The sequence below is a fragment of the Amblyomma americanum genome, chromosome 7 (genome assembly GCF_052857255.1).
Source record: "Amblyomma americanum isolate KBUSLIRL-KWMA chromosome 7, ASM5285725v1, whole genome shotgun sequence".
NCBI classification, from domain to species: domain Eukaryota; kingdom Metazoa; phylum Arthropoda; class Arachnida; order Ixodida; family Ixodidae; genus Amblyomma; species Amblyomma americanum.
In genome coordinates this window covers 79,264,641-79,336,729 of record NC_135503.1, presented here as the reverse complement: position 1 = coordinate 79,336,729, position 72,089 = coordinate 79,264,641, and the positions used below count along the sequence as shown (strand labels likewise).

The window sequence follows — 72,089 nt, the reverse complement described above, 5'->3', positions numbered from 1 at the left end:
CGGCTAGTGGCCATGGGTGTGGGCGAAACTTCGCTGTTAACTTTAGTTGAATCTCTCCGACTTCAAGAGAGCTTTCTGCTGGCTGAATGGGATGAGTATATCATACAAGTACCAAATCGTACAAACAGATACATGTAAAAGGCATTTTAATTTAGATAAAAACATGTTACGCTTTCAGCGTTCAACTTGAGCGCTAAATTTAAAGCCCAACGTAGCACCGGGACCTTTTTTTTTGCTGCAGCCGTAATCTCCTGCACCGCATATCCTTGCGGATGGGCTCACGTCCGTACGCCTCCAGGCTACGATAAGTTTATTACATTTCCCGGAACTGATGGCTACATTGCCAAGTAGGAGCATCCTGAATAAGACGCCGAATGCAGCGCGACGGATATGGAGCATCCTGAGGAGCTAGAGGTATATGGACGCTTCAAGCAGTTTCACTGAAGTCTGCTCTCCCGGCAGCGTCTCAGTCGCAACAATGTCTCCGCTTGGACGGCTTCTTGTTCTAGCTCTCGGTGCTGTTCTCCTTCGATCAGTGCCGGCTAACGCCTCTCCTGCACCAAGCGATGCCCAAGTAGACACTCCGGACGCCTTGGAGGTAAGGAAGAGAATGCACCACCATCTCGGTTTGGTTTTTTTAGTCTTCAGACGCCGTGAGCTGAGAAACGCTCACAGAACGTAAGACGAGGGTATTGTTGAGTTTAGAATTGTCACTCGGTTTATATTTCAGAGCTTTAAGACACTGTGCAGTAAACGGCAAGACAAAAAAATGATTAAATGCTGATAAACAATGCGTTTGTAACGGAATTCCCCTCGTTTTTCCGACCATTTGCAGCAAATTTATCGTCTGGAACCACTGGTTCCAAGCCTTCGGCACTCGCAGTCTGAAAATAAAAAAAGTAAGCCTTATTCCATGCCCTGGCGCATGTAGTCTGAAAAAAAAAGTAATTCTTATTCCATGCCTTCAGCGCTCGCAGTCTGAAAATAAAAAAAGTAAGTCTTAAAATATTAAGTGTGATGAGAGTCCTAGCACGGCTTTCAGGATATTTACTCCGGAAGACGTTCTAATCAGAATTTTTTATTTATTATATATAGTGGAGGCGCTGCTCTTCTTCGCAGAGGTAGAACTAGGACACAGGGAAGGTTTACTCCAACTCCAGCTTTTCCTTTTCACCGTTAATCTAAGAAGACGGCGGCGGCGAAAGCATCAGTGCGAGATTATTTTGGCTTTATGGTTTCTGGGGGTTTAACGTCCCAAAGAGCTTCAGGCTATGAGGGACGCTGTAGAGAAGGGCTTACCCGCGATACATTAGTGGTGCGGGGAGTCTACTTCTATTAGACTCATCTATATTCTGTAGAGAAGGGCTCCGGAAATTTCAACCATCTGGGGTTCTATAACATGCACTGACATCGTACAGTCCACGGGCCTGTAGAATTTCGCGTCAAACAAAATTCGACCGCCGCGGCCGGTATCGAACCCGCCTCTTTCTGGCCACCAGCCGAGCGCCATAACAAGTGAGATGCCGCGGCGCTGCGAAGTTATTAACACAGTTTTGAAGCTATAAAGTTGCCTAAGTTTTCTTGCAGCATATATCTAATTCCGATAATTTTGAGCCATGCTGACGGCTACTTTACAAAAAATAACAAGAAAAAGAAAACGAAAACCCATAAAAGGTGTCAGAAAAGACTGCACTATTTTTTTGTTTTCGTGTGGGATCTCTATTTCTCTTCCACTTTCGCAGGTAATGGCGGCTGTAGAATATGCTGTGGCCATCAAAGACACCAACACAGACCCTGTATTTAAATGCCTGACTGCATGGCGCCTCACTTACGACGCCAAAACCCCGTCGGCTACCTACGCATGGTCGTTGAACGCTGCAGAAGGCCAGAAAACGTAAATCCTTTCATATCCTCCTGTTGTTTTTCCAGACTAGCAAAATGCACTATTGGGGAAACAACCACGGCAAGCGCTATACAGTTTCACCCCAAGTCAGCCAGGAGGACTAACATTTGATGTTGCTGCTGCAGAAATTCAAGATTTAAACTCGGTAAGATGCCAACCTGACAGAAATAATTGGAGCATAGTGTGACGTTTAGCATGAATTGCAAATAAGAAGGGCCCTGGATAGCTACAAGCTACAGCAGAGAAAAAAAATAATTAAGGTTAAAAATTGGCAGTGGCTTAGCTCGGCTATGCCAGGACATACGTAGCGAAAGCAAGTCGCATACGCATATACGTAGCATATACGTACTTGCACGTAGCATAATGTAGCATAGCTTAGTTAGTCTTGGTTAATCTTGATTGCAAAGTGGGGTTAATAACCGGTAATCGATTGAAAATGTATATAGTAGGCAGTGCCTTCAACCCAAGCTCCAAGCTATAACTGGGAGCGAACACTAGTGCGCCATTGCTGCCGTGTCACAAAAATGCAATATAAAGAAGCTTCCCACCCTACCGACCCATCGACTGTACGCACAAAAGGCCTACAGACAATCGTAGGTGGTGAAAACGAGATATATTAAACTGCTCTTTTAAAATCAACCATCGCCATAATTTACCTGGAAGAGCTGCGCATTGCTTGTGACATTCGTCCCGAAAATTCTTCTTTTGACCTAGTCCAAAAAGACTGAAGCTTTCCCTGAATTCTAAAACTGGACTTACAAGTTGCACTTCAGTCCAAATGTAACAACCGGTCGATGAGCCCTGTTTCGGACCTAAAGTGGACATTGGTGCACAAAAGAATTGCATCAGTGGGTTGTACCAAACCGAAGGGGAACAACATCACTCAGATGTTGAGGGAATCACGCTCGAAGAGATTGTTGTTCCGTGATTGAAAACACAAGCTGCATTGAACACTGCGATATATTACACACCCGGATACGCGCCTTGGCATAGCGCTTTTGGTTGAATTGGTTTTCCCTGTGCGGGCACATCGTTCTTTTCAGTGCTGAAGTAAAGGACGCTTTAGTACAAGTTCGGCAGCTCCCTTCTATAACAAAACACGAAAAGAAAAACCTTTTACACATACAGAAATGTTTATAAATACGTTTCTGTTTAATCTTCAATAGTTGACGCACTGCGAGAATTGTACAAAATCTGTTGATACGTATGCATGACCCTGTCTATCCTAGCCAGCGTGGGACCTATAGATACCACCAAAACCTCGATGCCCCTTCACGCGCTATTCTTTCCACTGTGCGGTATAAAGCACTTTTCGGCTGTGATTTCTAGCTCCAGCTGTTACTTTCTTTTTTAGCAGCACAGGGTATAGAGGCGCACAGCTGATAATAAATTGCGTTTGCCTGCAGGAGAAATGCTACGTTCCAGTATGTGCCAGGTGACACCCCCAATACTGCTCGAGTCGTTGTGAACTCAGGTAAGCAAAGTGACCTCTTTATTGACCAGCCTCAGGTTCTTGTGCACGTCGCGCTTTCTGGAAAAGAAAGACATTGCATGCACAAAAGAAAGGTATACTTGTGGTTTCTTTTTCAATGAAGAATGTGTCTGTGGAAGTTCGCAAAATGGCTAATACTGAGGAAGTAGCAGACATTCGAAACATTTCTTTAGGAGAGCTTGGAAAAAGGCAGCAGAATTTCCAAAGAAACCCTAGTTGGCCAATTAGCTGAATACGCAACTTCACCCATTTACTAAGGGAAGCTTTAGAATTTCCTTTATGGAATGAAATTTGTGCCACATAATAGACAAGGATTAAAGAGAAGCCATAAAGTGCGTGGTCTATTGAACTATGATTGATTCGACGCCCAAAACTGAAAGTAGGTAAATAAAGAACGCAATGACCATTCCCTAAGCATGCGTTTTCTCACACAAGCCAGCTCCAATCTCAGCTGTGGAAACTGCATTCCCGAGGTTACTGCGGCAAACACGGGAAATTGCAAAGGTGGTGTAGCGCTACTACAAATAAATCTAACCGCGAGGCACCTCCTCTATATGTAACCCTTTAGCACTCTTTTTGTGATCGATGACGGCTTATTTATGCGACTGCAATCGCACATGCGCGCTGCAATTAATCTCATCACTGCACTATTATCCTCACTAAAGCCGCATCACTATCTCTCACACCTTATATTTTAATATTTGAGGCTCAGATGAAACTGCCCCTTTAAATGACACTGCCCGTACGCAAAAATTACCTAAGTGCTTTGGCATATAGGCGACTTTATGGGCTTAAATCTCTCTATGTAGATATGTTAAGCTATCAGCGTTTGTCTTTCAGCTAATAATATTTAAGGAGTGCCGAAGCGTTAATAACCGCTGAATTGCAGCACGTGCACTTCAAACAGACCTGGTGCAATCATTCCTCGCTCAAAGCTATGGCACGGGTTCATTTAGAAGCCAAATGTACACTCTTGACAGTAGTATAAACGAAGATTCACGTATATAGAGCTCCATTTCGTGATAATCAAAATTTAATGGTAATTTTTGGCCGCGACAGTGATCTGCTAAGTGCAAGAGTTCTTGCAATTTTTTTGCAGTAATTCCTCGAACACTTCGGCTTGAAAAATTCAGTTTTGAAGAATTAAACTGCAAAAGACTTGGCTTGAGTTGCATACCACGGAGATGAAAACCTGGGTGTGCAATGAAGTTTATTATTTTTTTAGAAAGCTGTTTCCGTGCACAGTCTACACAGGGTCGGTATCTCGCAACCATCCGACATTGCGACCACTTGTCTGCGCTGACAGCGACTGTGGTTGCGGCATCTAAGGCACACCAAAGCATCGGATATGAACTGTGCGCTGACATGCACAACATTTTAAGAGCCTCATCGTTTACCACCGAATATATCTCTTTTATTTTCAAAAGACATTCAGACTTTCCGACTGACACTTCTAAGCGCAGCACACGGTGCATGTTTTCTGGTGTTCAAAATGTACTCCTTGTTTTGCAGACACAATTCACCCTGATGTGATCAGCTACCCCTACACTGACTTCAAGACGTGCGCCGTCATGAAAATCAACTTCCGTGGACATCGTAAGCTTCATTTTTATTGTACTCTTTTTCATAAAGGCGAATCAGCAATCATTATTCTTAAAATGGTCTTATGGATAGGCCCGCCATTTACTCGTTAACGCCCCTATTGATGGCGAAAAGACCGAACCATAAGACTTTTAATGAAAAATAATTTGTCCTTCGATGGTAATAAGCTCGCAAACCTATCCCTCTTGCCCCGTTCTCGTGATAGTGCCTTCTCTGCTGCTTCCGTGATAGCCGTAAGGTTGAGCCTTGCGAGAAAGCACTACAAGACAGTTCCTGTAAGGCCAAGTTGTGCAAGGCGCGTGCAAGCTAGCAGATATGAGCTAGCTACTCCACCTCGAATTAAATGCAGTCTTCTCAAGTTCTTAATTTTATTTGGTTTCGTTAATCATCGCTTTTCAAACATTTTTTTTTATTTTATACAATCGAGCTTAGTTTATTGTCACATCACATTCCTTAGACTCTCATATGTGCGCGACAACAAACCGTTTTGCAATATACAGAATGGAACTATTTTAAAACAACAAATACAGCAAACCGAATCCCAAACTCTTTTCACAGCCAGGGACGGCGCTTCGTGTGACGCACCGACTACGTCAGAAGCATGACTAGAAAAACACTCTTGCGCACGTTGAATGGCTTAGGTTGGGAATGAAAACGACGAGTCCTTTCATAAAATGCCTGAGACGCCCTAAAAATGGCGTAAAAAATTTGATAGTTAAGCGAAGATCGAGTAATAACTTGTGCGTATTCTATGCGACGTCGAAAAGTCTGTTTTTCGTAGAAGTCATCTGAACTTAGACCACTGAAACAGCAATGTTTGAAATCTTATTGCGCCTGATTGAAATGTCACGTGGCAGCCAAACATGGTGGCAGTAATCAGCAACAAAATCCTACATTGTATGTTTCATTAAAATACGGTTGCCTAGAAAAAACTGAGCTCCTCTTTAAGTGAGATAAAGAAAGAAGAGTGGATTGGGCAACAAACGTCAAGTTATGATGTCCTAGCCGAAATTAAATAATGGAAATTGAGATGGACAGGGTGTAAAATATTTAGAGCAAAAGACTGATATTTAGTGGAAGTAAGGTAGTGGATTCCAAGCGAAGGTAAACGTAGCAGGGAACAGCTGAGCGTCAAATCGGCGGATGTTAGGCAGTTTGGTGAGATAAGGTAGCCACAGCTGACGCAGGACACCGTAAATTGGTGACCAGTGGGCGAGGGACTTGTCCAAAAGTAGACCTAGTGGGACTCCTGACGGTTTTTACCACTATACTCTCGCAGACGTGCAATAACCAGCGTGCATTAAGCGGACTAAAATTGATCATATATTACGTTTCGTGCCCACGTAGCGCTTATGAGTTTTGTCTTTTCTTTTCAGATTGCATGCTTTGGACGCTGGATGAAGCAAAGGACTCGATTAAGGAAGAGTGCTTGAGAAAGCACACTGAGATATGTGGTCAAGGCGTTACCCTATACGACAAAGACACGTGCACTAACTCCGTACCTTAAGTGAAGCAAGCTTCAAGACAGGAAATTAAAGAAAGAGTGACGAAGGCAAAGAAAATAAACAACCGCGTTAGCAATGCGCGAAATGTTATCGCAGTAGTGAACTATACAAAAATTCATTATAGATCGCTGAGCAGCAGAAATTTATCTCTATTTATGTGCGACATTTACAGCAAAGGACCGGACCGGCTTTGTGAACGTAGAATATATATATATATATATATATATATATATATGAAGGGAGCCAACAGTCACCGAAACCAAGGTGCATAGGGGAACGTTAATTTTTTTATGTGTTATGCTTATCAGTGGGATAATAATACTTAGATTAATAAATCGCTTAAAGAAAATTACTTATAAAGCAGCAGAAAAAACAACCATGCCGCCGATGGGATCCGAACCCACGACCTCCGAACCCACGACCTCCGAATATCGCGTCCGGTGCTCTTACCAACTGAGCTACGGTGACGGCTGTCCAATCTGCTGCTCTCATGGGTATTTATGTTTTTTACTGGGTGTAAGCGAGCCTTAAGAGTGTTCACCAGCGCCACCCTCGACCATAGCGGCGGACGTAGCACGTCCTGTAATACCGCGAGCGTGACGTAGAACGTCATCTAACGGCGAGGGCAGAAACTGTGCGAGAGCCCTCTTATGCTACCTATGACATCAAGACTGCCAGAACCGAGACCCTCGTTAAGCTATTAGCAGACAAGTTAAATGAAATGAGGGGCCCGTTTGACAAATTTATGAAGGGAGCCAACAGTCACCGAAACCAAGGTGCATAGGGGAACGTTAATTTTTTTTTTATCTGTTCTGCTTATCAGTGGGATAATAATACTTAGATTAATAAATCGCCTAAAGAAAATTACTTATAAAGCAGCAGAAAAAACAACCATGCCGCCGATGGGATCCGAACCCACGACCTCTGAATATCGCGTCCGGTGCTCTTACCAACTGAGCTACGGCGACGGCTGTCCAATCTGCTGCTCTCGTCGGTATTTATGTTTTTACTCCCAATACATTTGAGGAGGCAACTATATTTTTCCGCGGTCCAGTTTCACGTGCTGTACTGTTTGTTAGTATGGAGAGTAGGCACAAAAACAAGCCTGGAAAATATTTATATTTTTCAAAAAAAAAGGCTTGCGTTTCATTTACAATCTATGAAGATATGACTCTGTTTCAACGTATTTTTAAAAAAGTAAGATATTAATTATAAGAGCACTCTATAATCAACGACTGTCAGAATTTATATACATGCAATACAAAACTGATTGCAGTGCGTTTTTAAATACGTTTACCAATACTGATCCACACTATGGTTTAAGAAAAGACAACTTTCTAAAACCTCGTATAATAACCGGGTATGGTGAGCAGTTAATTCACTGGCAAATCCCGAACCTTCTGAACAGTTACCCTTGCATATTTGATCTTCTTGAACAATCATCATCCTTGTCATCTTTCAGGAAAAAAACTAGACTATACTTTGTGGAACATATGCGATTATTTGTGCCCCATTCCTGCTTTGTCCTCACATTTCTGATCATGTATCTGCTCGTTTGATGTACGGAAAGTATTGAATTTTATTAATTTAGTTTTTATGGGCAATGTATCCGCGACAAATGACTGACAGTTTTGTTTTGCTCCATGCCGCCATCTTGTGTTGCACTTGTAATCTGTGGTGCAGAAGGCCCTGTCAGGTGACTTTTACGTCACCATTAGCCTCGGTCCCATGGCAAACTTGTATTTCCTAAAACATTTCAATAAATTTCAAATTTCTATTTCAAACATGTCGTGTGATCCCCAGTAACCATCCTGTAAAGGCTATAGTCATCTCGCAGCTGCATAAAGTACAGCGCCGGCCAAATCCTTAGCTAGCGTGCGCGACGGCCGCTTTTTCTGCGCTCCAGCGCTTTGCGACGAAGCCATCTTACAGAAAGCTCAATATTAAGTGCGGACTTAGTGGGCCTGTGTTTAGATTCGATATTTTCGCAAGTTTGCTCCGTGATAAGCTGTCGGAGCACGCGAAGCCCGGATGTCACGCACGCCAGCTAAATATTTGGCCGGCTGTACGTATCAAGGCTGCGAGATGTGCGAAACTTTATGACTGCTGAACTAATAAGGGTCGTCGCATGGTGCACATGCCGTGCAAAGTTAGTGGAATGAAAAACATCCATTAAAACTAAAGAGGAATTGGTCAAGACCATTCGCTGGGAACGAAAGACTTGCTGTTGTTTCAGTAAGCGTCACCGACGAAGCTCCCGAGAAAATTCTTCCAGACTTTCCGCTCTTCCTCGAGGCGGGAGCGTGATAGCGAGAGCTATGCTGTGCTGTATACCTTCTTCCACGAACTCCACATGAGAGCGCCTGGTTTAAAGCTCATATCGATCAGGCCCACCTCGACGTTTCACCGAAAAGCATCCTCTACTGTGTCGTCCAGGCTAACATCGCGTGGTATGGCGACGCCAGCATTCTGCGGTCTGTTTTACCTAACATTTTACATAATTTTTAAAAACAAGAGTTTGGAGTTATAAGAGCGCTTTTTTGACACCGCATTGTCAGCGATAAAGTACATCACAATACAGTTAAGACGTGCTAACTATCAGGCTTGTTAAGCAATATTTAATATTTTAACTATTACAGTTAGGCCCCTTAATTATAGAGAGGCGTGCAGCCCACCATATGAAATATCTATATAAGTTTTTAGAATTTCAAAAACGCGGTTACTCTCGGCTCTGTGGCCCAAGAAGTTTTGGCTGCATCGCGCCAAAATACATGCGCTTTCGAGAGGCTTCGAGGCAAAGCAACCTCTCCAGAGCACGTCACTGCTATTTTTAAAAATTGTGTGAAGTCTTTGGTGAAACACCTTGTATATTGCCGCCACAGCACACTACTGTTACCTACATAACACCGCAACATACTACGGCAAATAGAGGTACTACCACAATGACACTATGGCGACGCCAAAAACAGCGTACTACAAAAGACTACGGCGACATGCATGCCGCAACGACATACTAAGGAAACTTATATACAACCACAATTACACTATGGCGACACCAGCCTCATCAGCACTTACCCCAGAAGAAGGCCCATGTGCAGACTAAATGTAGAAACACTAGAATCACTTCATTTGGTCAGTTTGAAATTCAAGTACTAAGAAGGGAGCTGGCCTGGCGCATGAGAGGCACCTGGTCTTGCTAGCTGCAAGACCTCGTATTAGCTATACGAGGGGAGCCAGGCATTCAGTGAAAGAGAGGTTGGGCTGGGGAGGTCACGTTACGAAACTGAATGGGCGTGGGGCGTTCTGGTTCAAAGCTCATGGTTCAAGACAGTTATGCATATCTCTCAAATGGCTGCGATCAACCGGCTGCTAAAAGTACGAATTAATTCATGGGCAAAGGTTAACCAGCTAACACGGTGACTTAGGCGGTCACCGTCAGAAACGGCTCACAACAGACGACCAGGCATACTGCAAGGTCTGCTGAGCCGGAATTGGCCCACAAAACGATAACTGTCTAGGAACCCTACCACTGGCGAAAAATCACAAGCGGCATTTTTCCCGGGAAAACCCAGGCAGCAGTTTCGAGAGTGCATTGAGGAGAAGACCAAGAGTAGCAAGGATAAATTAACAAGGTGAAGTTCGCATCTATGCACAGAAATTACAACCTTCGAAGTTCAAGAAGACCGCAGCGAAACATGCCTCCTGCATACTTTTTTCTTCCTTAGTTTCGAAAATTCAAAAGAGCAAATAATAACGGCGACTTCATAAGGTGTGATAAACGTGACAATTTTCTGAATTATAAGCATCGCGTTGGTCATATGTTTAGAGGAATAGCGGAATCGCCTAAGGTGGAGTAGAGCTGTAATAACGGAGTAAGCGGTGGTCTCAGGTTGGAACCCCAGACCACTACAGAAGCTGTGGTGTTTCTATGCAAGCTGTATAACTTTTCTTTGTAGCCATGTGTCAGCGCTTTGAAGCCGCAAGCTACAATGACCGTATCGCTTACGTGGAAGAACAAAGCGCTCCAGCATATGCTCTCTGACCTGAAAAGTCCATCGTTCGCATCGAGGCATGACGTCGATGCGAGCACTATCTCTCTCCCAGAGACCCTATGGTTTAGAGGTAACAATGACCACGTAAATAAATCTGCGGTAGAAGTCAGAAAAAACGATCGAAAGACTGGTGGCTCAGAAGCAGGAAGGTGACATAAAGGTAGGAAGCGTAGGACTGAAAACGTATTTAAAGAAAATAGCCAGTTTTGGAACCTATTTTTAGCACAATGCACTTTAAAGAGCCTTAGGTGATCAAAATATCCGGAGCCCTCCGCTACGGCGTCCCTCATGGCCTGAGTCTCTCTGGCACGTTAAACTCCATAAAACGAAACTAAAGACAAATCGTTTTACACGCAGGACTTGCGTATTGTTACGCTGCAGTGCAAGCGCCGCAACATTTGCTAACGTGGTAGATTTTCATCTAGCATGCTACTCTTAATACTGCTCTTACGCTGAGACGCCAGACCAGAAACCTCACGGGAAACGTGTGACTGCATGTGTGCAGCCATAAAGACTGCAAGATTGTCTATAGGTGAGGTATCGCGCAGCGAACGTCTTCATGATACTTTGTCACATATTGAGGCACTCACCAAATTGTTGCTGTATGCTTGACGACAGTATACGGTGAGTCTGCTCATGTCTAGCTTGCATGCACTATTCACAAGCAAACCTCTCGCAACTTTTCTATTGTGGCATACAGCAGCCAAGTGATTTTACTGCATGCAATTAGCCCCGAAGAAAAGGGCCACTGCTTAATTTTCAATATAAACTAGTTTAAAAGGAGCCGCGAAGCTATTTAAATTTTTAAATTATAAATTGCGGAGGTTAACATCGCGAATCAACACACAGGCTATGAGGGGCGCCGTAGTGAAGTGTTCCGGGCTAATTCAGAACGCCTGGGATTCTTTAACAAGCGCTGGCATCGCACAGTACAGAGGTTTTTTTTTGTATTTAATACAGACGTAGCTGCCAATATCTAACCCGTAACCTTGGGATCAGTAGCAGAATGTCAAAGCCACAGAGGTGCTGCACTTTGGCACAAGCAGCAGCTTTCTTTGGAGCTGGCAATGAAGCCCTTTTAATGATTTACATCAGTAAAGTGACTCTCCACAGGTCTAGCTCTCATTGATGATGTGTTGCCCCTCTCTTGCTACATATCATTTGGTGAGATCTTAAGAATGCTCTTTCAAGCATAGGAAATCTCGACAAGCCTCTCTAGTTTGCATGGCTGCCACTATATACCGCGTGGTGCTGAACACTCATACTCAGGAATTTCGAGTGTTTGGTAAATTCCATTGATCCTTTGTGGCCATCAGAAATAGTTGATATAGAGCAGCAAGAACTTTGTAGGTCAGATCTGGTAGCGGCAAAGAAGTTTCGGCCGTGGTAACCTCCATGTTACCGCAGAATATCTCGGGATTCTCCAGTTTTCAAAAAATTACAAGTTTAAAATATTTCCATTCAGTTCCGATGTGTTCGCTACTAAAAGCCAACAAAGTACGCTATATGCGTGATGTTCTGGAATGCTGGCCATATAACTTGAAAGCTCGGTTGTTGTGCACTACATTCTGTGATGCCAGCGCAGCGAACTCCAAATTTTTTACTGCTTTGTAAATTGCCTTTGCATATACTTGACCTTGTTCCTGTATAATTTTGTTAACCCGTTGAATAAATACAATGTCACAATGTGACAGAACAATAAAGTTGTGGGTACAAAACAGATGTGAGTACCATGAAACTAAGTTGCTTTATTTGCACCGCAGTGTTGGTTCAAATCGTGCTCGAGGTGCAAAAGTAGGTCGTTTTAAAAATTTCTGAAAGTTCTATATTTAGTTTCGCCGCCGGCTTTGTCGCGGTTTCGGCATGATGTTCTCTTCAGAGTGCCAAAAAGCTAGGTTAAAACATTTCATCCTCAAAAGTACATTGGGATCACCTGAAGCACCGGCGACTACGAGATGCTCACGGAAGTAAAGTGATTCTCAGATTGCGGCAATGATCTCAGGCAAAACATTTGGGTACACCAGTGTTCCATAATTAAGGTACCTTGTAAAAGCAAGCAGAAGAAAAACAATAACAGCGCTGGAGCTAGCTTTCTGAAATTTTATTAACGATTAGTGCTAAAGCCACTGCAAGATCACTTGTTCAGCCGGTCAGAGAATCAAATGGAGAAACTGGTCGAAGAGGCCTGGGTGCAATCGTTTTCCTGCTATCGCGCAGAAATGTATTCTTCTGGAGTGTGGATGCGTCCCGCAGTAACAGCCATCGTTGCAGCCAGTATGCGGAATATACGGAATGCACTGAAAAATAAGGACCAAGTGTTTCGGCACGGCGGGGAGCATACGGTTCGCGAAGTTATCGAAGTCATCGGTGTCAAGCTATCACGACGAAGTAGGAGCATTATTGCGCGTTGTGCATCAAGCTACACACGAAGCGAGCGTCAGCAACCGGTAGTTTGCGAGCCTGTCAAAATATGCTGGTGCCGGCGCACCCAAGAGCCACAGCCGGACAATTTGGTGTCTTTGAACGCGTTTAGACATAATACGAGCGTGACAAGACGAGTGCCAAAGACGTACGTGGTAACCTTTGCCTCCTCCTTCTATGAGTGAAAATCTTTTACAGACTCTCGCCAGCCTTATACCTGCACCAACCTCTAGTACACAGAAGGTAATAAAATCTGGACAAACGATACTAATTTGCCCGACAGCTACAACATGTGGCGTAGCGGTGAGCACCTAAAATCACAGAGAGAATTTCGAATGCTCGGTGCATCGCAATTATATTCTGTGGCCGTCTGAAACAGGGTGAGCGCGGATTTTGTAGGTCAGATTTTGCGGCCAGTAGGTAGAATTGCCCATGGTAATCACCATGTTTATGCAGAATCTCTCAGGACTGCCTAGTTTTCACCAAATTTCAAGTTTAAAATATATCCATTTAGGTACGCGGTGATCGCAACTGGCGGCCTACAGATCGCGCTAATTGCTAATTGCTGGCGTCCAGGAAAATTAGGAATGAGAACTCACGTTTGCACTCAGTGTCGTTACTGGGGTCACAAAACCCGGTGTGGTGGCTAGCGCGTCACCCACCGACCCCCCCCCCCCCCCCCCAACCCCTCCTTTTTCTCTTCCAGTGCATGGCGCTATCGCCATTCTCCGCTTCAGCGTTGAGCTTGCTCCATAGTATAAAAAAAATGATTCAGCAAACAAAACAACTGCATAAAAACCAAACTTGGTGAATATATTTGCATGTTCATATGACCAGGACCATAAGAACAAAACCTCTCAAATTTCTTGTTCTGAACAAGGGCGCACCAGTTCAGAGATGAACACAACAGTGTTTTGAAGGCATGGATGAATGTGGCGATTGACAGTGCGAGAAGAGATGAAAAGTTTGTGTTAACATTTAAAAGATTTACAACGATCTGAGTAGGAAAAGCTAAGAACAGTTAAAACGGCAACCGGCCCAGGTCTATTTTAAGGTATGTGGAACCACGGAATTGATACCGCAGGCATATCAAGAAAGAAACCAATAATCAATAGAAGCAAAAGCCTTCCAGCATGTGAAAACACGTGTACTCATTACGCAGGAATGATCAATGTCAACTGAAGTGGCGAATGGCGCAAGATACAGGAAGATAGCTAAATTGAAATAGAGAAAACAACTGCATTGATTGCCCTAGAGATAAGCAAGATAAAAAAAGCAACAAGTCAAGAGAGTTTAGACAGATACCGGAAGACAGCTAAATTAAATTGCAAGAATGACAAGTCAGCATCTTTTGTTTCCATAAAACAAACACCTTCAGAACGTCTAGTAAGTCGTTCACTTCATTATGCTGAAACACGTCCCGACCTTTAAGCGCTAGCAGTTCAGTCCGATTAAAGCACTGGAAGTGACGGAATAGTAAGTTTAGTTAAGCGTGGGCGAGACAGAAATCACAGGATTTCGAATGTTGCGCAATGTAAGCATTACGGTTCCCAATTCTTTCTAGAGAAATTTAGTGTAAAATTTTAGGTGGAGAGATTACGGTAACAATCTTTTAGAATACGGAATTCGTTTCATTAGTAAAATGCATGCCATAGAACACAGTAGCTGGTGGAAAGTATACTTCAACAACGAAGGCACTATGGGAGAAATCGAAGCTAAATGCCACGTTAAGTAGACGGCAGAAGCATTGCAGAAAGTTTGCACACAACAATGCGCCACTATACGTGTCTTGCAAATAAAAGCTGTCTGGGAACGCGGCTTCATGGAGCTTAAACATTGACCCTACTTTTCAGACCTAGGCGCTGGTGATTACTTTCTCTTTCCTAACCTATAGAAATGTCTACGTAGGCAAAGATTTCGAGACGATAATGCAATCAATGAAGCGGTAAGAAGATTCCAGCAGCACCAAGAAGCCTTCTCTGTAGTGATGGGAGCCATATATGATGAAATGGAATTAGTGAGTTGTTACCAAGTGGTATTACACTGATATGTAGTTATTCAATTTTCTTCGAAATTTTTGTTTTCATTTGCGGGAAGGCAACTTAAAGGCACTTGGTGAATGAGGTCACTCACTCAGTTCGACAAATGTTTAGGGGAATCTCCTAAGGTGGAGTAGATTGGTAATAATGCAGTTATTACAGTTATATTGATCAATGCGCTCTAGCCCTATCATGTGTGCCATTTAGCTCAGTTGGTAGAACGACTGCTGTGGTGAAGCGGTGGACCTAGATTCGAACACCGGACCAACACGATGTTTTCTGTGCACAGTTTCTGTGGAAGCTGTATAGCTTTCCTTTGTAGCCGTACAGCTGCACTTGGGTGGATGTCAATGACTGATTACGCCCGAATTACTCACAGTTTGTATGAAGCAAAAAAAAGGCAATAAATTTTATTTTCTCATCCTGAGGGCTGCAAAGCTGCTGATCGTTTCTTCAACCTCGATATTTTTTGCCAAATTGCTTTCAACAGATAATACTGCAAGGCCTGAGAACCTAAACTTTTCCACTGTAGATGACATGTAGTTCATGAAAAGTTGCAAATTAGAACCCCTGACCCTCTCATGATGCCTCATACAGGGATATCTGCGTAATATTTCAACCTGTAGTGGAAAGGTTGTGCAAGATGAAAAAATCCAACTGTGGCATTACTGTGAATAACTGCAACGCTGGCCAATGCTTGGCCTCATCGAGCTCAATGCACGCCGCTTCGTGTCTCCATAGCCAAGGTATTTCGGCTTGAAGTGCGCTCTCTGACAACTCGTCAGAGATGGCTGAGAGCTTTCTAATTGAAACAGTGAGCTCATTCACAGTTAAGCAAGGCACTACGTGCCCGCTCCTTCCTTCCATGCTGCAGCGACACCCCCATTGCGCTCTGCACCTGCTGCAGATACCCCCCCCCCCCCTCACCACCCTCGTGACACCACTGCTCTCAACCATCGACTTGTCCGGCCTGGCGTTTAAAGTCTGCTTTCGCCTTGATTCCTTTTCGGTAGGGATGCCAGCTTTAACCAATCACCGCCATGGTACAAGTTATTGGCCACTGCGAAAGATGGGGTCATAGATCCATTGTCCAAGCATTTCACCCCAGAGAAGCCGAGCACCAGGACAAGGGAAAGCTTGCACCCATTGGAAAACATTGGCACGTGGTGACACTGGGGAGCGAACCCCGCACCTCCCGCACACGAGCCGGATGCCCAAAGCACGAGACCAACTCGCAACGAAGTAGAAAAAAAAAGAATCTATGCTTGACATACCCGTGTTAGGCCGCACTTCACCAGTTGCTCCTGAATTTCTGGAGGGTAGTATTCGAGGGGCTTCCTGAAAGTAGTGAAATAAGCTGCTGTCGCTTGATCGGCAGCACGTTTTTGAAAGGAATTTTCAAGCGAGAGCAACTTTTCAAGAAAGAGATTAATGGCAAGATTTCGGGAACAAATATTGTGTTGTTTAAATTAAGAAATCAGGCTGATTTGCAGAAAGAAAGCATTTTTAAATAAAAGTCTTGCCACTACACTTATAGGCTGCAAACTTCTATTCCTCACCGCGGAACAAAATGGGAAACTGAATGCAGCCCAGAGAAGATATCAAGATCACGAACTGTGGAGGCATGGAATCTATCCTATACGTTAAACTGCGGGCGTACTTTGTGCCACGGGCTTCAGCCACACCGAGAGCAAAACAGATGAGAATGATACAGCAACGTGGTTTCATACTGAAAAACAGCTAGCAGCGTCCACAAAGCTTGGTCTACGGAAGCTGTGCTGCTGTTCATAGTGCGGGTCCATTTATATACACCGTCCTAATGGGAAATTCTAACAGTCTGGAAGCAGAATTCATAGCGACCTAAAATTAAATAAATGCGTTTTTTTCTCTGTACCGAGTTTTAAATGACGTGATGAATAAGCTCCTGTGAGCACTCAAAAGACTTTTTAAAACATTTTTTATACATAAAATGGTAAAAATGCAGAATTGTGTATTAGGAGAATATTATGTAAGCTGAAAAACGAGCACTCCCTTGCTAGCATGTAATTAAAATCCAGCAATGCAAAGAACATGCATGACACCGTTAAAACTTCGTCGCTTGCTTGCGGATAGCCTTCTCCATTTACTATCGGGTGCAAAAGTGGTATATGATGTTTGCGGTTGCATGACGCAATGCTCTTGTAGCCCGTTTTGGTGTTTACAGATAGCTGAAGCTCCACGCATTGAAACGAGGATGCCGACAAATTCACTCACTTCATTGATTCGTTAAACAGTAAGCAAATTGGTAACTTTCAACGAAAAAAAAGTGTGAAATGCTTTTAGCTAACATTGTCGCCCAACTGACGCGAAAATTGTTACAAAACCGCGGCGAAGCCAACGCTAAAACCGGGGTCGTACATAAAGCTAACTCTGAAATGAAGCCTGAACGCGGAACTTTCCGAAATATTCTATGTCAATAGTATGCAGGGGGGGAAATTTTTTTCTATCCCAGAGGCCCGAGTGCGACTCACCTCATCGTAGGCGGAAAGAGATTTGTTTCTGGACGCCTTAGACGTTCGGACACTTTCGCGCTTTTTTGTATATATTTTTTGCACAAAAAAAAATTGTCTCCTCTGGTATACCTGTCGTGCTGGGTGCCGTACCGTAAACCGTTCACCACTGTTTTGTTAATTCAAAGAGTGCATTTTTGTGAGGGCCGAGGGGAAAAGTGAAATGGCTTTGAGGAAGGGAAATACGTAGTAACGTTTTCACTGCTTGATGGACACCTCAACCACGCCGAGGGGGAAGGAAGGGAGGAAGGTGGAAGTTAAAGAATGAAAAGAAAGTGAGCCGTAGTGAAGCGCTCTGAAAAAATTGACTGTGGTTTAGCTCTGGTTAAACCTGGTTGAATTGTGAAAGCTTGCTTAGCTTTCGCCTTAGAATTTAACTGTTCCGAAGCAGTAGAGCAACTAGATTCAGATATAGACTCTTCTTCGGTAACTTCCATGGCGAGACTGATCCACCAACGCGAAGCGCACTGCTATGTATCCCAGTGAAGCCGCCACGGAGCGAGAGAGAGGAGAGGAGGTCGTCATTTCAACGGAAAGACCACCTGTTAGGCGCGGCGCCGGTTCGGGGGCACGGCACACGCGACGAGCGGTTCCCTTCTAGCTGCGGTGGGAAGCAAGCTGACGTCACTCGTCGTCATAGCAAAGGAGAGAGTTAACGTCACACCACCTGCCAAGCGCAGCGCCGGCTCCGGGGGGAGCACGGCATACGCGACGGGCGGTTAGACCTGGCGTAGTATTGCGTTCGCAAAAAAATCTCGACCACCTGAGGACCTTTAACATGCACTCATATCGGACAGCACATGGGTGCCTTTTGCGTTTGTCTGGCATCGAACCCGGCCGCGACCCATGTCGTTGTGCTGTCGGCCTTCGTTCTCGTGATCAAGCTGTTGGTGCGCCAATATGGAAAAGTATTTTGGAAGTACTATCTCAGTAAGCTGCCGCATGTGTTACTGTCCGGATCCTATGAGTTTTGCTGTCCAGTCGGAGCCGCTCTTCCTCTGTCGCCCCCTCCCCGCCATACCTTCCTCCTTCACTTTCCTCCTCACCCTCTTACGGTTGCAACGTCGCCATCACCACCGCAAAACCGAGCAAAAGCTGGAACCAACAACATTCCGCAGAAAGAGAAAAAAGGTCACTTCCCATACGCACGCATGAACGGGGGTTCATTGCGGGAGGGCGTGTATCATATCGAGGAAATTGTTCTTTTCGAAATAGCTCAGCCAACGAGTCCTTGATGCTGACTAGCTTTTCTGCGTGTGACAAACGTGTTTTTTTTTCTTGGATGACTGATTTGTCATGACGATGAATAATGGCAGTTTCCTTGGAAAGCTGTGCGCTCCCGCACGCCTCCTAATGCACTGTGATTGCTCCATTACCTCATTTTTGCTGCGTTCCCATGTTCTCCAATGCATGCGTTTGTTCTGCGGCGGATTTAGTTAATACGAATCACATAAATGACATTTGAACTGCTGCGCTGCAGCCGCTCTGCTCTGCATGAACTTTGGTTGATTCCTCAATGAGCGCTTTTCAATTTTCCCGGTGGTGATCCTTCACTTTGCCTTCAAATATGCAGCATATCGCGCTGTTTCTTTTTTTCGACACTGAGAAAGCAACACTGACGCTTTAATTGTTAGCCACGTTTTTTTTTTTTTTTGAGCGGAGAACGAAGCGGGGAACGTCGCCTTCAGCTGCACCACCATACTTATTTTTGTGTTGTACAACTGACATGCCCAGGAATTTCGGACAAGCACATTTTTCTACGCGAAGTGGTTTGTTAACGCAGTTTTTTTATATATTACAACGTTCTACTATAACAATCTAATGATCCGAAGATCTCCCTTCGGCAGGCTAGCATGTTCTTGCTATTAAGGCTTTAGCTATCGTGAAAATGTTCTCCATTAAATTTCTCAACTACTCGATACAAGCGATTGAGAAACATAAAAAAAGACTTTGCTACGCAAGATTTTTCCTTGAATATTTCGATAACAGTACGTTACAACATTCTACAGTTGGCTCACAATTAAAAGTTATGTCCAAAAAAAGCCTGGACATGTGTTAGTAATTGGAAAATGACGATCTGAAATCTACCTGTCTTTCATCTAGAGAGTCGATATAATCAGACGAAGAATCAGTTCCACACCAGGCTCGCAAACGACGCTGACACTTAGATACACCGGTAAACACTACAGTTGCATTGAAGCCAATGGAAGCTGACATAAATATACTGGAAGCACCCTGGCTGCAAACCTTGTGTTTAGGACGTCCATGGGCCGGATTTGCGAAATAATTGAAATATAAACGCTGCTGAAAATCAACAAAAATTTGCCGTTCTATTCCTTACGAAGACTCGGGTCGGTTAACTGGTATCTGCTGTTGCCGCACACATTCCACTTAATTTATCGTGTTGTTCATCTTGCGATTAGGTGTGTAATCGTTTCCATTCAAAGAAAACTGTTTGTAATATTTTCTCATGTTTCACTCACCGCACCATATTGATGCTAATGACTGTATAATTTTTGCAATTGCTGATTGCATATTTTTGCAATTGCCTTTACGGGATATCCCATCCACAGTCTCTGACTTGAGGACCTCCTTCTGTATTCCAGTGTTTTTGTTACCTGCACCCTTCGAGGCGAAATAAACGAAAATTCAGCTAAAGCGCATTTTAGAATATATTCAGCATCGCTCGTGGAAATTAAGAGGCTGAACAAAAGTATCACTGACATCTTAAAGACACTGCCAACGCTTGAGGAATAAAAACATCAAGCGAGGTGAAACAGCTGAAACTTGACCTTTATAACGTGCAACAGTACAAACTCCGAAAAAACCTGGGAATACATGGCTTGAAGCCGACCGCCATTTAAAACTTTCTAAATTAGATAAACGAGATAGGGCAGCTTGAGCTTCAAGGGCCAGGTGAAGCCGATGTAGAAGATACATAGATTAACGGAAGATGTTTACGTTGCTGCGCTGATTGTTCCCTTTTGCGCGTGCCTAGAAGTTGATCAATGGCTATTGTTAGTGGTTATTTTATCGCTTAAAGATAAATAATTGATTAAAAATCAGAACAAGAACAACCACATGCTGCCGGTCGGATCGGACCCCAAGGCCTCTATATTTCGCGTCCGGTGCACTACCCACTGAGCTACGGCGGCAGCTGTCTAATGTTCTGTTTTCGGGGTATCTGCGTTCTACGTGTACCCTAACCTTGAGAGTGTTCACCAGCGCCACCCTCGTCCATAGCGGGGGACGTAGTACGTCCTGTATAACCGTTGGTGTGACGTGGAACATCATGATCATGGAAGAAAGTTGGGCTAGTTGGTGTGTATTCGTTAGTGACTGCGACATTGCAACTAGCGTGGAAAGCACAAGGACGTCTCGTCTGTTCCTTTTGCCTCTGTCCTTGTGCTTTCCACGCTAGTTGCAATGTCGCAGTCACTAACGAGTGGAACATCATCGAACAGCGAGGGCGAAAACTGTGCTAGAACCCTCTTACGCTGTAAAAAAACAAAAGTTCCCCTATGCTGATCGGTTTTTTTGTGACTGTTGGCTTCCTTCATATGTATAACGATCCACTCATTTTCCTTCCCTTGTCTGGTCTCGGTTCTGGCAGCCTTGATGCCATAGGAAGATTTCAGATTGTCATTTTCTAGTTACACATCATGTCCGGGATTCTTGGAGATCAGTTTTAATTGTGAGTCAAGTGTGAAATATTGTAACGTATTGTTATGCAAATATTGAATGTAATGGTTCATTCTTCCTACGCGTATCGAAATATTTCTTCTAAACTCTTGTCCATCGCGTGCACCGAGCAGTTAAAACTGCCATAGAAAGCCAATGTCGAACGTTTTTGGCGATACCAAAAGCATTAATAGCAAAAAATGCAAGCCTGCCGATAGAAGACCTCTAGGTATATTGATTGTTATAGTGGAATCTTACGACGTATGAAAAATTGCATTCATAAACAACATCTCGTGTTGAAAGATGCGCTTGTCCACAATTACTGGGTATGTTTGGTTTTCAGCATAGCGTTGTCAGCGGCTTAGCGCATCAGAATACAGCTCAGACGTGCTAACAGTAAGGTTGCTTAACTAATGCTGAATGTTAACTTTTTAAATTTTCCTCTCAGTGGTCCTTACTTAGTAAAGGGCGCTTCAATAACAGTTTTAAAAATTTTGAAAACACAGTTACCTTCAGCCCTGTACCCAACGAATTCTGGCTATTTCGACAAGTAACAATGCACTCGACGTCTCGCTTTTCTAGAAACCTTTTAAAAAGCATATGTATTTAGGCGAGTTATAGGAAACAGTTGTTGCACACAGCACCGACGGGTAACTGCGTCTTCGCAGTCTTAAAACTCTTGCGGGTATCATTTACGGTGGGCTACATGCTTCTCTGTGAGTAAGTCGGCTAGCAGTAGTATTTAGAAGTTAACTATTTAAAAGTAGACAGCCAGCTAACTAGTTAGGACATCTTAGCTGTATTCTTACGCGCTATACTGATGACAATGTTATGCCGAGAAAAGCGCTCTTCTAACTCTGAAAGCCTATGTACAAAAAAAATTGCTCAACATCTCAGGTAAAACACCTGGTATATCCGAAACCTTGTGGCGCTGACGCGGTACTCAAGGTAATTAGGCATCCATTAGGCCATTAGATTCATTTATAACAAGTACCGCCGTCGAAATTCTCCTACAGCACTCTTACGCAAAGCTGGTCTTCGAACAATACAAAATAGGGCCGAATTCCTGCGGCTAAAGTTTCTATTTATACTTTTAAATGATGCATTCAAGATAGATAAAAATAAGTACTTGTCAATTTAACACTCAGTAAACTCGAGAACAAAGCATACTAAGCACATTAGCGAGTACAGATTTCATAGTGACCCATTCAAATCTTCGTTGTTTCCGCAAGCCATCAGAGATTGAAATACGTTGCCTAATAATGTCATGACCTATAATTTTTTTATGCTTTTTTGGAAGGATTGTCAAACATAAAATGGGAATAAGTGCACTGTTTTGGAACTCTTTGTTTTTATCTTGTTTTTGTGTGTGTAATTTATCGCATTGGATTGCATTGCCTTTTTCTTTTGGTAACCTATTTTGCAGGCAAGATTTTATTATTATTATTATTATTATTATTATTATTATTATTATTATTATTATTATTATTATTATTATTATTATTATTATTATTATTATTATTATTATTATTATTATTATTATTATTATTATTATTATTATTATTCATATTATTATTATAAATAATATTTTAATACTCCAGGTATTAACTGGAATACCTTTACATATTCACACAACATTCATTATGTAGTTAGTAAGTGCAACCGGCTTTTAGATCTCATAGCTTTTAACACCTTGCAGCAACAAAATTTAATTGAAAACTGTTGCGGTAATGTTCTTGACATTTGTTTATCTAATTTTGAAAATGTTCGAGTCTCGACATCTGACATCTCACTTACTCGCTGTGACAAATTTCATCCTCCAATTCTAATAACGGCTTCGGTTTCTGTCCCACCTTCTGCTAATTCAAATCGTGCGGGGAATTCCCCCCGTTTCGCTTACGCACTTGGCGACTATGTTGGTCTCTCCGGTTTTTTCTCTTCTGTCGACTGGTCTGTTTTAAGCGAAATTAGCGATGTTGACGAACAAGTCAGTCGCTTCACTGAAATAGTTCTCAATGGTATGCGCCAGTACATACCTGTGCACACTCCTACTCGCAGCAAGTGTCCGTTCTGGTTTTCCAAGGAACTTAGAACAGCGCTGAAACTTAAGGAGCGGGCCCACCACAAAGCGAAACGCCCTGGGCTGGATACATGGGCAGATGAATTTCGCCGCTTGCGTTCCCTTTGCAAACGCCTGTACAAGCGGGATCATGAGTCCTATCTTGATTATTTAGAGAATAGTGCCTCTGATCGTCCTACTGAATTCTGGCGATACGTTCGCAAGCGTTCGAATAAATCTGATAGTCATATTCACTTAGTTGACTCTCATGGGAATGAAATTCGGAATGTCGCTGACGGCTTTGCTCAACACTTTTCCTCCGTGTACAAATCTCCACGTTGCGATTCCGTATGCCTTCCAGCTGGCGCACATAATTCCGTTCTTCTCGACGAGAAGTTAGTAAGTGAGAGTCTTAAGTGTTTGAAACCATCTTTGTCCCCTGGACCTGATGGCATTCCAGCCGCCATAATAAAAGCCTTCAATAGTACCTTCGTCCCTGTTTTAACCACGATATTTAATAACTGTTTGAAAAATTCTGCCTTTCCCCGCGTGTGGAAAACGGCGCGTGTTTTCCCTGTCTTCAAATCAGGAAACAAATCTGATGTTTCGAACTACCGCCCCATTTCTCTTCTTTGTGCAACCTCTAAGCTTTTTGAATTAGCTTTGCACAAAGTACTTTCCTTCCACCTCAAAAACGTAATCATTCATAATCAGCATGGTTTCATAAAAGGTCGTTCTACTACAACTAACCTTGTGACTTTTATGACGTATACATCAGCTGAAGTCCTTCAGCGGAGTCAGGTAGACGCTGTGTACTGTGATTTGAGCAAAGCTTTCGACGTTGTTACTCACTCATTACTTCTTCAAAAGCTTCTGCTGTTTGAGATCGACGTTTCAATTGTAGCCCTCCTACGCAACTATCTTCTTGATCGGTCCTGCTTTGTCAGTGTAAATGGACAGACCTCATTTGTTTACACTCCAACCAGCGGAGTTCCTCAGGGCTCGGTATTAGGCCCGCTTCTGTTCTCTGTTTTTATCAATGACGTTTCCTCCGTGGTCAAAAACTCCTCGTTTCTTCTTTATGCGGACGATATAAAAATGTTCAAGGCAATACATACTCTTCACGATTGCTTGTCATTGCAAACGGACATATCCGCCTTCTCTGATTGGTGCTTGAAGAATGGGCTCACTCTCAATTCATCTAAAACCAAGGTTGTCTCATTTACGCGTAAAACGCACAGTCTTGGTAGGCCGCTGCCCAGGGTTGATGAAATTAATGACCTCGGCGTACTTTTCGACCATAACCTCAGCTTCTCCTCTCATACAAAACGCATCGCTCTGCGGGCTATGCGTACACTCGGCTTCATCTGCAGGCTTTCGAGAGAGTTTCGAGCCCCACTTCCTTTCTTAAAGCTCTACCTCTCCATATGCTTGCCGCTTTTGGAATATGCGTCTGTTGTTTGGAACGGCACCTGCCAGTCGAACTGTGGAAAAATCGACAGAGTTCAGCTAAAGTTCTTACGCATATTTCAACATCGGTTTTCTTGCAAAACTTCCACCTCTCGTCCCGGACGGAGTAACTCACTGCAGCTTCCTTCTCTTAGCTGCCGTTGCGTGAGGGCAGATATAATTTTCTTCTATAAACTTCTTCATGGTCACATTCTATGCCCTCAGCTCCCAGCGCGTATCCTTTTGCGTGTACCGCGAAAGAGCATAAGGGAATTCAGACCATTCCAAGTTTCTGCGCTCCTGCACTCCCTCTCCCCTCTGGACAGAATGCAAAAGTTGTTTAATTCTATTTGTCCTCACCTAGATATATTCGAAAATTCTCTCCCTTCCTTTATATTGGATGTCCGTGACGTTCCACTTTGAGCACTCTTTTTCTCATACATAATTTCCCCTTTCATGCATTTTGTCTTTATTACACTTGTGCGTTTGCACCGGTATTACATTGTTTTTTTTCTCTCCTTAATTGTTCATCGCGTGTACTTGTTTTCATTAATATTATTTCTTTAATACTGTATACTCACGCCTGATTGTCTGTAACGCGTTCACTAATTACGTTTCTTATTGTGTATGATTGTATTTCTAGCTTGTATTTCAGAGGTTTCTTATTCGTTCTTATTAGTATTGGCTTGATTCTTGTTTGTATTTTGCTATATGCTGTACTTGGCTGTTATCGGTCGTCGTTCATTCTCTTTGTTTATTGTTTCATTAGTTATTTATATGTCTGTTGGCTGTTCTACCTGTTTTCATTTACCGCTGTTCTCGCTGTTTTCTTGTTTTCGCTTTTTTGCTTCATGCTTGCTGTCACGCCTAGTTTATGTGACTTTTTTTTCTATCGCCTTGACTGCTGCATTACCTCCCCTGAGTTTCTTCCTTTGTAGTGAAATAAATTTACATTTTGTGCGTGTGAATGGTGTACCAGCACCAAGACCTATGGGTTGTTCCTGGGCACCGAAAAATAAAGATTGATTATTATTATTATTATTATTATTATTATTATTATTATTATTATTATTATTATTATTATTATTATTATTATTATTATTATTATTATTATTATTATTATTATTATTATTAATCTTACAATCAGGTTGTTGACCCTTCGATGTGGCCTACGGGCTGCATCTTCAAGGATTTTTGTGGAAAGCTCCTAGATGGTATGTTGCATCCTTCAGAGCCGACGGTTAATCGCAGTCAACCCTAACTTGGATATTTATTACCAAAATGTCCGAGGTCTTCGGACTAATGGACCTGTATTTTTTTCCCAGTGTATTAGCCTCTTCTTATTCGGCTGTTGTAATTACTGAAACCTGGCTGTCCGGCGAAGTTAACTCAGGTGACTTCTTTCCTAATAATTGTTCTGTTTTTCGAAGTGACCGCCCTGAATCAGCTTCTAAACAAAAGGGAGGGGGAGTGCTCATTGCTATTGACAGTTCCGTGCAGTGCGTTCGGCGTTCCGACCTGGAAACCATCGAAGAATCTGTCTGGTTAGAGCTCACTTTAACTCGACATCAAAAACTCTTATTGGCAGCTTTCTATATTTCCCCTAATCTGCCTCCTCCTGCCTACGATGATGTACTACATTCTATTGAATATGTTATCACTTCTCATAGCAAGCACAAACTGCTCATTTTAGGGGATTTTAATACTCCAGGTATTAACTGGAATACCTTTACATATTCACATAACAATCATTATGTAGTTAGTAAGTGCAACCGACTTTTAGATTTCATAGCTTTTAACACCTTGCAGCAACACAATTTAATTGAAAACTGTTGTGGTAATGTTCTTGACATTTGTTTATCTAATTTTGAAAATGTTCGAGTCTCGACGTCAGACATCTCACTTACTCGCTGTGACAAATTTCATCCTCCAATTCTAATAACGGCTTCGGTTTCTGTCCCACCATCTGCTAATTCAAATCGTGCGGGGAATTCCCCCCGTTTCGCTTACGCACTTGGCGACTATGTTGGTCTCTTCGGTTTCTTCTCTTCTGTCGACTGGTCTGTTTTAGGCGAAATCAGCGATGTTGACGAACAAGTCAGCCGTTTCACTGAAATAGTTCTCAGTGGTATACGCCACTACATACCTGTGCACACTGCTACTCGCAGCAAGTTTCCGTTCTGGTTTTCCAAGGAACTTAGAAGAGCGCTGAAACTTAAGGAATGGTCCCAACATAAAGCGAAACGTCCTGGGCTGGATACATGGGCAGATGAATTTCGCCGCTTGCGTTCCCCTTGCAAACGCCTGTACAAACGGGATCATGAGTCATATCTTGAATATTTAGAGAATAGTGCCTCTAATCGTCCTAGCGAATTCTGGCGATACGTTCGCAAGCGCTCGAATAAATCTGATAGTTATATTCACTTAGTTGACTCTCATGGGAATGAAATTCGGGATGTCGCTGACGGCTTTGATCAACACTTTTCCTCCGTGTACAAATCTCCACGTTGCGATTCCGTATGCTTTCTAGCTGGCGCTCCTAATTCCGTTCTGTTTGACGAGAAGTTGGTAAGCGAGAGTCTTAAGTGTTTGAAACCATCTTTGTCCCCTGGACCTGATTGCATTCCAGCCGCCATAATAAAAGCCTTCAATAGTAACTTCGTCCCTGTTTTAACCACTATATTTAATAACTGTTTGAAAAATTCTGCCTTTCCCCGCGTGTGAAACACGGCGCGTGTTTTCCCTGTCTTCAAATCAGGAAACAAATCTGATGTTTCGAACTACTGCCCCATTTCTCTTTTTTGTGAAACCTCTAAGCTTTTTGAATTAGCTTTGCACAAAGTACTTTCCTTCCACCTCAAACATGTAATCATACATAATCAGCATTGTTTCATAAAAGGTCGTTCTGCTACAAGTAACCTTGTGACTTTTATGACGTATACATCAGCTGAAGTCCTTCAGAGGAGTCAGGTAGACGCTGTGTACTGTGATTTGAGCAAAGCTTTCTACGTTGTTACTCCCTCATTACTTCTTCAAAAGCTTCTGCTGTCTGAGATCGACGTTTCAATTGTAGCCCTCCTACGCAACTATCTTCTTGGTCGGTCCTGCTTTGTCAGTGTAAATGGACAGACCTCATTCGTTCACACTGCAACCAGCGAAGTTCCTCATGGCTCTGCATTAGGCCCGCTTCTGTTCTCTGTTTTTATTAATGAAGTTTCCTACGTGGTGAAAAGCTCCTCGTTTCTCCTTAGTGCGGACGATATAAAAATGTTCAAGGCAATACATACTCTTCACGATTGCTTTTCATTGCAATCGGACATATCCGCCTTCTCTGATTGGTGCTTGAAGAAGGGGCTCACTCTCAATTCATCTAAAACCAAAGTTGTCTCATTTACGCGTAAAACGTACAGTCTTCTCTACTCTTATTCTGTGAATGGTAGGCCGCTGCCCGGGGTTGATGAAATTAATGACCTCGGCGTACTTTTCGACCGTAGCCGCAGCTTCTCCTCTCATACAAAACGCATTGCTCTACGGGCTATGCGTACACTCGGCTTCATCTGCAGGCTTTCGAGAGAGTTTCGAGCCCCACTTCCTTTCTTAAAGCTCTACCTCTCCATATGCTTGCCGCTTTTGGAATACGCGTCTGTTGTTTGGAACAGCACTTGCCAGTCGAACTGTGAAAAAATCGACAGAGTTCAGCAAAAGTTTTTACGCATATTTCAACATCGGTTTTCTTGCAAAACTTCCAGCTCTCGTCCCAGACGGAGTAACTCACTGCAGCTTCCTTCTCTTAGCTGCCGTCGCGTGAGGGCAGATATAATTTTCTTCTATAAACTTCTTCATGGTCACATTTTATGCCATCAGCTCCTAGCGCATATCCTTTTGCGTGTACTGCGAAAGAGCATGAGGAAATGCAGACCATTCCAAGTTTCTGTGCTCCTGCACTCCCTCTCCCCTCTGGACAGAATGCAAAAGTTGTTCAATTCTCTTTGTCCTCACCTTGATATATTCGAAAATTCTCTCCCTTCTTTTATATTGGATGTCCGTGACGTTCCACTTTGAGCACTCTTTTTCTCTTACATAACTTCCCCTTTCATGCATTTTGTCTTTACTACACTTGTGCATTTGCACCGGTATTATGTTGTTGTTTTTTCTCCTTAATTGTTCATCACGTGTACTTGTTTTCATGAATATTATTTCTTTAATATTGTGCACTCACGCCTGATTGTCTGTAACGCGTTCACTAATTACATTTCTTATTGTGTATGATTGTATTTCTAGCTTGTATTTCAGAGGTTTCTTGTTCGTTCATATTAGTATTGGCTTTATTCTTGTTTGTATTTTGCTGTATACTGTACTTAGCTGTAATCGGTCGTTCTTGTGTTCATTCCCTTTGTTTCTTGTTTCTGTTAGTTATTTATATGTCTGTTGCCTGTTCTCGCTGTTTTCTTGTTTTCGCTTTTTTTCTTTGTTTGCTGTCACGCCTAGTTTGTCTTTTTTTCTATCGTCTTGACTGCTGCATTACCTCTCTTGAGTGTCTTCCTTTGCGGCGTAATAAATTTACATTTTTGTGCGTGTGCATTGTGTACCAGCACCAAGACCTTTGGGTTGTTCCTGGGCCCCGAAAAAACAAAGACTGATTATTATTATTATTATTATTATTATTATTATTATTATTATTATTATTATTATTATTATTATTATTATTATTATTATTATTATTATTATTATTATTATTATTATTATTATTATTATTATTATTATTATTATTATTATTGTTTTTATTCCTCCCGTAACCTGACTACAGGTTTTTCATGTGTGTCTACAAATTATCCCTGTCCGGCAAAAGCTTCCACTATGAGGGTAACAGTGTGTTGTAAATAAATATTAATATACAATACTCATTTGGCTATAGCAGCATAAATGCTAGGGCTATTAAAGCTGCTTCAGCAGCCTTTTGAGGTCATATCCACATATATGAAGTCACATCCTAGTAACTGCTGTTCTTTCATATATGAAAATGGCGTGAATTATCCTGCTATATAAACTGGGCCAGCAAATGACTTTTGTAAATATATGCCCACTTTCGCTTCTCCGGCTTTCCTCTACGGCTGCTGGGCACATTAACTTTACATGTCTGTGAAGTGTTTTTCGTAACCTAACCTTATTAGTGACAAGTACTCTGATTTTCAAGACTATAAATCAGCCGAAGGCCCCTTTCGTGGGCGAGAGACAAAGTCGTAAAAAAATCAGAGCAACAGAAACTAGCCATACGCATCTCTTTATATTTTAAGAGTTTTGATTTCGTTAAGCATAAAATTCGACTGAAGCAAAGGAAATTTACAGAATCAAATGCAGATCATTACAGTTAATAAACACATAACTCCTGGACCGTCCTTAAATTTATGAAATTAATGGTTTGTGTCCAGTCTTCGCATATAGGGCTGCCGGTGTTAATACTGAGCCCGCTCTATTTTTATTATACAGTAATAATTTTGATCGCATTCCATTGAAACAAGAGGTCACATTACATGCGGATAGCATGAATATTTTCACCTAAAGAAAACTACGCAAGCCTGGAAATAAAACGCAATAATAGGATTGTAGACCTGTGGCAGTTGAGGAACGCTGACCAGCTGCTATTAAATTTGATGACAATTATACAGGTGTTATTTTATGCTCGTAACAACCTAATTAAAAGTTTTTTTTTCGTAACTTCGAGTGCTACCGCTTGGAAAAAAACAAACTCCTTGCGTCTATTTTCCACACACATCGACGTTGTAGTGCACATGTGAACTTAAGAATAAAAGCGCTCAAGATGCCTTTGCATTACCAAACAAATATGCATGACATTTACACGTCTGGCTTAAGATATTACTGTATTCTTCCCATATTGAATCTCGACTCCAGCATTGTTTTTCAGATTCTGATTGTTTTGTAGGACACCAGACTTTCCTTATTGTTTATTGTACAAGAAAACGGCGACTGAACTTTTTTTTTTGTTTCCTAATTCGCAAGCACACATTGCCTTATTTCCTGAACTCTTAACTAATTTGATTACAACACGTGATTTTAAATCAGCTTTCACTCTTTGCTTACAACGAAATAAACACAACCCTCAATTTTTTTTTAAATACTAAATAATAGAATAATACTCTTATGCACACGATATGTCACTCATTGCCACAAACTACATTATGCCGACGATGTCCTATACTATAATAAACTCCCATTCACCTGCACTGTATGCCTGAATTTCGTCTTCTTGTCCATTTAAAAATGTTATTCTGCTTTACCTATCAGTTGCTGCCACTTGATATGTTTTCTTAATGACGCACCTTTGTTCTACATGCTTTAGAGCGAAGTTGTATACCTCTACCGTGGTGGTGGTGGTAGCGGTTTTTTTTATTAAAATAATAGTAAAAAGGAAGGAAAAGTGTTTTGCCAGCCCCGGCATCTGCCATCGATACTGAAGCTTCTGAGCTGGGGCAGCGGAAATAAAGGATAGCAGGCAGAATGGAGAAATGAAATGAAAGAGGTGAGGGGACAGGAAGAGAGGATAGTGGAGGAGTAAAATATGCAAACTATTTACACAATAAGAAATGTGTCCAGGTTGTGCGCGTGATTACTTCATGTTGGAGGAATTAAAACACACGCGCCCAGCACTGTGTTGGCTACAACTGGAGTGGGGCGTCCAGTTATTAATCGTTCAAGGTAGAACTCGCGGAGCGTTCGGTCACTGCGTGTAACTACCTGACGGAGAACAGACGGGACGTCAAGCCCGTGTGTTCGAGGAATGCACAGAGGCTCACCAAGGTTCGCTCACGAGTGCGCGCACTGCCCTGCAGCCACAATAGCGTCTTGAGGGAGTCTGGTAGTATGTCCAGCGCCCAATAGGCCGCAAGCATATCGCGTCCAAGGAAATTTTCGTGCCGTCGTCAGCAAAAACCTAAGGATTGGAAAAGTACCAAACATCAAGAAACCGCATATCGCAGTGATCGTAAAGGAGTCGTAATATAAAAATAAAAATAAAAAACAATAAAAATCCAAAGACCAAATACAGCATAGAAGTCGTACATCATATTGCTCATAAAGCAGTCGTAAAAAAAAAGATGAAAGAATACATCAAAATTAACGCAAAAACTTAAAAACAAAAAGAAAGTTCAGCTTCGCCTTTAAGAGCGGGACGCGACAGCGTGTTGCAGCGTTTCCAAGTGGTCCGAAGAACGCCATCGTCCCTTCGGCGCGACGCCTTGCCAGTTGGACAATTTAAGGAAAGGAAATGACGCCTGTGGCACACATCTCGGTGGACACCTGAACCTTGCCGTAATGGAACGAATATTTCCAACGGGTGGTGCCGACAATTACAACTACGCGTTCGGGTAAACATTAGGCATGCAGCTGCTTCGAAAGGGGTTGAAGTCATTCGAAGCCCTCGTGTGAAGTGCAAACCGTATAATGTTTGATAGCGGCGCCTGCAAAAAATGCGAAGCACGTTCCTTCTCCCCGCGTGTTTTTCTCTGCAAAGATTACGGTTGCGTTTTCGTGTCGTCGTCGTAAGCAAAAAACGCCAGTCTAAAAATTGAATGCAAACAGCATAGATTCGCGGTCCAAACACATCGTAGCGTGGATTGAAGGCACAATGTTTTCGTCTGGTGCTTTGCCGTTTATTGCAGTAATGAAGTGAGTAATTTTCTTTGCAATAGACGCATTAATTCTTGCTTTATATTCTGCATGCATTCATTTTGCAGACATTGTGCCAGTGTTCTGCTCTAGCAGTGTTGATAATGTTTTGACCAGGGGTCCAGGGCCAGGCAAACGTATCTCCCGATTTTAATCCAATGGGACATTTTCTTAGTCGTTTTAACACATTATGACACGACCTCGCCACCAAGTGTTGCGAATACCCAGTCTCATTTAGTCTAGCTATCTGCATGTGAAGGAATGGCATACCGCGTCGGGGCAAGACGTCGTCAAGGCTCGCCTAAAGCAAGACACTCGATTTACAATCTGAGAATCAACGTGCTCAAGCACAAATAGCAGTTTAGGTGAACAGGGACAGTAGATTCATTTAGCATAAGTCGCTGCTGAGCTTTCTTTCAGCCTGGAGCCGCACTATATCTAACTGTGTGATCCCGGAATAATTTAGTGCTTCCGTGACAGCTGCATGATAACGGTCGCCATTTATAATATAAGCGGGGCTCACTGTGAAAATTCTGAAAGAGCAAGGCATCTGAAAGCAATGTATAGTGCATTTAATTTTTTGCAGCAAAATCAATGCTGCGAATGTCACCACACTGATTAGCACTTCGCCTTGCTTCTAATACATCTGCTTGATTTACATGATCGGATGCAAGGTTCTTCGCCCAGAGTCTTCGCGGCCGTTGTTGAAGGGCGAAAACAGAATTCGATTTTTAAAAAAGTGGGAGGGGGGTGCAACGTTGAGTCCTGTATTGGAATTAATATTAGTTAAAAATTCGATGCTAGAACCGCTTCGCCGCAACACACTTCACAGTATCCTGCACTCTAGAAGAGCAGCTATCGCTAGTGTGAAAAACATTCCTTGAACATTGCGAAAAAGGAACCCCTGCAGCTTGTTGAACCATCCTTTCCTGCTGACGGAAAGCTGGAGCTTAATACAACGAAACAGGCTGTTTTAGACCGAAACGAGCTAAATCTGAACACATCGGTTTTACAAGTGCCCGTGTGATACGCGTCAAAACGTTTTCTCTCATAACTTCGCGAAAAGCATGTATCAAGCGCCGCCGCCGCCGCCAGGCTTTAAGTGGAGCATCATCAAGCCCCTGCAGCGGGAACATTGCACTTCCGAATAGGCTCTTTTTCCTTAGACGTTTTGCGGTATGACCTAATATCACGCCATAAAATGGTGCGTACCGGCATCACTGCTTTCCGGTACCTGAAAGAACTTAGCGCAGACACGAAAGCCGCGACATGTGACATGACTAATACAGCAGTTAGTGTACTGCGCAGAAGTGTTCCTGTGGCAATAAACAAAAAAAATATTGGTAGGCGTGGTACACAGCGTTGAATGCCAGGCTGCAGACTGGTCAAGCTGCCGACGGGCAGGTTTTTATCTATTGCACTGCATTTATAGCGTACAGGGTGGAAATAAAGATTTGGTTTGATTTTATTTGAAGTGGCACATGCGCTGCGAGCAACGCAGTAGTGGGGGCTCCATTGTGTCTGCCGCCTGAGGCTTCTTAACGTGCCCTGGCTTCGAATACTGCAGGAGTTTCTTTGCATTTTCCCTCCTTCAAAATGCGGTTTTCACGTACGTCCATGATTCGATTCCGTGTTCCCAGGCTCAGTAGCCGAACACCAAATTCGCTGCCCCGCCGCGTCTGGCACGAAAAAAATAGGAAGTACTACTATTGTTTCTGACGCAAAATAAAAAGTAAAATTAAAAAAATTATCAGACGGTTTAACATAACTAAGCGCGGAATATCGTGCAGTAGCACTAGTTACAGTGGAGTCCTTAAGTCCTTACGTTCTAAATACCTTTACCACAAAGTCCTATGACCTGTACCATTTACCTTGAAGGAATTAACCTTGAAGGTCTTCTCCCAGGTCTACTTGTCACCCAGGCGAAGGCCGGCCAGCTGCACATGCATCGTAGGTTGCTAACAACCCGGTGGGCCATCTGACACAAAGCAGACTTCAGTGGCGTACGTACGAATGCCCGAAATCTGGACATGTGCCTGTTAGTGAAAACCGCATTAAAAGCCGCGACCCACCTAACTGTTCCACCCAACTATGGTCATACGAACTACGACGCGAAGCTTGAAAAAAAATGATTTTAGAGGGACTAGCGTGTCCCGCAATCCAACCGGGCAGTAGAATGAAGGCGCAGTAACTGTTTCAGCGACCATGGCGGTCGCGCGAAGGCCTCTCCTGGCTAAGCTGGAACCTGAAGCTCACCGCTCGACTTTGTCGTCTCGATATTATTAAACGTGCTATTAAACGTGCGTATATGTAGAGCATAAAGATGCTTGCAAGGCGAGGAAAGCAGTAGCTGCAGGCTTGCCAGGAAAAGATGGAGTTTGTTGCAGTCTAAGAAAAGCTATCTTTTCGCGATTAACAGCAAGAACTCACTTAATGCATGGCATACGGTCATCAAATGTCACTCTGTTTCTTGCATACGTGGTATGACGATATTCTGAAGTACGAGTGACCAGGTGAGAGAAATATTTCTCAATAATAATAATAACAACCTCGTAAAAACTGATAAAAGCATGCCATATTTCTTCGGAGAGGTGATCTCAGTCGTTGAAAAAAACCTTTCAAAAGTTCAGAAAACCGAATGGCTGATCATCACCTGGGAAAATGAGTGAGCTTATTAGACTAATTTAATTTTGCGGTAGAAAATTTGGCTGCGGTGCTGAAACTTACTATATGCAGGAAATAGTCTTAATATTAAAAACGAACGAGCTGAAAGCGACCACAATTGGTCTGCATACACTTGGAGTTAAGAATATTGGGAGGAAAACATTTTTTTTTGCTTGTTCCTTCCTTGTTGTTTGCTGAAATAAAGTTAGTGCATCGTTTAAACAGGTATTTCGTGGTACGTAATTCTTACAGTCCTGACACTCATCGCGGTACTCGAGATATTATGAAGGGACTTCTTTTAAATAATAACCCTACTAAGAATGCACATTACAACAGCGCGATTTATTTGTTTGCTTGTTTGTTCTTGTTTGTTTGTATGTATGTTTGTTTGTGTTACAATGTCTCTCTTAGCCGCTGTGGAGTTTAAATCAGCCGTTTAATGTTAGACTTTATTAAACAAGTCATGTATCAAAATTCTAGAGCTTATAACTTTTTAACGGGATTATACCTTCTTGTTTAGGCGACGAGGAATTCGTAGAGGAATTCTGTGCGCCGGTCTCGAATGTGGGCGGAGCTTCACTGCAGAATTAAGTTGTATCCGACTATAGTTTTGGTCTTAAAGCTTTGGATGGGGCCGTCGTCACAAGGAAATGCTGTTTACAATGATTTAATGAAGGAGGACCCCTTGAATACCAAGAATTTTTCGCCTGTCACTGCTCGACTAGGAATCCAGCCACACAAAGAACACTGGACTGCGTTTCATCGACGAAAAAAAATTGGTGCATGATTGCAATAAACTGAAAAGTAAAGTAGCATTGTTTTCTCATGATGTCAACAGCACTGGCTTGGCATAACGTTCTTGAACCATGCTAAAGTACTACACTTAATCAGCTGAAAGGTACACACAGTCGTGTAACAACAGATGATACAAATTCCTTCAGGTAGTGCTTCGCATACTGTATTAGCATTCGTTACTAATCAAGCGCAGGTTCGCTATAGGGTCAAGGCGCGAATATACTTATCTGTTCCCCATGAGTTCTTTTTGTGTTCTGTAAGGTGAGTTAGCCTATAGCATTGATCTCTTCATTTAGGCAGAAGTGACCGACTGCTTTCCTTAACATCTTTCAGATATGTTGTCGCACAGGCAGCACGGTTTCTCGTAAGTATGGCGGAGTTTTTTCCTCCCCTTTTAGGTGCCACATAAAAATAGATAAAGATGAGGAGGGAAAGACAGGGATGTTAAAACATAAGTGCCACATAGGTGCCACATATGTTACTCAACATAGAGCACCTGAGAGTTCCTCAGCCTCTAGTCCCCGGTACATTCATTCCGTCAGTCCTGTGTGGTACTGTGCTCTGCGGCTGCTGCCGGGACTGCCGGGAGCACGGCGCAAAGTCCTCGATGGGAACAAGGCTGAGATTAGCGCGGTGGGCAAGAGAGGGCGTGACGAGATTCTCCTGGTCCCGTTCAGTAGAATTACGGGCCTCGTCCTCGTAGACACTGCTCATGCGGGCCAAAGCCCCCATCTTCAGGAAATAAGCGCACATCTCCAGTTGGTTCCAAGGCGAAGACCTGCGCAGAACGACTCATATCAAATAAAGCTTTTACTTTTCAAAACGTCGAAGTCACATTAGATACTACGGCTTTTAATCTACAGCATCGTTATTAACTTACAGCACATTTTTTATTTAGCTGCCGCCTATAGGCCATTGTGCTTCGGCATTTCTTCGTATTGAGCAGCATAGCACTTTTGTGGTGTGAATAAATGCAGAGCTGCCATATTTGTCATATGTAAGTTACAGGTGGCGGTACCACAGAAGACATCAGCACAATTCGCGCAGGCAATTTTCGAAGACGACGGCATTCTCCTACAGGAAAAGGCTAATACGTTGGCAACTTCTTCTCAATAGTCATTATCTTATACAGGCCTCGTAAGATACTCAATCGCTCCAATCGTCTCTTCGCACATAAAAGCGCTTAAACAATTCTTCTGCCCTCTTTGCGTTCCAGACATCAGGGGAGTAATCCACACTGATCTTCACTATCTTGATTGCCTGACACGCGAGAGGATCAGGCTGAAGTGCTGCTGAAATCTTACTACTGGCGTGTAGAGTGTCGTAAGTAGGTGTGCCCACAAATGCTTTCGGAACATGGAAACCATGAAAACGTTGTATTTGAATGCTGCCTAGAGGCGAGGCCTCCTATCGACGGTTGGACTTCGCAGGTTGCGCAGACAAGTGCATAGCACAGATGCCATTCTGTGCCCTCGCGCCTCAGAGTTCCCGAAATATTTGTCGGCACTTGTGCGTTTGAAGGAAGCTGTGCGTTACTTTATGGACAGTGGTCGCAAGCTTCGCCCAGTCGCAGCAAAAAGGCTACGTGTTAAAATTATTGCTGCAATATTTTTGGACGTTGTCCGATTCTGATGATGCTTTCCTCCATTAAACATTACGACATATCGCGCTCTAGGCTAAAATAGGGCAGGGTGCCGATAACAACGCCGTAGAGATTTTCGCAGTTCTGTTTCCAACTGAACGCTTTTTGTTGCGCGCACTTAAGTGGCCGTCTTTCAATTGGGCCTTGTGTGTCACACACGACCACAGAAGATATATCTCCCCAGGGTCCTACTATTCTTCCTAGATCCCCTTGTACGCAATGGGACGACGGGGCAATGGGTTGCCAGCAGTTGAGACTCAGCTAAGTTGGACGCTTCCAGATCGCGCAGCGGAGTTCATTGCGGCAATTCTCGTAGTCCTGGTAGTGCAAAACAAATTTGAATTACAAACATTGCCAAAACGTCGGCACGTTTGCTTACACGTAGAACCAAGGATGATGTGCACTGCAGCAGGTGTCGGTAGTATATTAGCTTTACTTCCCGAAGCTGCACGAGCTAGGGCTTTGAGAGACACCGCTATGGAGCACTCCAGATTATTTGTGACCACCGGCGGTTCTTTAACGTGCACGTATGTGGCACAGCTTAAGGGCGTTATCGCATTTAGTCTGCATTAAAATGCTACTTCCGGGTTTCGATTCTGCAGCGTCATGCTGAACAAAAGAAAGCCTCAGCCGCTGCATCATCGCCACGAGTAAAGCAAATGCAATATCACGACAATTTGCTTTCTTTGAAATTTTCTACTGTCTGTTGACTTCTACAACCGGCACCGGTCTCCCGTAAACCCGTGTACAGTGAAGCTGGCTCTTTTCGAATGCTTTTAGCCCCCTGCTGCAGGCAGTGCGCCCGCGAGCACAGATAATGCTCGTGCGACGCGCATGCGCACAGACGTTCTTGCAGCGGGGCTTGCAGTAAGCGGATCCCATGAGAGCACAACAAAGCTCTCTATAACATGTACACTCACGCCTCTAGTCCATCATTTGCTTGGATGCTGCGAGCAGCGGATGCGGAGACGCGGCCAAATACGTCGCCCGGCCGGGTAGAGAGCTCAAGCATCCTCTTCATCAAACCCTTCGCTTCCACATCTACGTGGTCACGTGCCCACAGCACGAGTCGCGTTGACTGGGCGTACTGTGGGGCCCACTCCAACATCATGGCACGTGTCGAAGAGGGGTAGGGTGCCTCAACGGCCATGTCCAAGTGCTTGTTTGACTCGCTCTGCATCGGGTGAAAGGGACTGTAATCTGTGCTCTGTACACGGCTTGTGCTAGTCACAACCATGAGTTTCATCAGACAACATGAACTGGCGCCTGTGACGTATTTCTGGGGGTTGCTTCGAAGTATACACTCCGTTAAGAACTCCCGCAATGCAATTGTAATAACCAAAACTCTCTGCAGCAGAGATTTTTCATCGTAGGGCGAGCCCTTTGATGTAGCCACAAAAGATATCTCACAAAGCTCTTTAGCCGGACTCCTGTAAGAAGTGCAGATATTATGAAAGTTTTAAGCCCTTGAGGTCTGCCTGGCCTGTCCACTCTGCCACCAGATAATAAAAAAAACACCCTGACATAGATAATCATAAGCATCAACAATGCTGTCAGAAACACCATAAACGCGATATGCCGCACAAGAAATAAAGGGCACAAGCGTGCATGAAGCAGACACAAGCGTTGATTTGCCGTCATTGAAGCTTCTGTATCCACATTTATTTACGGCATCTGGGGCCCATATTCACTCCACTATGCGCCAGACTTCGCCAGCAGAGCACACATGCGAAGAACCGTAACGGATGGGCAGTTAATAAACAGCATGAAATAATCTTTGGTTATGAAGCTCCGCTACTGACCTGAAAGACTAGGGTTCGATTCCAGCCGCGGCGGTCGAATTTAGATGGAGGAGAAATTCTAGAGGCCCGTGTACTGTGCAGTTTAAGTGCGCACTAACTGAGGATGTCAGGTGGTCGGAACTTCCGGAGCCCTTCCCTACGACAACCATTATAGCCTGAGTAGCTTTGGGGATATATGTATATATATATATATATATATATATATATATATATATATATATATATATATATATATATATATATATATATATATATATATATATATATATATATATATATATAGAGAGAGAGAGAGAGAGAGAGAGAGAGAGAGAGAGACGAAGAACAACACTGAAGAAGACTGGTCCTCGACAGTAAAACCTTGAGTTTTTAAACGTGTGTCAGTCTATAAGTATCTAACTTCTGGTTCACAGTGCCTTCCTCGCAACAGTTCTACATACATACATACATACATACATACATACATACATACATACATACATACATACATACATACATACATACATACATACATACATACATACATACATACATACATACATACATACATACATACATACATACATACATACATACATACATACATACATACATACATACATACATACATACATACATACATACATACATACATACATACATACATACATACATACATACATACATACATACATACATGCATGCATGCATGCATGCATACATACATACATACATACATACATACATACATACATACATACATACATACATACATACATACATACATACATACATACATACATACATACATACATACATACATACATACATACATACATACATACATACATACATACATACATACATACATACATACACGCGCCTTGTACCTGGCATACGCGCTCATAAAATTTTCCGCTGTGGGTGCCCTTCCGAGTGTGATAACCGCTAACTCATAAGCATGTCGTCAAATTGCCATTAGATGGAAACGTGCTCCTTATAAATCATGCAAAATGCCACTCTTTGAAGCTGTGTTTGGATACTGAGGTGCCATCACGCTTTGCAGCCTTTCAATACAATTTCTAAATGGAAGAGTTGTTAATACATTCTTGAGGTTTGCAGCCCGGAAGACGGGGACCCTCTTTCGGCCCTGTATTTTGCGCTGTTACCATCAAGAGAGTTTGCAGCCATTCTGCATCGGCTGCCTCTTTCTGCAGGAAAAGAGAAAACCTACATTTCAAAGAAAGAGACTCGAGAATCACAGTAGACTCCCTTACCAGAAGCATTTCGGTCATCGTTTTTGTTTTGGCATTAGCTTCCGGCGGCGCCGTGAGGAAGAAGATGAGCCGGAAAGCTCCGGGCGGGTAGTGTGTGGCATTTCCCCAGCCCTGGCGGATACGCTGGCGCCGGGCGGCGTTCTTTGGTCGGGTGGAGACCAGCGCCAGGAAAGGACCGTAGAAGGGCACCACGGCTTTATGGGGCCACCAGTGGAGCTCGAGAGGATGCGACAGCACGGCTGCCAGTGAGTACGAGGCGGCCTGCAGATCTTGCATCGGGTTCGAGCCTCGAGGAGCACGCCACACGAGGGAACGGCGCTCCCGCTCAACGGAGCCGCACGGGGCCGCGCAGTGCACCAGCTCGCCGGCCATGAACCCTGGGGTCAAGTGTCGCGCAAGTAACGCACGATAGAAGGTCGAAAGAGGCCAGTCACAAAGTAGAGGGAAAACGGACTGCATTTCTACTAAATCTGTTCGGAATCAATTCTAGACTCTTTGCAAATGTCGGAATTCTTTCAAATGCGTCATCAACGCAAGCAAGGCAATAATAGTTGCATTCAAACTTGATGAATGCTCTCCTTGAGCGGTGCACCTGTGGTTCAAGGAAATAGTGACAAGTCTGCTCTTCATCGGGTTTAAAAAAAAAAGTGTGTTACAATTTTAGTAACGTAATTAACACCCATTCACCGATGTAGGCTACAGGAAAATATTTCAAGGACACCATAACAAATCTCCTTTCATGGCCGAATCACATAAACAATATTTGCTGGTCTGTGTCATGGAATCTCTGTTTGAATCTAAACTGCTTGCCTTCAGCTACCTAATTCGCCCATAACTATAGTTCACTTGTGTTGAATGGTATTCATCTCCAAAAAAAGGTCAGTCCCAAGAAAAGCGTCTGCTTCATCTTTAACGTTCATCGTAGCTCTATATCTTTCACTTCTTATAATTACCAAAAGCATGCCCACTTTAAAAAGCAGGAGAGCACTAGCAAAACCAAAATTTCTTTTATCGCTGTAGTTCAGCCAGTTTAACATCAGCCCGGCACCCTACCTAATCTTCCGATTCAGATAACAGACCTCCTGTAGCCACAACCGCAATTATGTCGTATACCTTGCGCCCACTGATGCATTGCAATGCTCATTTTTTCCGCGAATAATTCCACCCTGGAATGAACTGCCTGCAGAGATCTTCCAAGCCCATGAGGGCGCAGCTTTTGGAAATTGTTTTATCTTATGTGTATAGTGAGTGCTGTCTGCATATCATATTCCTGTTTCTTTCCATGCATTGATACCAGAGAGAATTGGATTTGCGCATTAGTTGCTTTTATTTTGCTTTTTAGAATATTTGCCCTGCTTGGTATACTATAACTGCAGTATGTGTAAATAAATGAAAATATACCGAACCAGTAACTATGGTGCTCACATCCGGACTAGTTGGTTGCTGTGAACCAACGCTTAGCCAATGTTTCAGCACTTGAATAAGCAACAAGGTTCCGCCCTTAACCCTTGTTCAGTTTGCTTTCAGAATCCCAGTATACCATATCCCTGCCCTGTCTTTGCCATAGACCGCAAATGTTAATAGTGGGCTTCAATTCTGAACCACAACTCCGCCCTTTCATGTTACTAAGACCAATATCCCTGTAATTCCCAGGTATTGAAAACCTCGGATAAAGGTTAACTTCCAGGGTTTTATCCATAATGGTATCTTCGTTGCTAAAATGTAAAAAGTTCTGATTTTTAAGGAAAGGATCATTACAGCATCATTAAATTTTCCAAAATTTTGATGGTTTCCGAAAATAACGCCGACAAAACTTGACGAAAATATGCAGGCACATACAGCAAACCAAACGGATAATTCCAAACTGATCCGTCATTTGCCAGGGCAGCAATACAACCAAAGACATTTTAGGCTGCTGTGACGTTAGGTTATCTTTGCATGAGTTTATTTTTAAGCAGGCATCCTTCAGCTTTCAAATCTAGCACATCGACCTCTTTATGACAAATACTTTGGAGATTACTGTTTCTACAATTTCGTTAGCAAGTCATGTACTTCAGTGATCCAGAATTAAAATTAACCACACTATTACCCTCATCATCATAGGGGACACATGGGACATTATAGAGATATGCCGAATATGTTTTTGAGCGGGGCCGCGAGCCACAAGATGCATTACGAGTTCGCGCAATCACATCTGCACGGCTCACAAACAGGGTGTTTCACCTTGGACTTTACACAATTTTTAAAATTTAGTTTAAAATTCTAACTCAAATTTTAAAACTTACCATAGACTGCAGAAGTGCTCCTCTAAATCAAATCTTAAAAATTTGAGTTAGAGGAGCACTTCTTTCGGTATAGCAATTTCAGTAGTGTAGTGCATTAGAATACAGCTAAGACGTGCTAACTAGCAGGCAGGTTAACAACAAATAGTTAACTTTTTAACTATTATTGTTAGGCCCCTTAATTATTCAGGGGCGTGTAGCGCACCGTAAGTAATATTGATATCAATTTTTAGAATTTCGAAAACGCGGTTATCCTCAGCGGTATAGTCCTGCAAATTTTGGATGCTTCGACGTGTTACGTACAGTGGAGATGTTGCTTTGCCTGCAAGCTTCTCGAAAGCGCATGCATTTTGATGCGATGTACGGAAAATTTTTTGGCCCAAGTGCCTAGGGTACCGTACTTTCAACGTTCTAAAAACTTTTGTGAATATTACTTACGGTAGGCTACACGCCCCTCAATATTGAAGAAGGCTAACATGAATAGTCGAAAAGTGAACTATTCAATTTGAGGTAACAAGCCTGTTAGCACGTCTTAGCTTTATTTTATTTATTTATTATATTTATTTTTTCCTCAAAGGTCCCTTTCGGGACATTACATGAGGGGTGGGGATAACACGGCAAAAAATATTATACATTAATGAAAAATGGGCAAAAATTATGTTGATGAATAGGCTTCCTCGATAGTGGTCTTGAACAGTCGATGATTCATGATGGTGGCCACTTCGGCGGAGAGGTTATTCCAGTCACGGGCAGTTTTTAAGAAAAATGATTGCTGGAATGTAGTGCTATGTGCACGTTCAGGGTAAACAGCGTTCGGGTGGTTATGGCGGGAAATGCTATGCACACGTGGAATTAATCGGTTGGCTTCTGGAAAGTTGTGAAATAACTTATGAAATAAGCAGAGCACCAGAAGATGAGCTGTCAGTGGCGTGATGTACTACACCGCTGACAATGTATGACGTAAAAAGCGCTCTTCTAACTCAAAAATCCTCTATTGTAAAATTGTCCAAAGTACTAGGTGAAACACCCTGTGTATAAAACAATGACTGCTAGTAGTAGAAAAAGTAAGTGACCCATAATACAAACACTACTGTGGTGTCGCGCTAACAAGGAGAGATATCGCAAGCAAACGAAAAAGTATAGCAAGTGGATAGGCAGAAACACACAGTATGTAATAAGAAAATTCATGTGATAAACTTTGTGAGAAGATGTATGCATTGCAAAGCGCTCGATAAATACTTACGATTGGTGCATGGTGTCGCGGCTCGATCAAGTCCACCACACGGATTCCAAGGCACGCCATGTTTCTTATCGGTGCCAACAAAAGAATTCTTCGTGACGCAGACGATTGTCGTTAGTAACGCTAGTGAGCACAGGCTGACGAAACATGTCTTCCGGCGGCCCTGCACAGTCAGTGACTGAGTTAGGTTACGGAATAAATATAGAATACCTTCCGAAAAAAAAAGTTATAACCCAGAGGTACTGTAACACTGTTACCGTCGACATTCGACGCCTTTAGGCTCTCATCACCCCATTTAAAATTTACTCCTGAACTAGCCACGTTGAACTCCATTCGGTTCCTTTACTTGTTACTAACCTTTTTCAGAAGAAATCCATGTCTGCTGGATGTACTCACCTGGAACAAAAAAAAAGACTTAGCGTATAATCCTAACCACTCGAAACTAAGCAAGTGGGGTATTGCCAAGGCCTGCTTTCAAAATGACGTAAAAAAAGCCGCTGCCACACCGTGTCACCCCGTCTCAGAACGCAGGCCAAACGTTTGTCAGATGGCTTTCCGGTAGAAATGATATGAGCGGTAGCGGAAGAAATATTATAGGAGATTAATGGCGGTGCCAAGAAGGAAAAGAAAGATCCTGATGACTACAGGAAGGGAATCCAAGTTGTGCCCTATTTGTACAGAGTGGCGCATGGCATAAAAAAAAGTTGCCAGGTGCCAAGGCGTTAACGTAGTTTTTCCGGCTCCAGCTAAACTTCCGAGTCTGTGACACCTGGCGGAAAGAAACAACGCTGCACTACTAAACATAAAAATATGTTTGTAAAATGTGATACGGCCGTATAATCTATACGATTATAATGACGCGCAGTAAATTCTACAGAGTACAAACGGCTTACTGCATCAATGAGCGGCTGCACAAGCACCGAACTAAGGTTGGCACCGGAGAGGATGGTAATCATGCATCGCATTGTAGCTGATGTCCCAAGAAATGTTCCCCACGTTTTTCTGAAGTTTCCATCCTTGGGGATGAAAAAACACGTAAGGCACCTGAAATTTATGAGGTCTTCCAGATAGCAAAACATGGCGATGCGTGTATCACTTCTCCACCTCTTGCTATCACATCTAAGAAATTTGATTTATTGAATAATGATGTGTGGTTATCGGTCCTGGCTTGGTGCATGCGTGGGTATATAACTGAGTGGCCTGTTTTCAATAAAAGTTTCCAGTTGTTAGTCCAGCCCTTGTCCTGTGTGGTTCTCTCTTGTGTATGCGTCTTCGTTGGCTGGTAAAAAAATTCTTCAGCATGCCATGCCACAAGGTCCACCATTCAGCCTTGCCTCATAGCTTACACACACAAAATTTCCAACGCAAACAAGCAACATGATTTGCTTCATGGGCGTAATGAGATGCCTTGTAGCAAGTTTCAGTCGCAGGCGTTTAGTGGAACATATTTTCATACGATTTTGAGTGTTCTCCGTGCATTCCGCTCGACCTTCCCGCTCGAATTCAGAGACGTCAAGGTGCACTTTTCCCAATTATTTTGACGTCACCGAACCCATTGCTTGTTCACAGGACAACCAGCACTTGCCGCAGATGCGGACGTGACCAAAATATGCTTGCCAAGATTGGCAGCTCGACCGTGACGTCGAGGTGCACTACAGCGCGAGCTGGCGCCGACAAAGACCCAAACTTCCGGTACACAATCGTCTGTAATTAATTATTCATGCTGCGCACTGGTGTTTTTGAGCTAGTTTTTATGACTTCTAGGCCCATAGGCCTCTTTCAAGGCAAAAAAACGAGCAGCCAAAAATTTGTGTCCCTACCAGTTTAATTGCAATACTAAACAGTGCTAGAATGTTCCCGCATCAGGTGGTACAGTACAGTCCATCATTCACGCGCATGTGCAGGACATCACTTAGAACGATGTCATCAACCACTGTGACCATCTTCTCCTGGCTAATCACGCAACTGCCCATCAGAAGGGCAATTGCATAATTAGCATACACATTGGGACATTCACAATACTATGCGAGCTTAAAGGGCAAGTCAAGAGGTTTTCAAATTCGACGAGCCTAAAGGGGGTAGAATATGTGAAACTTCCAGGAAAAGCATGCGAGGTATTTCTGTGCTAGGATTTTAAATGGTGACGCAATCGCACAATAAACCCGCACTGGTGGCCAGGCTTCTCTGCAGTGCGCAGCAAAGGCAAATGCCGCAATGATGACCTCACGTGGGGCGGCACTGCGTTTGCAGCTAATAAACGGTTGTTTCAAGGAAGTAAACCAACATTCGCCAAGTGTGAAGCCCACGAAGCATTGATTTGGCAGTGTTGGAAGACTCACGGCAACTCGTGGGCGAAGGTAGTGGACGTCTGAAATTTCTGAAATAACGACGTCGTCACGAGTTTCTTCACACAACTTTAGCGCAGTAAGAAGAAGCCGGACTGTCGTTGCGGTTTTTAATCGGCGATGACGTCACTATTTTTAACGCTGGTGCAAAATTTCTTGGCATGCTTCACCTTGAAGCTTCATAGATTCGATTTCATGAGGAAGCTCAAATTCTAAAAAAACATTAAACGCACAGCAAGCTTATGCTCTGCGAGTGTATACAAATTTAGTTGTTCTGGGCGTAACCCTATTTTCAGTGGGCATGTGTGCTGTCAGTGGCGTTGAGCAACGACGGTAGAAACTTTCTATCTGCATGTGCGCATTCACTGAACTGTGCTGCATGACGAAGTAGACACAGGTGTCGTCTCAGTGTGGAAAGCTTCCGAGCTTTTCTGCAGCGTTTTGCATGTTTCGGGGGGAAGTTCATTTCTCAAGCTCATTGTGACGGAGGCACCGCGGAATGCACGTATCGGTATTCGGGTGTCATCTGATACTAGAGTCAGGAACGTGATTCTCAATGCGAGTGCGACTCAAGCTGCCGATCTTAGTGTGACTGAGTCTCCACGTCATACCGATCCATGGCCTTTACGGGGCATTTTACTAGAGGAGACTGAGAGACAAGCGTAATTTCGTTTTCAGGATTCACGCTGAGGCACCACTGTTATAATGTAACAAGAACGTGTCTGGCATTCCTGATGCTTCTTCATTCTTTAGTCGTAATTATTAAAGCTATTACAGATTTAAAAAAAACGTCATTACGCCTTATGCATGGCGTGAAATGGTTGCGGTAAACTCGTCTGTCTGAAAGATGATTTGCCGGCCCCTGAAGCTAACATGTGGCCAGCAGCTCGAGTAAATTCCAAAAACACAGGCGACAAAGCCTCTTTATAGAAATTATTGGAAAAAAAAAGAAATTCAGGGAGCACTTTGTTGACCTAAAGTGCGGTGAGGCGAAAGCCTTTAGAGCGGTTTGTATGCTTGTATAACTGATTTGTGGTAAAGATGTTTACCAAGTACACAATTATCTGTAAATCTTAAACGCTGGAGACACTGGATGGCGTTTGGGAGGCATCCGTCTGATGCGACGTTTAGACAAGGGGAACTGCATAGGCGTTGGGAGGAAGTAGCGTAGTCGTTAGCACGATCGGCTGCGGAAGGGAACGGTGGTGGTTCGAATCCAAAGATGTTTTTCTTATCGAGTTGAAAAGCGTAACGAACGGACGGACAGTGTGACGTCACTTCCGTTGTCGTGACTTCCTGTTGGCGATGTAAGGGACGGTCAGGATCTCGACCAGGAGTATGAGCCACTAAAGGCTTTCGCCTTAAAATTGTAGTGGTGATTGAGCGAAACTTATTACAAACTGCAGTTTGTACAGAAATGTTTTGTGCGACAAGATCGGAATGCCTTTAAAACATACCCAGCGAATATCGGAAATACACGCAGATGTACCTTCAGAATACATATGCGGAGCGCCGAACACTGGTTGTTTGGAAACTGCCCGCAAATTCCTCACCAAAAGCATTTAAGACTGCAGGAAGCAGCGGTGGGCCGCACGAAAATTTTAACCGTCTCTCTTCGATACGAGAAATGTCAGCGGAAGGTTGACAACCATTTATTTTTCTTTGAGCCAACCTTGAAGTGAGAATTAAGAAACCTACTTGTTTTTCTGCGCCCGTCGTATTGTTCGACCGTACTGTCAGGCCGCTCAACGCCATGCAAAGCGCTTCCAGCGCGTCAGCCGAAAAAAAAAACACAAAACGCAGTCTAATTCTCTGCAGCTAAATCTGTCAGCTGCAGATTGCGCTTCGTTCAGACGAAATCAAAAAGAAACTCGTATATAATGCGTTTAGCGCGCGGTCCACCCCTTAGCGCGCCGCGATAAATCGAGCTAGCAGTGATGGATATGGAGACATGAGGAGCAAGAGGATACAAGTGGAGGAGGATGCGCGCATTATTGGCACGCCGCCAGGAAAAGGGCTCGAAACGCACATGATCGCTGTTCCCGCATCATCTAAATTACCCCGTAAATATATCATCCATGTATAATTCAAAACTTATAATTATACAAAAATTTAATTACGGCCGCTTATTTGAATTTCTTCTATTTATCGTGAGGGCTGAAAGCGCTGAGTTTTTTTAATTTCTGCTTGAGCTCTGCGGACAAGAAACCTTGAGGAGCGTCCCTTTAATGCATTTTAAATTAAAAGCGTCCTCGGGACAGCCGGAAGGCAACCGCAACCTCGTGGGCGCTGCGGCGACGAGCTCTCCTTCTTCGACCCGCCATGACAGCCATGGCGGCGTCGAAAAAGTTCGTGAAAGCGTTGGAAGACAATGCGCTTTTATTCGAGCACAAGAGTGCCTCCTTCTCGTCCTTTCCACCCTTCGCTTGTAAAAGTTTCCAAATTAACATCGCGACTCTGGAGAGCGGAGGGCAGGACAGGCGAGCAGAAGGTTTGCGCGCTGAGCAAGCGCTGTACAGTCATAAAATGGAGCATCGCGTGCTTCCGAGAAGCTCTGTGCATTGTTCGTGCCGCGAGCTAGACAGACCGTGGCCTTTACATTCTGTTTATGGAGCCGTAATAAGGAAACGGTGAACTTTCTCGGACCCAGTGGTGGTATGCACGAATCACTTGTTCATTCTTCACGCACATACTGTCAGTACTGTTGCCACAACTTGTGCAGAGTCCAGTCGTCTCTGGTCCGGGACAACGCTGTCCCTTTCGTACATCAGTGTGGAGAAGAAGCCCTCTATCACGGCGTCCACTGCCTAATTACGAACACACTGATGAAGTTGATGAAACGAATGTCTTGATTTCTTCCTTTATTAGTCACTACGAAATGTTTTTAATTTATTTTGAGATTCAAATTTTTCTCATCACAATGCTGCTGGACAGCCATAACAGCTCTGAAGCTGCCCAATAAAAGTGAATCATTCTTGCGGAAGATAAGAATGCAGTGCTTTGACGGAATAAGACTAACCTCCTTGCATGCACGCTATGCGGGCAGCTGGCAAACTGGCAAAAAGTTTACAATTCAAAAACTTCTATGTTCGCAAGTTGGTCAATGTATATAACTTCTTACCACACACCATTTTATCCTAGGTTAAAAAAATCTAGGTACCTTGATTTGCGGCGGAAGAGGCGAAAGCACCCCTTATTATCAAAAAAACTACCTTCCATGTTACTGTCGCCAGTCATACCTCATCCACCGTAAACTCCCAGATACTTTTTGTATACTTAGTTCACGAACTATGTTCGAATGGGATGTTTAGCTATGAATTCAGGCGCGCGTAACTGACTAACAAATTGTATACAAAATGAGGTAACGTAAATTTCCTCAAAAAAAGAAAAAAAAGGCGCGTATTTTGAGACATCAAAGTGGCTACAGCTGTCGTTGTGTCTGTGCAGCCCTGGGAATTTTTGCGATGCGGTCACGATGACTTTCTCGGTTTTTTTTAAAACGAGGGCACCGTTCCTCAAGGCAGAACCTATATGTTTCACTAAACAAAGAGCACAACGCTCCACTTATTCGAGCGGGCATAAAAAGACGGCAGCGCAGAAAACACACCCAATTCTCCCGTCTCCCTAATGAGCGCTTCCATCTCGGAGCTTAATGGCGCAGAGAGCTTCTCGCGTGGCTTCCCTTCTCTGCATGCTCTTCAGATAGGCTGGCACAGATAACTTGATATCTTTGCGCCTTTTGACGTGGCCGGGAAACTTAGTCGTTGTCTTGTTGTCTTTGTCTTTGTCGTGTAGACACCATGGCCGGCAGGGTTATGTTTTTCAAGCGTACGATTTCTTTTGGGCTCCTCTCATCGCTTTATTTTCCTTTACAAAAAAAAAACTGGTAACTTTAAGGGATGTGTAACGCTCATAACCTTCCCTGGAGCTGGAACACATTTAGTATCATATTTTTACTCCTTTGCGTTGTTCCACTTGCTTAGTTTTTCTCACCTTCTTTCTCTCATTTTTGCACTCTTGTTCCTCACACGACAGATTATTCTTCTCGTCTCCTTCAGTCAACACACTGCCGCACCTCCTATCCATCAAGCTAACAGTGTAGGACTGAATGTCTAGTTCCGCGACAAAATGTGCTGCCGTTAAATAACTTGGTATTAAGAATGAATGCGTGTTGTTCAAAGCGCAAAAAAGAAATGTGCAACAACCATCTGACCAAGAGAAATTGTTTTTGTAGGCTGGAGCGGGAAACGGCGCATAATGTCCTCAAAATTATATTTATTAGTATGTCAAGTTAATGAGACATATTCACATACAACAGGAGGCCTCAAAGTTGGCCACTGTAATAGCACCTCATTTACTACCGAAAAGACACTAAATATGTTACTCAACAGCAGCATAAGTAGAACTTAATTAGGTAAAACATACATATTATCTCACTATAAAATCAGTATTTTGCAAAATGTAGTATACAAACAAAAGAACCAAAAACGAAAGTGAGCAAGGTGTACACCTAAACACCTTCTGAACAACTTAAAAATATGAAACAGAGAGTAATACAAGTACAAACTGTGAATATAACCGTCAATCTATGCTGTATCATATATAATATAGAAGAACGCACCGCCTTTAAAACGCAATCTGAAGGCTTGCTCGCTGCAAAGGCATCATAAAACTACAAAGAAAATTTGTACTTTCAGGGTGCCACTTATGGTCGAATATATTTTTTGTACCTGGCCAAAACACTCTTTAACAATCAGGACACTGATTCCACGTACGTATGACGCCAAAACCACATCAGACGTGCTCTGTGCTTAGACGAATGTGGCTGCTGGCCAGCGTACAATTTCATGCTAAATTAGCAGCTTTTAGAGCGCAGCTCTTAAGCGCCCGTTCGTGGGCTAAGCCGCGTCACCGCCGTCAATGTCAGTCAGCCAAAAGAATAAAAATCAACTACCGCGACTGGGATTCCAACACCCGGAGCAGCGAACAGACGAGCTTCGCTGGCCACTGCACGAGAGCGCTAAGCTATCGCCGCAGTCGATCGCGCCCCGTGTTAAAGTGCAACACAGTCTCGCGCTGTGCATTGCTCATCATTATCGTCAACTAATACTACTGTTGGACTAAATTTCTTATTTATTTAGCAATACTGTCAACCCTCATGCGAGGGTCCTTACAGAGAGGGTGTGAAAACTTCATAGAAAAACAGCATTACTCATCAGCATGAAACGATACATTCAGTCAAGCATCAGATGGCACTTTCAAGCAGATGGTTATCCAGAGATCGTTCGAATTCACCCAGATCACTCTGTTCCACAACACTCATTGGCAAGTCATTGCTCATTTCAATGACATGTGGAAAGAAGGAATGTCTGAAAGTTTCACTACGGGCGTAGTACGGCTGAATTATTCGACTATGATTTGTTCTAGAACTCCGTTTGCCTGGTGCTTGTATGCATGTTTCCTTCTGAATATTTTTCTGTCCTTGGAACCTCTGGAATAATAGCTTGAACCGATTTTTTGGTCTACGTGTTTCTAATAAATCCAGGTTACAGGAATAGATCATGTGTGCAACTGAGTTTGTCCTTCGATATCGCTAGAAAATAAAGCGTACTGCGTACCTCTAAACTCTTTCTAATTGTTTCTTTAAATAATTTTGTTTAGGACTTCATACTACTCACGAATACTGAAGGATTGGCCTCACCAAAGCTTTATATGCAATTAGTCTTACATTCCATGTAGCGTGCTCCAATTTTTTCTCAAAAAACTTAACCGCTTGTATGCTTGAGAACATACCTCTTCTATATGTGTGCCCCAATTTAAATTTTGTGTTATTGTCACTTTTAGATACTTAAACTGTGTTACGTTAACCAAACACTTGTCAACAATGAAATATGTGAACGAAAGAACGACTTCATCGTTGTAATGTGCGTGTATGTTGACTTCGAATAATTTACTACCATGCTCCATTTTTTGCACCATTCGCTTAATGCCTGTAAAGTGTTGTTAATTCTAAGCTGGTCGTCCGTGTTTCTAACTGTAGAATAAATGAAGCAGTCATCTGCTAATAGCTTTAGTCGTACATTTGGTTCCATGACAGCAGAAATATCATTAATAAACACTAAAAATAACAACGGTCCCAGAGCAGAACCCTGCCTAACTCCTGAAAAGACTGCTAGGGAGCCGGACACATGACCTTCATTTTGACTTCCTGGTTACGATTCGTTACGTATGCTTTAATCTATTTTACAATATTTATATTAATTCCAGCTCTTTCCAGTTTAAAAACTAGTTTATTGTGCGGCATTTTATGAAACGCTTTGGCAAAATCTACAGCGGTTATGTCAATCTGCTTCTTCGCATCAATCGTCATTGCCAAACAATGAATTGTCGCTACGAGTTGTATAGTGGTGGAAAGACCTGCTCTGAATCCGTGTTGGTGACGGTAAAGGGAACAGCTTGTTTCTAGGTGATGAAAGATGTGCTTCGCTATAATATGTTCCATAAGTTTACAAGAAATCGATGTAAGAGATATTGGGCGGTAGTTATATACAAGTGTTCGGTTGCCCCCTTTAAACACCGAAATTACTAGTGCATTGCGCCAATATTGTGGTACACAGTGGGTGTGCAAGAATTTTGGAAAAATAAGTTTAGGTATCGCGACGCCCACTCGGCATATCTTCAGAGAAACAGGGTTGGTATGTTGTCAGGTCCATTGGCCTTTTTAGCATCCATATTGAGGAGCGGCTGAAATATGCCCTCCTGCGAAATTATGACGTCATTCATTTGGCTAGGCAACAAGCTACTGCTATTCCTGTCAAGAAGAATGAAAAGAAAAGTGCAACAAGCGTTCTGAACTAAGGTCTATGTTATCTTTGGTTGAGGTGAATACGGACTGAAAAAAGTGATTAAAGTGATCTACTATATGCTCATTTTTTATCAGCACCTGATTTTCGTGCTTAATCTCCTGTATTCTCCCCTTCCTATCTCTTAAATATCGCCAGAAATTTTGCGGTGACGTTTTGAGGAAGCGGCTAAGCGTTTCATCGGAGAACTTTTTTTTTAGCTTCTTTTAGCGCTTGCTTCAGCTCAGCAAGAAGTCGCGAAACATGAATACGTTTATTTTTTTTATGTAGTCTTTTTAGTTTTCGTTTCATATGAATTATGTCCCTATGATCCAGGAGCTTCGGTGCTTCGTCTTTTTAACACGAGTAGGAATATACCTGTCAACGCTGTGTTGTATAATTTTCTTAAATTGCTGCCGCAGCTCTTCTACTATTTTGGAATCATAGTCAATTTCAAAATCATCCAAGAGAGATTCCAGGTAGTCATTAATGGAGGTGTCGTCCGCACGCTCATAATCCTTAACATGCACAGGAATATAAGGCCGTAAGCACTCACTGATTCTCAGTGGTATGGCAAGAACAATCATTTTGTGGTCAGAAACACAATCTTTAACGTTAACAGTGTGTTCTTCTATGCTATTTGACAGGAACACCAAGTACAACGATGACCGTGAATTGGCCGTTATTCTTGTATCATATTGCACAATTTGTTTTAGCTTATACGCTAACATAATTTCGAATAGTTTTTCTCCGTTAGACGAATTAGTACCAACAGAACATAGGCGTTACCAATTTATGTGTCGTAGGTTAAAATCGCCAGTCATTATTAGTATCGTGTTCGTTTTGACATTCGCACATATAAAAGCGTTTAGTTCATCAAGAAACTCAGGTCAAGCAGAGTGTGCGCGGTACACAGCTTTGATAATGTAAGTAACGTAATAAAACTTTATCTTGCACCAACCTGTTTCAGCAACATTGCAATCCATCATTACTACAGATAACGAGTTTTTTACCATAATACAAACGCCCTCCCCACGTGTGTCCCTGTCTTTCCTAAACATTATACAGTCCGGAGGAACAATGCCGTCAGCAGATATATTGTTATTCAACCAGGTTTCTGTTATTATTACAACATGCGGACTTAGTGTAACGAGCAAATATTCTAATTCTGTAGTCTTATTTACAATGCTTCGCGCATTCAGACTTAAAAGGCGGAGCTACATCTGCGATGACGTGTCCAACGTCACACTCTTCATTGAGGATTCTAAGTCAGCTGGGCTGCCTTATGCACATTCGAGCGCGCTGTGCATTGCACATCGTCTTCTTCATCAACTAACGCTACTATCGAAATAACATTGTCGCTAGACGTGCTGACGACCTAGAAAAGTTAAGCAAGGAGCCTACAGATCCTGAGACACCAACATAGCTGCGTTCAAATTTCGCATTAGGAGAATCGTAACCGTCCTTGGAATTTTCTTACACCTTACGTAATGATATGTGCACCGTGTTATGACACAAAACCCGGAAAGGCGTACTCCCCTCTACGAATTCCTTCATGGCGTTCTAAGTAGTGAAGTTTTAGTGTTTCAACCATGACGAAATGTATTCTCCACACGAGCATATATAGAGACACTAAAAAAAATGAGACAACCATTTTCTTTTTACAGGAATTTTTATCTCTGGCGTCAAACGCGTGCAATACTGGAGCACTAATACTTGTGACACTAATTGTGATACACAGCAGTAAGTTTGTTTGAATAATTTTTGACCATAAATCCAAGAAACTGCATTCGGGGCAGTATGATTTAAGTGAGCGGTAAGCCAGCTCAAAACGCTGTTGGCTTGATGCAGACAACGGATCAATTAGCAGACCCGCACTGCACACCGCGGCCATCGCCTCGCCTCAGGAGCCGAATGGCACTGCGCTATAGGTTTCTTCGCTTCAAGTGTGCCTCCAGCCCGTCTGTTTTTGAGCATCTGACATGGAGCGCAGTCCGTAGCCTCGAACTCCAATTCGTCTCGTCGCGTTCGTGCAGTCAGCGGCGAACACAGATTCCAGACGTTCCACGAGAGAGCTCTAGAGCGAGACGACCACTTTCAACAGACTTCCTCCGTGTTTTGGTGGCATCCATTAGCTAATTACGCCGTCTTCTTTTAGGGCATGCGGTTCGCGCTATAGTGGAGGTAATGAACGCGTCCCGTGACGCTTCTCTGTGCCTCAGCTCGTAAACTGATCACTGCACTTCAGAGAGCCAGCAGGGCTAACCCAAACCGCATCAGTTATCCGACATTGCGAGCTGCAAAATCACACTTCAGCTCAGAATCCACAAACGGTAAAGTATAGCGCGGGTTGTGTCCCATTGAACGAAAGGTTTCTGATTACGCTAGGCGCCTTTTTCTTGCAACCACAGGGGACAACACTATGGGTGACTTTTTGCCGACCTATGCAGTTATATCCAACGCGGCTTCTTCAAGGTCATTAGACTTGTACATGAGAACTACGACCGTTAGAAACTGCCGCAACTTGCTTTCAGATGAAAGTGTCGCCACGCTAATTCAAAGCAGTTAGGCTCTTAGGCGAAAACGTAGCTATAGTGAAATTTATTAATCGCTAACAATTAAACAAGAGTCTTAGATGGCAGTTTGAAAACTTTTTCCCCTCGAACGGTGCTTACGTTTTTTCAGCGGCTTTTTGGGAATACTATATGCTTGCAGAAATTGGCCGTACTGTGGGAGAAAAAGTTTTACACACCCCGCACTGCTGCGTGGCTTGCTGCTCTTGCTACCATGGATCGAAAACAGCAAACTGGCATGCTATTAAATAAAAATGGTCCGCCCATCGACGGTCTAGACTGTAGGCGCTGCTGGAAAAATGTGCGGTAATGGAGAGGTAAACAATTCAATATTCAAAAATTCATTTCAGTAGTTCAGTCCCTAAGACGAGTTTACAACTATGCGAATGTATCTTGCAGTGTAACTGGCGTTTTTATGGCAGAAGTTCGGTGCGGGTACGCAAGAAAAAATAACAAAAGAACCAACTTTGTTGGTATTTTTTGTACCACATCTCCCATTTCCTTTTTCCACTATATCCACGCATACAGTGCCTCCTAATGGCTATCATCTATGAGACCTCCATCTATGAGATCTCCAACTAAAGGAAACCTTTACGGTGACCCTTAAGTGACGCGAAAAAAGTTTTTTACACCTAATCTTGTGTTTACGCAGTGTGTTGACTGCGCAAGGAAACGTGGCCTGACACGCCGCGACCGCGAAGCGGCCGCGAGCACGCACCCTTTCATCTTTTCCATTGTGGCTCGCTTTCCCATCCTCGAGCCCAACGTTCTCCGTTGTATACACTAGACATCGCGCCGTTTCGCACCCGCCGCGGTGGCTCAGTGGTTAGTGCGCTCGGCTGCTGAGCCGGAGCACCCCGGTTCGAACCCAACTGTGTCGGCCGCGTTTCAATGGAGGCGAAATGAAAAAGGCACCCGCGTGTTGTACGATCTCAGTGCGAGTTGATCCCCAGGCGTGGTCGAAATTTTTTGGGAGCCCTCCACTACGGCACCTATTTCTCTCTTTGGATTTTCACTCCCACCTACTTCCCTCCCCCCACAGCGCGGTTGAGAGGTAAACCAAGAAGTGAGAAAGTTACTGCGTCATTTCCTTTCCACAAAAACCACTTTTTTGTCTTCTCGCCTTGATTTCCTTCATTTATTAGCTTCCTTCCTCACTGAACAGGGCACGAGGGTTAATAGGACATCCATAAAAAACTGGTAAGGGTTGTCCCATGTAAACGTGCTAATTAATGACAGTGTCCGTGGGCTAATGTCCGTGTTGTCCGTGCAACAGCCAATTCATTCAGATTGACGTTACCCTGCACGGGTTTATTCACCTCTTCATCTCTTCACACATGCGGTGGATGCGTAATTTAAGACTAGATCTGTTATACGGAGCCCACGTGAGCGTTTTTGCATCTGAGGCCCACAAAATTTGGCAGGTAACCGCAGGTGCACCCACCGGAGAACCTCTGCTGGGGGCTCGAAAGGCAGGTGCCTGTTCCAGAGGCACCTTCCGGTTTCAGCAGGTGCCCAGAAGTTCCCCTATCCGCTTCAATCCGCTTAAGGCGCAAGCCATAGAGTTTCTCAATATAACGTAGAAGGAAAGTTGGCGCCACTGTCTATGCGACTTTCTTAAAGAACACTTCATCGACTGCGGGAATGCCGGGAAGACGAGGTGTAGTATTTGGTTTGGCTAGCGTCAAGCCGAAAACGTGGATTCTGCCTCTCAGAGGGCACCTGCGCCACGATGCTCTTTCAATAATTCCTTTTTCAGTTCAAGAATAAATGTAATGCAAGACTTAGGCTGATATGAAAACTTTCACAGTATTTCTTCGGAGACTGCCTCGGGAAAAGGGTCTTGTTGCTACAATTGAAACCATATTTCACGCCCAGCAATAGATAAGCCAAATACGAAACCTCATCTTCCCGGCATTCCTGCATCTCACCATGGAGGAGGAAGTGCAATGCCCCCAGCTTTCCCTCTAAGTAAAATTCAGAAAGTCTATGGCGCAAGCCAAGAAAAGACAAACCAAGAGCCTAGCCAGTATACATATAAGAAACGAAGGAAGGAAGAAGAGCAGTAGACATAAGGCAAGCAAAGAGAGAGGAAGAGGCAGAAGATGAAAAAAGAAAGATGAGCGAAGAGACAGAAGAAGCAGGGAAGAAGAAAAGGGGGAGAAAATGTACGGACGCCACGGCTGTAGCTTAGTGTTTTAACTAAGCCGTAGCCTAGTTTAGCCGATAATATTTTTTTTTATAACAAGATGGCGCTGTTATTCCAAGTCACGCCCAAAAATTAGCCGCAGCATCCGGCATTAGTTAGCTGACCGGCCGAGAAACAGCAAAAGAAATTCATTCTACCAGTTTCCCCTGCTGCCAGGGTTACACCATTTGTCCTTTGTTGCCTACCTTGTCCTTCTGCTCGCCTTCAAAAAGTCTGATCATGCTTGCGTACCGAACACCTGGCCTATGCAATTCTCATGACTCAATTAATCGCTGTTTACAAAAAAAATTGGTAGTGGCTTAGCTCGGCTATGCCAGCATATACGTATACAGAAAGCTAAGGCTAGCCTTCGTTAGCCTTGGTTAATCTTGATTGCAAGTCCAGGTTAGCCTGGTTGTCTGGCTAGTTGTCACGTGGTTCGTCACGCGGTTGGTCACGTGACCAGTCGTATGGTTGGTCACATGGTGCGGTGTGACCACGGTGGGAATGCGAGCACGGCGAAACTGTGAGTTCGTAGCCAATGTCGCTTTCGCTACATAACATCTCCGGAACTTCTCTGTACTGTTCAACTCATTGGGGCAGTCAGCAGTTTCAAGAGAAAAGTGCATTCGTGATGTATGCTCCTTCTCACTGGAACCACATGACGCTGTTACCATTAGAGCTGGCATCATTACATACAGTAATCGAGTGGCTAGTTTGCAGTCAGTAGTGGTCTCGATTATAGAAGCAAACAAACAAAATTGAAGGGCGTTTACGTCCAAACAAGCAGGCCAACGCAAACGCGCGCAAACGTGTTTTCATCCAGCTGTTTTGCCCATTAAAGGGAACTTGTTAATGCGAAAACGCGACTTTCAGCCGGCGCGCCGCGGTAGATTGGCGCAGTTCCACACTTCCTAATACAGTTCCTTAAAGAATACCCGCACGCTTCAATTCACATTTCGTCGGAGGCTCTAAACATTAGAATCGGTTTCTGAGATATTTGATGCATAGCGAAAAGACAGTAACAGCTAACAAGGAAGCAGCACGCAGCCTCGTGTCGCCTGCAGCCGTCTGTATGTCGCTTGCTCCTTTACGACTTGAGTGCATGATGACGGGAAGCACTCATTGTAGCGAAAGCTACATTGGCCACGAACTCGCACTCCCCCCGTGGTCGCACCGCGGCACGTGAACAACCACGTGACTGGTCACGTGATCAACGCGTAACGAACCACGTGACCAGCCACGGCGCCGCGCCGCCGGCAGCAGCTCCGCACCACGTGACCGACCACGTGGCGGAGGGAGCCACTGAAACCCCCGCACACTCACTGAATAAAAAAATAAACCTGTGCCGAGGCGACACAGGACACAGGTGCATCTACTGAATGCAAGGGTTTCATATATTAACTCTTCCGAACCAGACGTCGCCGCGCTTTCGCTACGCATGTCCTGGCCTAACAGAGCTAGGCCATAATATATTTTCTCACCCATGGCAACAAGCAGGAGAGGTCGTCAATAATTTATTTTTTAATTTTCATCTCACTAATTCGTGCAGGTTCTGCTAAAAGACTTCCAGACGACGGACTATGTGGGTTTCATTTGTAACGTACTCTTGCCGTAGAAGTTTGCGCTAGCGTGAGCTGTCCTGAAAGCCCGAATAATCATCTAACTCGTCTAAAACGCCATACTTTCAAAAGCAGATGGTGTTCATTGCAGGTATTCGTTTAGAGCGCTTAAGCTCTTCTCCTGCTAAATGACTGGTCTGTTCGCGCTAAAATTTCGCACAGAGGTGGAATTTGGTGGTTACATGTGTGTTGTAGTACGCCATACCTCTTAAAAGCGCATGAATTGGGGGTCAATGTAAAAAAAAGGCGTTGGGTTACAACGCTGATGCATGGTAACTGTGTTTTAGAAGTTCTAAAAACTGATATGGATATTACGGTGGGCTACACACCTCTCAGTATAAAGGAGACTAAGGGTAATAGTTAAAAAGTTAACCGCTCAATATTAGTCAGGTACAGTCGGACTGGAATTAAAAGCGAACATTCATATGCCGTACTTTTCTGCTTCGAAGTCAGGTATTCCTTCCCAACCGGTTTATTAACACGCACAGTCGGCCAAATCATCAGCAGGCATGCGTGACGGGTCTCAAAGCCCGTGCTTAATATTCAGCCTTCCGCAAGTTTGCTTCGTCGCAAAGGGCAATAGCGCAAAAAAAAAAATGACCATCGCGCATGCCAGCTAAAGATTTTGCAGGCTGTACTTCGGTATATCGAAGCTCTACACTATAGCTTAAAGTACTCAACTAAAACATCTTGTTTTGTTATAAGGCGCTGTCCACATTTCATTCCTGCGTGACTGTACCTCTCGGATTCAGTTATAATTAATCAGACGTCCGTATCGTCTGCTGCGAAGGTGGACCAAAATAGCGACTTAGCGCCTCAATCAGAGTGAACTGATGGGCATCAGCTGCCGGATGATATCGCATGGTAGAAGGCACCTGTGATGACTCATCGTTGCTCGCAGACAGGCGGGGAACGCAGGCGGCGGCTTTGGTCACTTTCTCAAAGCAACGAATCAGCGCACTCCTCAGAGCCGTAAGCACCCGCTGTGCGGCACGGCTCTGATCTCACGGCGGAAATTTCAACCACACCCTTAGGGAAGGAACGAGCAGGGAGGTTAAGAAGAAAGAGAGACAGAGGAGCCGTAGTCAAGGGCTCCCTAATAACTGCAGCCAGATGAGCAGCTTTAACTTGCCCTGACATCGCACAGCACACGGGCGCCTTTTGCATCTCACCTCCATCGAAACGGAGCTGCCGCGGCCGGGATCGAACCCACGTCCTTCGGCTCAGAAGCAGAGTGCGCTAGCCACTGATCCTCCGCTTTGGGTGGAGCGGAATACATAAGATGGCCGAGTGCTGTGTGACGTCAGTGCAAGTTAAAGAACTCCACGTGGTACAAATTAATGAACAACACTCCAGTACGGCACCTCTCTCTCTCTCTCTATCTCGTAAATCTTTCACACCCTCCTTCACCAATTCCGCCACCACCCGCGTGGGCAGTACACCACGAGTGAGAGTTACTGCGACTTTCGTCATAACGAATATATGACTTATTTTAATAGGTATGCAACCTGGGTACATGCATCTGGCTCTTTGTTAAGTATGAAAAGCGAGCAAATACATTGAATAGCGCCCGAAATGCCAATTAGGCATGCACGCAGAGTGTTTGATTGCCTCTTCGTGAAAAACTCGCCTTCTGCTGAAAAGAATAGCTGCATATTTCGAATTTCTGGTGACGCACCATACTCTTCAGGACTTCAATCCCATGCTGTCCACGTGCGTCGATGCGTTGTTGTCTTGCGTGTTTTCTGGTGCATTGCCAGCCCTCTTTCAGCCACTCCCGATACCTGGACACCATACGTGTGGTGTAAACGTGGCCCCGATGGCGGTCTCCTTTAAGGGAAGCAAAACAACAACATAAGTGAGTTAGAGCATCTCAATGAGACCCTGAGGATAACTCCATCTAATATCTTTTCTTTCTTGTAAAAATCTATTCTGTGGCTCTTTCTGGGTATGCTGACGTTCGTCCACCAAGCAGAAGGCCCGTTTCTTGCTGAGAAAATTGCATTTGCCATTTTTCCTACTGCTCCACTCAAACTAGTGACGTCATGACCGAAAATAACTCCGTGATCCCCGCTTCAAATGAATGGTGGTGCAGCCTAGCCTCCGAAATGTGAAGTAACACCAAACAGCTTTGTCGACCCTTGCTGTTTACTTGTGAAATTGGCTGGTGGTAGCGACACCTGTGTTCAGTTTGTTTTGTTTTTTTTTGCTTTTCCTACAAAACGAAACCTCCGTTTTCTGTTAAACTTGCGTATTTGTAGTTAGCATGCTGCAATCTATCGATACAGGCGAACTTCATTTTGTCCTCAGTGACCCTTCAACCGCCTGACAGACATAGACGATCCAGGCTCGTCATAAGCACAGAGTCATTTCTGGCTCATGACGACTTGAGTGTTTTCAGGCATTCTGCGACCGGTTTAAGGTGATTAGGGCTTTTCTAAAGCATTTTTTCGGTTGCCGAATGGTCGCATCAAGTATAGGAAGTGACCATTTCGGTGCTATTTTGAAAAAAAAAAAATTGTGTCCCGTTAGGGGGTAAATTGTGGTGTAGCATAGCTGTCATGCGTTGTGCGCAGCGGCAGCAGAACAGCCATTCAGTGGCCTTGAACAGTTTCATCAATCAAGGTGTGCGAGTCTGCTAGGACTGCCAAGTACCTTTCATTGCTGCACTTCAATACGTATTCGTAATAACAACCACTATTTGACCATGTCTCTGGGCGGTATTAAATTGGCGGGAGAAGGCAAGGAAGATCCAACAGTGATGCTTTTTTAACAACGTTGAAATCTTTGGTAATTATGCCATAACTTAACGAGCGTGCAACTATATACACCACAGGCTGTAAGCTTATGGGCTGGAGTAACATACCTTGACTAGAAGCATGGCTGGCACACTTTCTTCTAGTAACCCAGTCGCAAAATTTCGGTCACGCAAGAAATAAAAAAGTCAAATTAACATACTCAATTGACCACCCTTCAGGTGTAAAATGCTTAACCCCCTCTATAAGCAAGAATCCTGTTGTGAGAAAACTTTGAACAATGCAGCACTCACACTTACTAATTTACTTGTGACATAAAGAGGTCTGGTCGTTAGTTCATTCCACCGCAGTATCATAGCATCGATCACTGGCCATCACAGTGTGGTTTCAATCAAACAATGCTTCACTGTAGATGATTTTCGAGCATCAACAGAATAAAAGTGTCAATAGTTGATTAATGCTTTTCACACTTATTGATACTTTTGACAGAACATAAATCGGTTGAAACAGGTGTCCGCCCAGCTCCGTAGTGCGAATCAAGCAAACACGCGATAGCTTGGTGCATCTTTCTTTTCTCTAAATTTTTTCTCTGGTTTTTCATTACGAACACCCGCCCCCTCCCTTCTGCCATACTTCTGGGCTTGATATTGATACAGAATTCATGCGTCCGTGTGCATGAGCCGAAAACGGCGTAGTTCAATCTCAAAGCACCGTCAAACGCCTCCGATAAAGAGCGTTCAGTCTCACGCCACCTAAGATTAAATGAAGCGTTGCCTCCAGCTCATGAGTGCCTCGGAGAACGAAGCCAGTCGCGGAACTCATCAGATTACGCTCTGGGCGGGTTTGATTACTTTCGCCGCATATGCAAGACCGTGCCGTGGAAGGCCGATGACACGCATCAACAACACTTACCTCAAGGCGGCAGAAGAGAAATTTCTCGCACAGGAAGAGGTATGATGCAGCAGGTGTCCACGTCAGCGAAAAGAGAATATTCATTCGTATACAAAACGCTTGTCTTTCCTTGACTCAGCAGCCAGCATGCGTTTGCCAAGGGGCGTTCTTCTTCTTTTTCTTTACTTCGGTAAACATGGCACATACCCACGCGCGGGATGGAACAAGGTACGGTGTTGAATTCGAAGGAAGTATTTGCGTCGGTAAAAAACCGTGAGGCGGCGAAGTAGATTAGTGGATTAATTGATAGTAGAAAAAAATATTTATATTAACCGTTTAAAACTTAAATAAATTAATAATCGAATAACTGAAACTATAAAAATAATTATATTAATTGTAGAAATATTATATCAATTAAACAAATTTTAAGTACCAGGAATAAAATAAAATACACTTTTGGACATGCGACAGAATTTTATATACAGTTAACAAGGCAACGGACCAATTGCAAATATGTAATCATGAAGGTATCCACAAACACCACTTAACGAGAATCCCTTGATGCTCGCACCGTGCGAGTGAAGAACTGGAAGAGACAGAGGGTGTCCTAACCTCGAAAAAGGGACCTCAAAATACAGATTTCTCTCAAATGCGAACCACCGGCAAGAGAGGAGAACATGTTCTATTGTTTGAACTTTCCCACATGAGTCACAAAGATTCGTCGTAGCGAACCCGCATCTGAATTAGTACAAATTTTGTTGAGGAATTCAGCAATGCAGAAGCGTCACTGACGCCTCACACAGTCTTCTTTCTCTTCTTCCTCTTCATTTTTTGTGAAAAAAAAAACTGGTGATGTTATTTGTCCACCCTCTGGTTACTCGGACAAACATGATGGAAGATACAATTAAATAAAACAAAATATCGGAAGCGATCAATTCGAAAACGTGCTCGAACGGAAAAGGCTTGCGGATAAAGTAGACACTTTTGACGGCGCACGCTTTCTAATTTTTGAACGCAGTTGACTAACCCATCTAGGGCCAATGAATGGAAACATCGAAAAAATATTCACAACTTCGAGCATTTCGCCGTTACTGGCCCTCATTCCGCATAAACGTTAAGCAGAAAATTCTTTTATCAATGACATTATCAATCAGATTATTGCAATGGGCCATTTTCTTAACATCGTAGAGCAATTTATCTGCGTAACATAGGTACTCTGGAACTAAGAACAACTGGCTAATAGCAAGATTCCAAATGAAACCGTCTGCGGCCCGTGCGGCAGCATGTGCGTTAAATGTTTCGGTTGTTTTGCAGGAAGGCTTATCTTCTGCCGTGAGTAATCTTGCAGCAGGCTTTCTGCATCTCAGAAAAGATGACATTATTCTTTGAGAAATGTTTGTAAATCCGAGGAATGTAGCAAAGCACAGATCTGATATTTCTCTGAAAAGGTAAACGCAGAACTACTGATAATTTTGTAGCGTGTGCCACATGTTACATGCTAGGCATATAGTCATACATCAGCTTTTAATGCCCCAGCTGAATGGCCAACTCACAAAATATGGCCCGTACACTATGCGGCCTTGTATTTCCCAGGTTTTACACATTCTTGGCAGCCAGTGTTCTTGAAAAGGCTTGAGGGACAATACATACTCTGTAACTTGTAAATTAAAGTATATTTGTATTTTATTTCCAAAGACTAGGTAGAAAACTAAACAACGTAGTCAGTACAGCAAATAATCTAGATCCTTTTGAACTATGCGGATGTTTAGCTCAATAGCTCCAAGTGCCTAAGGAGCCCGCCTAGACCGCTGTTAGCGCACTGATATATCCGAACAAAAACTTGCATGCTAAATATTCATTGCAAGGCAGAATAACTAAGCACAGTGAGATCCCAGGCCTGAGTCACAGATGTTTCAGGAGCTTACGACCCCCCTCCTCCTCCTTTTGCCATTTACAGTGCCAAATTGAAGACGTTACATCCTTAACAGGGTAAAAAAAACTTGTTCAGCCTCGGTCAAATTGGTGTCTCTGCACTGTTTGGTGAAGTTATATGTGCCGTGATCCAGACCGGTGCAGCAGCACTGTGCCGGGTGCTATAGAATTAAGTCAGCCATAATTTACTACAGTGTGTGCATAATTTGTTTCTATACACTTGTCGTGTCGGTAACATGTTTACGAACCACATGCGTAATTCTGTCAGTACCGCAATGAAAACTACCTTTTAATAGAAATGACATTCGGAGTTTCCACGCTGTAGTGACCTGACAACGTTTCGTAAGCGCTTTATAGGCCTCCCAAAATACCAGTTTTGGATCCACGAAAATTTCGCGGCAATAGATCCAGATTATAACCTTTGGATGTACCTTTGCCATTTGTAAGCGCCGCTGCTCACTATAAGGTTCTTTGGTGTATTCTCCTTGCTGTTTATTAGAAACCTTTTCGTTCTCCTGTCTTCGAATTTCCCTGTGTGTTCTGATCACCTCGGCTGCGCGCCTCCCACTTTACAAAAATAAAAGTCTGGCGCTTGCGAGTTTTCGCGAAACACGGTCGATACAGAACACCTGGCTCGGCTATCGCGTCCGACCGCTTCTATTGACGGAAGGTAAATTTCTTCCCCCCCATTGCCTTAGGCTTGCTTTAAAGCGAGTAGTTGTTGAAAAACGCCGCAAAGTTTACGCCGGTTATTCATTGTCGATGGCAAATGGAATACATTTTTGAGAACGCGAAATCGGGAGAAAGAAAATTCCAATATTTTGTTTAGTTGTATTCTTTGAACGACTTATTTTTCACGAGCTGAAGAGCTCGCGAATTCAGCTGATGTTGCATTTCAAGAATATCTCGTGGTTACTACAATGAGCGAAGCAGATGTGGGTTCAACCGTAGTAAAAGCATTTGAGTCGATAGAATAGCACGACAAAGTGCTGTCCTTACGCGAGCGCATACGGCAGGCAGTTGAACTACTAGAGGGGGAGTGGGGGGTGGGGGGAGGGGCAGCGTGTGATAAATGGCCGCTGCGCACTTCCTTCTCACGAGGTCAACCGCGTTGATTGGACGACACAGTAAATAGGCAGCATACGTAAGCATACACAGTTCGGTATGGGCACGAACTCTGCGGTGCGATAGAAGTGCTAAATGAGCAAGCAGTGAAAGAAAAGAAAGGATAGAAGAGCGAATGGAAAATAACTTTATCTATAGACAATGTCTGGCGCCGATCGGCGAATGGGCTCCTGCCTGTCGTTGCCCAGCGCGCCCTTGATGTTATCAATGGGAGCAAGCCGAACCGGGCTAATGAGGTTCCTAGGCTATGTTACTCCGACAGTAGACGATGCTGAATAAATGAAACATACAGAGGGCCGTAAGTAAGAAAAATGCCGATATCATTGTCAGTTTGTCTCAAGGGTCAGCAAAAGCTCGGACTTCTTTTGCTTCTGCCTATTTTTTTTTTTCTAGGAAAGCCTTCGAGCAGCAGCAGGGAAGTGCAAGGGCAAGCCGCGTTTACATGTGTCCCCAGGAGGGCTTCTGCTGACTGGTTTCCCTTCTCGGTGAGCGTTCTCAATGGAGGACTTCATATGGGGGTCGCAATTGTACCCGCTCGTAAACGCGTATACAGGATATGCAGTTGGCGTTCCACGGGTCTCAACTACTTTCGAGTAACACTTTAAAGCAGATAATAGATGTGTAAAACCAATAGGACGTGTCTAAGCCAGAAGTAGAGCTTTCTCTCTTTTTCAAGGTCCGCACGCAGCGGCGGATTGCCTACGCCCGCGCTCTTATGCAGACGCAGCCGCCGCCAGGAATCCCCAGGCGCCCCGACCCGAGCAGGCCAAGGGAACTGGAGACGACCACCCGCGGCCCCCGGCCGACACCCCCCCCCCCCCCCCCCCCCGCCGCGGGACCAGGCCGTGAACCCTCCGGTCGACACCCCACGAGAGGACCAGGCCGAGAACGCGACCGCTGACGCGCTGCCGAAGACCTCCTCGGAGCTCTTCGCCTTTAGTTCTCCGACGTCGCCGGCCGTCTCCGACATGACAAGAGCGTTCTCCCCCGATCCGCTACCACCATTCAGATCGGCGGACGAGGCGAGCCGGGATTCGGAGTCCACCTCGTCCCTGACGGAGGAGGGTGGGCCTTCCGACGACGGCTCCGTGCTGCGCTTGACGGAGGACCTGACCTGCGCGCAGCGCCAGGCCCTCTTTCCTTCGGACAACCAAGTCCTGCCCCGTCGTGCCCCGGCCGCCAACCACGCGAGGAGGAGGAGGAGCCGCAGCAAGCCAGCGCCAGCTTGTCGATAGCGCCCAGTGCTACACAGGCGGTCAGTGGAACGGCCGGTGAGCCAGCCACTCGATTTACGAGCGAAGGCGGCGGAGGATATGGACGCCGGCAAATTAGCGCGGAAGCACGCGACGCAGGAGGTGGATGAAAATTAAGATGGCACCGCCCCGCCCCAGGCTAAAGTCTGCCCCTGAGAACTTAGAAATATAGCTGTTAAGTCGATGCCCTTTCTCTACATCATGTCGTTAGTGCGCTTCCTCTCCCTGAATGTTCAGGGATTTCGATCGCATGACAAGCAGAGAGAGGTGACGCACTTCGCCCGAGCACAGCGTCGACATCCTGTTTCTACAGGAAACGAATATACGCTGCCCACGCGAGATCACTGATTTGAATTCTAGATTTTGGGATGAAGGTTTATTTTTTCGTTAGCATCTTCCGTTTCGTGCTGTGGTGGTGTTGTTTTTGTGAACAACTCTTTTCGCTCTGGCGGGCACTGCGTTTATGGTAATCAACGGCCGCACACTTGCGGTCGATTTTTATGATTCGTTAGATTTTCTCTCAGCTTGTTATTCTTGTTCTCTTTTTGGTGATTTTAATTGTGTTATGGATCCTGTGCGAGATGTTCGCGGTCCCGGCCAGAGGCGGCCCTACGCCAGAGCCCGCTCTATACGGGATATTTGTATTGAATTTGTTTTGACCGACGCGTGCCATGGGTCAAGCTATATACACGGTGGCAGTTTTGGTGTCATCTGGGAAGCCCGGGTGGAGGCGACGACAGTCCCAACTCTTGGGATGATAAAAAAGCAGCCTGGCGATCGCTTTTGGTTCGTGAAGGGAGCCAGCGCAGGAAGCGCATCACGGGCGAGATGAACAACGCCCTCGCCCCGCGCACGCGCCGTGCAACGTGGCGCGCCGCTCACCTTCGCCATGCGTGATTATCTAAATTTGTTGAAAGCACGATACCACACGCTACTCCACCAGTCCTCGCGTGCAGCAAGGCAGGTGCTAGTACAGGGCAGACCAGTTTCTGACCCTACCGTACTACGACAGGTGCGAGCAGGCAGTCCCTATGAGGCACGTCAGGTCCGCGTAGAGAAGGTGGTTTTGCCGGATGGTACCAGGAGCAGCAGCGCGGCTGTGATCTCTGACTCTTTTACGCGTCACTTTTCGCAGCTGTTTGTTTCTGGGGCCGGACGGTGGGGCGCCGCCTCTTCCGCGGACGCAGTTCGCAGCTTTAGCGGCAAGTTGCCTCGGGTGCCGAACGATCTAAGCACACAGCTTAGCGCCCCGGTTAGCCTCGACGAGCTATTCGCAACCGTGAAGAGCATGAACGCCGCTTCAGCTCCAGGCCCTGACGGCATTCCCACCAGCTTCTATGCCAGGTTTTACACCGTCCTGTAGGAACAGCTTCTCCGGATGGTGAACGCCTTTGTCAGGGACGCCCAGAGGCAGGAGTCTTTTAGAGAGAGCCGTGTTGTGCTCATCCCGAAACCTGGCGGGTGTCCATCTGACACGTAGACGGGGCGACCGATCACTATGCTTACTGCAGATTACGAGATCGTGGCGTCACTGCTGGCTAAAAGGTTTACCTGTTTAGCTTAGAGCGCGGCATTAGACAGCGCTGTCGCCTCTCGCCAATGTTATTCGTATTGTGTTTAGACCCGCTCCTTCATGCATAGCGGATTGTCCATCGGTGCGCAGATTCCCTTTGCCGGGTCAAGGCCAGGTGAAGGTTTCCGCGTACGCTGACGACGCGTCCCTGTTTTTGCGGGACGAGGAAAGCCACGTAGCGTTTTTACGGCTTTTTGCGAGTTACAGCGAGCTGTCCGGCGCCCTGCATAACAGTGGCAAGAGCAAAGCTCTCCGCTTCGGCGCTTTCGCGTCAGACCTGCTAGGCGATGTGGAGTGGGTCTCGGCGGTTAAGGTGCTAGGTGTGGTGTTCCTCTCCTCAGGGAAGGTAGCCCACGAGCCATGGTCGCAGTTGAGAGCAACCGCAGAGCGACGTCTGGCAGATGCAGCGCGTTTTCGCCTGTCGGTGTCGGAGCGCCCATTCATCATTAGATCATCTGTGTGCGCGTCGCTCTACTACGTGGCTCGTCTCGTCTATCCGCCGCTCACATTCACGCGTCGCTTGGCCACACTTTGTGGCGCTTTTTTTCTGGGAGGAAAAGACGGACACCGTCGCACGGTCAGCCCTCCGTCTTCCCACGCGCATGGGCGGGTTCAGCCTACCCGACTTGCGCACAATGTGCAGTGTTCTCGCTGTCCGAGGCGTCCGCGACCTGGACAACGCCACCGATTACCCGGGGAGGGGACTTCTCGCCTACCTTCTCGGGACGCCACGGCACCTCTTTTTTGGTCATTTAGTACGCCCTACGCCAGAACAGCAGCCTATGTTCTTTCGGTGTGTTTGTCGGACGGCCGAGAATTTATAACCGCTACCCTGCCCGAGGTCGACGTTTCCCAGACGCAGGCCTACCCGTTTGCGAGCTCCTAGCTATACAGGAGGCTACCCGGAGCAGGCGGGTGCGGTGGCGAGACTTGACGTCTCTCTCTCTTCCACCAGACGTCCGTGACTTCGGCCGCCTGCTAGGCTGGAGGGTCTTGACCACGAAAGTCCGCATCGCAGCGTGGGGCATCGCTCCTTCTTCGCGGTGTCCGCAGTGCGACGGAACGGTAACCTTTGAGCACGCGCTATTTGAGTGCGTTGGGACGCGCACTTCTTGTCCACTGATGTCACGTATGTTTTGTCTGGGCGCTTGACTCGCGCACCAGTCACGCGATACATTTGTGCGGCTGTTGTTATGTGTTGGTGCTTTTGTTTTGTGGCGCCAGAGATGCGCCGCTTCCTTACAGGGCAGACCACAACGGGCCATGTTTCCGATGTTTCCGATGCGACTGGGTGACGCTGCAGGAAGAAGAGTTCCTGCAACGGTGGAGCACTCGCCTCATCGTCGCAAGCGGGGGCCGTGTGTGCCATTGAGTGGTGCGCGCAAGTGATACGCGCGGTGTTTGTGCGCGGTGTTGGTGGGCAAGTCTTCCGCGTGCTTCCCCGCGTTCTTGGACTCTTCTGAACTTTCTTTGGACATTAGTGTATCTTTTTTGTGTGTCGGGTGACATTAGTCGCCGTACAGTGTCTTTTGCGTGTAGTGGGCGACATTAGTCGCCGTACTTTCTTTTGTACCACCGAGGGACGGTTGCCCCTTTTCAGATTTATGCTTCATAAACTTCTCTTCTACACGTTATAGGATATTTTGGGAGGAGGGGTGAGGGGGAAGAAATGTGAGGGCACAACCAATTTTAATCACTGCCATCTTGGATTCGAGAAACCGAAACTATGCCGCCATTTCGTCCCCTGACGTCATTATCACGTAGTTCCACCTCTATCCACGATATTGGATCGTGGTGTCATCAATGGCACCCAGTAGGTGGTTATTTCTACAATGCTATTGTAGATGGCGCTACAAGTGTCAGTGCGAGATGTGTTGTTTCCTAGTTGCTGCCACAGATGGCGATGTGATCTCATGGTGGTAGGACACCCCACGAAATCTCTAAACGTGATGAATAAGAGCTCACGCTCTTAAAAACTTGTGAGCTAAACTCCGGGAATTCTATTTATTTTTACCGCCTTTCTCCCCATTCTGTTTTTGGGCCTCTACTATTTCGAAACCATCCAACTCTTTGGACACACATTTAGCTTAAATAATAAGCAAAATAATATTTTATTCCTGCTCATTTCTTGAAAAAGTGCTAAGTCGAAGATACAAAACTGCGGCGTTTATAAAAGAAGTCCTAAAATGCGCACATGTTTAACACTGAACGCGCGGGTCACGAGGTCAAACTATATTTGAATGAAGAAAATATATACATGTTCGCACTAGCGAGTGCTTTGCTTGACCGATATGAACCTGTGGTGAAATGCTGAGGTTTTGAACGCTTGGCGTACACATACTGAACAATCCTGGACAAAAGCATTTTTGAGTGGGAAACCGTATATGAACGCAATCTTTTGCTACATATCAGAATAAGGAACCGATACCTTCAATATTTCCATAACAATGACTTACAACTGTCCGATTTTCAAAATGTTTGCCCGAGAAATCTCGTCTTGGGACCCTTGAAAAATACAAGGGAACAAAGTACGAGCATTCAAGTAATTATTACCCTGAAATAATGAGTTATAAGCCCTTTTTTGTGTGCTGTGTCTTTTACCAGTTTTCCTCTTGGCGCATAATACCCAGAACTTTTACCAACTTTATTAGAGAAATAACGAAAATCTGCTTGTTGTAGCAAACTGACTGTTTTCCTTGGTATTGTAGTGACGTGCGTAAGTCTACGCAGGCGAATGTGAGAGCGAAACGAGGCAGGGATGCAGGAGCACAGCGGATTTTCAATCTCAAGGCAGTATCCTTACGGCTGGAGTGTTCGCGGTGGCGTGCTAAGGTGAACCTAACGGTTTCTTTGGCGTAGAGGTTCTGTTGCTA

The 72,089-nt window shown here is 44.3% G+C and overlaps 2 protein-coding genes and 1 long non-coding RNA gene across 3 annotated transcripts; 1 reads left to right on the top strand and 2 right to left on the bottom strand.

Annotated features, from left to right (window-relative positions):
- Nucleotides 1-382: 382 nt before the first annotated feature.
- LOC144097267 (uncharacterized) lies at nt 383-6,717 on the top strand. Its single transcript, XM_077630009.1, has 5 exons — nt 383-598; nt 1,743-1,894; nt 3,310-3,377; nt 4,908-4,991; nt 6,374-6,717. The coding sequence occupies exons 1-5, from the start codon at nt 419-421 to the stop codon at nt 6,502-6,504; spliced, it is 615 nt and encodes a 204-aa protein (XP_077486135.1). The 5' UTR covers nt 383-418; the 3' UTR covers nt 6,505-6,717.
- A 5,971-nt stretch (nt 6,718-12,688) lies between these two features.
- LOC144097266 (uncharacterized) lies at nt 12,689-16,775 on the bottom strand. The gene is made up of 3 exons (XR_013306965.1): nt 16,675-16,775; nt 16,289-16,352; nt 12,689-12,851 (listed from the first exon to the last, which is right to left on the bottom strand). It is a non-coding gene; the product is annotated as an uncharacterized LOC144097266 (long non-coding RNA).
- A 19,264-nt stretch (nt 16,776-36,039) lies between these two features.
- LOC144097265 (uncharacterized) lies at nt 36,040-63,504 on the bottom strand. The gene is made up of 7 exons (XM_077630008.1): nt 63,355-63,504; nt 61,365-61,516; nt 44,474-44,512; nt 44,120-44,279; nt 40,595-40,971; nt 38,457-38,710; nt 36,040-36,672 (listed from the first exon to the last, which is right to left on the bottom strand). The coding sequence occupies exons 2-7, from the start codon at nt 61,479-61,481 to the stop codon at nt 36,402-36,404; spliced, it is 1,218 nt and encodes a 405-aa protein (XP_077486134.1). The 5' UTR covers nt 61,482-61,516; nt 63,355-63,504; the 3' UTR covers nt 36,040-36,401.
- Between the last annotated feature and the right edge of the window lie 8,585 nt (nt 63,505-72,089).

Bases quoted from the DNA above. Each gene is read 5' to 3' on its own strand.
- LOC144097267 (XM_077630009.1), top strand. From the start codon at position 419: ATGGACGCTTCAAGCAGTTTCACTGAAGTCTGCTCTCCCGGCAGCGTC. The intron at 1,895-3,309 runs GTAAATCCTTTC...GTTTGCCTGCAG, and splicing joins GCTGCAGAAGGCCAGAAAAC to GAGAAATGCTACGTTCCAGT. The intron at 4,992-6,373 runs GTAAGCTTCATT...TTTTCTTTTCAG, and splicing joins AATCAACTTCCGTGGACATC to ATTGCATGCTTTGGACGCTG.
- LOC144097265 (XM_077630008.1), bottom strand. From the start codon at position 61,481: ATGGTGTCCAGGTATCGGGAGTGGCTGAAAGAGGGCTGGCAATGCACC. The intron at 40,972-44,119 runs GTAAGTATTTAT...ACTTGACCCCAG, and splicing joins CGCGACACCATGCACCAATC to GGTTCATGGCCGGCGAGCTG. The intron at 38,711-40,594 runs GTAAGGGAGTCT...CACCCGATGCAG, and splicing joins CGATGACCGAAATGCTTCTG to AGCGAGTCAAACAAGCACTT.